Source organism: Dipodomys merriami, unplaced genomic scaffold, assembly GCF_024711535.1.
Source record: "Dipodomys merriami isolate MVZ:Mamm:240054 unplaced genomic scaffold, mDipMer1.0.p SCAF_1377, whole genome shotgun sequence".
Lineage (NCBI taxonomy): Eukaryota > Metazoa > Chordata > Mammalia > Rodentia > Heteromyidae > Dipodomys > Dipodomys merriami.
The window spans coordinates 98,753-170,841 of NW_027202690.1; the positions used below are offsets into that span (position 1 = coordinate 98,753).

General features: G+C 44.2%; 1 long non-coding RNA gene across 2 annotated transcripts; it reads left to right on the plus strand.

Moving 5' to 3' along the window:
* The first annotated feature begins 26,300 nt into the window (after window positions 1–26,300).
* On the plus strand, window positions 26,301–34,798 carry LOC138825531 (uncharacterized). Of its 2 annotated transcripts, none has more exons than XR_011371425.1 (4): window positions 26,301–26,611; window positions 30,117–30,233; window positions 34,147–34,257; window positions 34,353–34,798. It is a non-coding gene; the product is annotated as an uncharacterized lncRNA (long non-coding RNA). The 2 variants fall into 2 exon arrangements; XR_011371424.1 differs by having other exon boundaries at window positions 34,365–34,798.
* The last annotated feature ends 37,291 nt before the right edge of the window (window positions 34,799–72,089 follow it).

Sequence of the window (72,089 nt, forward strand, 5' to 3'; positions counted from 1 at the left end):
CCTGGGATCGATTCCTCAGCACCAAATAAGCAAAAAGAAAAAAGCTGGAATTGGCACTATGGCTGTAGTGGTAGAGCGCTAGCTTTGAGCTGAAGAGCTGAGGGACAACGCCCAGGCCCAGAGTTCAGGCCCCACGACTGGACCCCCCCCCAAAAAAAAAAAGTGGCAACTCTGCAAAAATCATAACAACCTACTAATATATGATCCTCCATTAACAATTATGATAGAAATAGGTCAGAGAGAACTAGATGATTTAAAAGGTCCTTTTTCTAATTCTAAAATCATATGATTTAATCAATGATTCATATTAAATACTTATGTGGTAAGCACTGTGAAAGATACAAACCAAATGTTACTGAACTACTGAGTCAAGGAATTAAATTCTACAGAAGGTATATAGGTTCAATTTTATAAGAGTACCTCACAAAATCCAGTTAAACTGCTTACTATATCAGACTGTGGTCTATATATCTATCAAATAAAGAAAAGACAAAAGGCTGTGTGAAAGTAGTTCATGCCTATAATCCTAGCTACCCAGGAAGCTGAGATCTATAGATCATCTTTTGAAACCAGTCTAGGCAAGAAAGCCCAAGAGTTTCTTATTTCCAATTAACTACCAAAAAAGCCAGTAGTGGGGTTGTGGCTCAAGTTGTAGACTACTAACCTTGAGCAAAATGTCTCAGGGACAGTGCCTAACCCTAAATTCAAGCCCTAGGGTCAAAATCAAACAAGGAAAGAAAAGACAAAGGGACTTCTGAAAGACACATCAGAAATTACTACTAGCTGCTATTAATATGTATGTGGCAGAAACTACATTCTTTCTTCACAAATAAAGAACCAGTGAGTGGGGCTGGGAAGGTGGCTCAGTAGTAGAGTGCTTGCTTTGCATGCATGAGGCCCTGGGTTTGATTTCTCAGCACCACATAAGCAGAAATAGTTGGAAGTGGGGCTGTGGCTCAAGTGGTAGAGCACTAGCCTTGAGCAGAAGAGCTGAGGGACAGTGCCAGTTCAGGCCCCACAACCAACAAAAACAAACAAATAAATAATGAGGTTTGGGGGTATGGATAAATGACAGAGCATAGTATACACAAGATCCTGAGTTCAATATTCACCACAAGTGCAAAAACTGGAGAAGGAGAAAGAAAAAACCATATGACATAGTAATTTACAAATGTCCATTACCATGTAAGAAGAGAAACAGCCAGGCCCCAGTGGCTCACACCTGTAATCCTAGCTAAGGATCATGGTTCAAAGCCAGCAGGGGCAGAAACGTCCCTGAGACACTTGTCTCCAATTAACCACTCAAGAAAACAGAAGTGTTGCTGTGACTCAGAGGTAGAGTGCTAGCCTTGAGAAAAAAAAAATGCTCAGGGAGAGCACCCAGGCCCTGAGTTCATGCCCCGCAATAGACAAAAATTTAAAAAGAAAAAAAATCACATTATTTATAAATTTAAGGTAACTCTAATATTTTGTTCCAGCTTCATTCCATTACTCCCTGTCCATTCGCTCACCTCTCATAATACTAAAGTAGTTAGCACTGGATCTTCTTTGGTATTAGTTTTTTTCCTTGTTTGCTTGAAATCCATCCAAATCGTTTTCATTTTCTCTACACAGTCATTCTCCCTTTTTTTTCAGGTTGTAAATAATTCTAAATAGTTGCTCCTTCTCAATTCCTTGATCTCTTCAAATAATTCTTGATTTGTAGGTTACTTTAATGTCCACTGTGTTTCTTTGGATCTTTATATCAATAAGCTCTACTGATGTCTCAATGAAGTTCATTGATTCAGCTTCCATTTTTGTGATCGAACTTCAATAATAATACTCACATCTTGGAATCAGAAATGGTCTCAAGATGGGTTTCTGACATTGGGGGCCTAATTTAGGTAAGTCTAACTATAGTGAAGATCCTGCAGCAAGTAATCCACTAGTAATCCACAATATACAGCAGGACCACAGATAATTAAATTATCATGCAAAGCTGTTTGAGATGAAGTGCCATTTGAAACCAAAAAGTTAGAGAATGAAGTAGAAAAGCAACTCACCATTATTGCATTATCTTTGCCAAAAAACTAAATATTACTAAACAATTTGCAAAAACAATCTCAGGGATTCAGGAACACAGCTCAAGACAGACAAAAAGTCAGGTCCTAGTAACTTAAATCTATAGTCCTAGCTACTCAGGAGGCTGAACCTTGAAGGAAAAGTCTTCAATTAACCGGCAAAAAGCCAGAATTAAAGGTGAGGCTTAAGTAGTAGAGTGTCCAGCTATGAGCAAGCAAGCCAAAGAAGAGTGAGAAGCTCTAATTTCAAGCCTCAGTACTAGAAGATACTCAGAAAACTCAGAGAATTTCCATGGTGGCTTTTAAAGAATCTCTTATATCCTGTAGCCCTAGAACATACAAGTTCAAGAACCAGACTCTAATTATGCTGAACACTGAATTATATTTAATGGTGAGTATAACCAAGTTTCTCCTAAAAAGTTTCAATTTGGAGATAATTAGGAAATAAAGGACCTTGGTTGAGAGCTTTCAGAATTACGTAAACCTAAAAATTGTGAACCCCAAGTATCTCCAAAATAATTTTTACCCATCCTTCCTCTTTGAAGTAACTAGCCTTCTACTGCTCAAAGATTTATTCATGACTACAAGAAGCAGCTGACTTATGAGTATTTCCAAAATCCACCTGCACTGCTGCCATTAAAAACTTACTCAAGGGCTAGGAAGTTGGCTCAGTGGTAGAGCACTTGCTTTGCATGCCTGAGGCCCTGGGTTCGATTCCTCAGCACCACATAAGCAAAAAAAAAAAAAAGATAAAAAGAAAAAAAGAAAAAACCTGGAAGTGGCTCTGTGACTCAAGTGGTAGAGTGCTAGCCTTGAGCTGAAGTGCTGAGGGACAGTGCCCAAGCCCAGAGTTCAGGCCCCACGACCGGACCCCCCAAAAAAACTTACTCAAATCTCAGTTTCTATAGGAGAAATGCACAGCTGACACTAGAGATAACAACATATATAACAAAAGATTTGCATGCTTTTTTTTTTTTTTGGTAATGGAGATTGAAGTCCGGGCTTCATCACTATCCCTCAGCTCTTCAGCTCAAGGATAACGCTCTACCACTTGAGCCACAGCACCACTTCTGATTTTCTAGTGGTTTGTTGGAGATAAGAGTCTCACGAACTTTCCTGCTTCAGCTGGCTTTGAACCTCAACCCTCAGATCTAGCCTGCTGAATAGCTAGATTACAGGAGTGAACCATCAGTGCCAGGCATGAGTACATTTCTTTTTTTTTCTGATTTTCTTAAATTTTATTTTATTTTATTTGAGAACATACTGTACAGAGAGGCTACAATTACATGGGCAGGATAATGCATACATTTCTTACCAAGCATTGCAGCCTCCTCCTCTGTTTACCCTTCACCTCCCTTCCCAGCCTCCCCCCTACCCCCACCCAATTATACCCCCCCCACACCGACATTGTAAAGTTGCTTTTGACATGACATTTTGTACTTCTCATTGTTGCAACAGGTCCACCTGAATCCTTAAACGACTTGTTTGTCCCCATCTCCTCCACATGTTATACTGACATCAAATATAGTGAAAGCGGGGGTTACACTGTGGGGGAGGGACATACAAAGCAACAAAGAAATAATCTTATAAATGCGTTAGAAACACATCCATGAAAGAAATGAAAACATTAAAAAATATATTTAAGGGTTCATTTTCCTAACATCACATTATCTGACCTATTCTGCTTGACTCACACCTATACTAGATATTGCAAATAAGGGAAACCATGGGACCTATGCTTCTTTGGGCCTGGCTTACTTCACTTAATATAATTTTTTCCAAACCTTTCCATTTCCTAACAAATGGGGAAATGTCATTCTTTCTGATGGAGGCATAGAATTCCATTGTGTATATATACCACATTTTCTTGATCCATTCATCTACTGAGGGGCATCTGGGTTGGTTCCATATCTTAGCTATGGTAAATAATGCTGCAATAAACATAGTTGTGCTGGTAGCTTTAGTGTGGTCTTGTTTGTAAACATTTGGGTAAATGCCCAAAAGTGGGATTGCTGGATCATAGGGGAGATCTATGTGAAGTCTTCTGAGGAACCTCCATACTGCTTTCCAAAGTGGTTGAACGAGTTTACATTCCCACCAACAATGAAGTAAGGTTCCTTTCTGTCCACATCCCCTCCAGCATCTGTTGTTGTTAGAGTTCTTGATTTTTGCTGTTCTAACTGGAGTGAGGTGATATCTCAATGTTGTTTTGATTTGCATTTCTTTTATGGCTAGGGATGTTGAACATTTCTTCATGTGTCTATTGGCCATCCTTGTTTCTTCTTCAGAGAAGAGAAGCTTCTCTTTAAGTCTTTCGCCCACTTATTTATTGGGCAGTTGTTTCTTTGAGGATTTGTTGTTGGGTGGTTTAATTTTTTGAGTTCCAAGTATATTTTAGATATGAGATCATGTCCGTTGTATGGCTAGTAAAGATCTTCTCCCAATCGGTGGGCTTTCTATTGATCTTGCTAGCTATGTCATTTGCCCTGCAGAAGCTCTGCAACCTTATGCAATCCCATTTGTCCAACCTTTCTTTGATTTGTTGTGCTTCTGGGTCTCTATTCAGAAAATTTCGGCCTGAGCCAAGGAGACCTAGGGTTTCTCCTATTCCATCCTGTAATGTTTTCACAGTGTCTGCTTTGAGTTCAAGGTCTTTGATCCATTTGGAGTTGATTCTGGTGCAGGGTGATATATTAGGATCTAGCTTTAGTTTTCTACATGTAGTTAACCAATTTTGCCAGCACCATTTACTGAAGAGGCTGTCTTTCTTCCATTCTATTGTTTTAGCTTCCTTATCGAAGATTAGATGGCTATAGGTCTGTAGGTTCATTTCTGGGTTTTCAATTCTATTCCATTGGTCCTGAGGTCTGTTCTTATGCCAGTACCAAGCTGTTTTGATTACTATGGTTTTATAGTAGAGTTTGAAATTTGGTATTATTACTCCTCCAGCAGTGTTCTTTCTGTTGAGGAGCGTTTTTGCTATTCGGGGTCTTTTATTGTTCCATATACATTTTTGGATTGCCTCTTCTATTTCCTTGAAGAATGAGGGTGGAATTTTGATAGGTATGGCGTTGAATTTGTAGATAGCCTTGCGAAGTATTGCCATTTTCACGATGTTAATCTTGCCAATCCAGGAGCATGGGAGGTTTTGCCATTTTTTAAGTTATGTGTTGATTTCCTTTTTCAAGATTTTAAAGTTTTCATCATAGAGGTCCTTCACTTCTTTGGTTAAGGTAATTCATAGGTATTTTATTTTTTGTGGGGCTATTACAAATGGAGTTGCTTTCCTAATTTCAGCCACACTTTTCTCATTGTTGGCATATAGAAAAGCCATTGATTTTGGGGGGTTAATTTTATAACCTGCTACTTTGCCAAAGTTTTGAATCAGCTTGAGTAATTTGGGAGTGGAGTCTATGGGATTCTTTAAATACAAGATCATGTCATCTGCAAAGAGGGAGAGTTTATTTCTTCTTTCCCTATTTGGATCCCCTTTATGTCTGCATCTTGTCTTATTGCTGTAGCTAGGCATTCTAATACTAGATTGAAGAGAAGTGGAGAGAGTGGGCATCCTTGTCTTGTTCCTGAGTTAAGAGGAAATGGCTTTAGTTTTTCACCATTGAGTATAATGCTGGCTGTAGGTTTGTCATATACAGCCTTTATTGTATTGAGGAATGATCCATGGATTCCTAATTTTTCCAGAACCTTCATCATAAAGGGGTGTTGGAACTTGTCAAATGCTTTTTCTGCATCTATTGAGATAACCAAGTGGTTCTTATTCTTGCTCCTGTTGATGTGATGAATAATATTAATTGATTTGCGTATATTGAACCAGCTTTGCATCCCTGAAATGATTCCTGTTTGATCATGGTGTATGATTTTTTGGATGAATTGTTGAAGTCGATTGGCCAAAATTTTGTTGAGAAGTTTTGCATCAATGTTCATCAAAGAAATGGGTCTATAGTTCTCTTTCTTTGATGAGTCCCTGCCTGGTTTTGGGATGAGGGTTATGATGGCTTCATAGAATGTGTTCGGTATTGAGCTTTCTCTTTCAATTTCATTGAAGAGTTGGAGGAGTATTGGTGTGAGCTCTGCTTTGAAGGCCTTGTAAAATTCTGCTGTAAAACCATCTGGTCCTGGACTTTTCTTAGCTGGGAGGTCTCTTATTGCTCTTTCTATTTCAATGCTTGATATGGGCCTGTTAAGCTGATATAACTCATCTTGGTTTAGTTTTGGCATGTCAATATTTGCTAGGAAAAGGTACATTTCTGTCAAGTTCTCAAACTTATTAGCATAAAGTTTTGAGAAATATTCCCTTATAATGTTCTGAATCTTGGTTGTTTCCGTGGTGATGTTTCCATTCTCATCTCTGAGTTTATTAATTTGGGTGTGTTCTCTCCTTTTTCTGATAAGATTTGCTAAGGGTCTGTCAATTTTGTTAAGTTTTTCGAAGAACCAACTCTTTGTTTTGTTGATTCTTTCTATAGTTTTTTTGGATTCTAATTCATTTAATTCTGATTTAATTTTGATTATTTCTTTCCGTCTACTGGATTGGGGTTTATCTTGCTGCTCTTATTCAAGGAGGTTTAGATGTGTCATTAAATTGTTAGTTTCAGATCTCTCCAATTTGTTGATGTAGGAGCTCAGAGCTATAAACTTGCCTCTGAGTACTGCCTTTGCTGTGTCGCAGAGGAGCTGGTAATTTGTGTGTTCATTTTTGTTGAAAAGCATGAACATTTGAATTTCCTTTCTAATCTCTTCCATGACCCACTCATGATTCAGCAGTATGTTGTTCAGCCTCCATGTGATACCGGACTTTCTTTGGTGGCTTTTGGTGTTGAGTTCTAATTTTATTCCCTTGTGGTCAGAGAGAATGCAAGGTATAACTTCAATGTTTCTGAATTTAGACAAGTTTGCTGTGTGGCCTAAAATGTGGTCTATTTTAGAAAACGTTCCATGTGGTGCTGAGAAGAACGTGTATTCTGATGCTGCTGGGTGAAATGTTCGGTAAATGTCTGTTAAGTCTAGTTGATCTATGCAGCTGTTTAGATCTGCGGTTTCTCTGTTGAGTTTTTGCCGAGTTGATCTATCTAGTGGGGAGAGTGGTGTGTTAAAATCCCCAACAATTAAAGTCTTTGGATCTGTATGGGATTTGAGGGAAAGTAGTGTTTCTTTGATAAATTTGGGTGCTCCATTGTTTGGTGAATAGATATTTAGAATTGTAATATCCTCCTGAAGGAGAGATCCTTTAATTAGTATGTAGCGACCTTCTTTATCTCTTCTCACGAATTTTAATTTGAAGTCTATTTTATCTGATATTAGGATTGCAACTCCCGCCTGTTTATGGGGGCCGTTTGCTTGGTAGATTTTGTTCCAGCCTTTAACATTGAAAATGTGTTTGTTTTTACGGGCAAGATGTGACTCCTGCAGACAGCAGATAGAAGGTCTTGTTTTTTAATCCAACTAGTCAGTCTATGTCGCTTAATTGGAGAGTTCAATCCGTTAACGTTAAGAGATAGGACTGAGAGGTATTGGGGAGTTCCTGCCATGTTATCCACCTTCTTGGGGGCTGCGAAAACTGGGTTCTTCCTAAGGTTCTTGGATTCTCAGTTTGGGTGCAGTTTCTTATGAGTACATTTCTTATCAAGCATTGTTGCCTCTTTGTTTTTTACCTGCCACCCCTTCCCTCCCATCTCCACAACTACATCCCTCCCTGCCCCATTTAAAAAAAAATTTTTTAACCTACTGGTCAAAGCTCTCATTGTTTTTTTGTTTTTTTGTTTTTTTGGTGGTTTAACTGGTCCTGGGGCTTAAATTTAGGGCCTGGGCATCTCCCTTTACTATTTTTGTTCAAGGCTAGTGCTGTACCACTTTAGCCACAGCTCCACTTCCTACATGTCGATGGTTAATTGGAGATAAAGAGTCTCACAGGATTTCCTGCTCTGGGTACCTTCCAATGGAGATTTCCAACACTCAGTCTGCTGAGAAGCTAGCATTATAGGCACCCAGGTTCTGATTGCTTTTTGATATTCACGGTGGAAAACTTACACTGACTTTATCACGCCTCTGACTGAACTGGATCTTTGATTACTATTCTTACAAAAACTTATTATTATTATTATAAAGGTGATGTACAGAGGAATTACAATTACAATAAGTTAGGAAAAGAGTACTTTTTTGTTGTTCATTGTGGGGCTTGAAATCTGTCCCTCAGCTCTTCAGCTCAAGGCTAGCACTCTACCACTTAAGCCACAGTGCCACTTCCAATTTTTTCTGTTTATGTGGTGTTGAGGAATTGAATCCAGGGACTCATGCATGCGAGGCAAGCACTCTACCACTGAGCCACCTTCCCAGCCCTCCAAGAGGATATTTGTTTTGGACAATGTCACCTCTTCCCTCTCTCTGTTTTTCCATCCTGTCCTCACTCACAAGTTATAGAGTTCACTTTTCAACATAGTGAATACCACTGTTGCATTTGTTCACTAATGTTCTTTATTTTTATTATATTTCCCTATATTTTTGCTAATTCTCACTATGTTTACATCAGATTTAAAACGTCACATGAAATGTCTGTAAGTGTTATATAGAATATATATTATATATAGAATATATAATTATATAATTATAAAATCACAAAGTGTAAGGTATGTTAGTACTATTGTGTATTAAGATGAATAATTATATTAAAATATAAAGGAAGGGATTGTCGATGATTTTGGAGTAGTACAGGACTGGGGTTTGAACTCAGTGCATGTACTAGGTCAGTGTTCTACCACTTGAGCCAATACAATGCAAAAGATTTTCATTAAAATGAATGTATTTGTCCTAAAAGAAAAATCAGTGCTTTGAAAGGGTTAACATCTTAGTACATGAAAAATTCATGAAGTAAAGATAAAATATCCTCATGCATGTGTCTTTGTTCCTGAGAATTGAACGTAGAGCTCTATCACTGAGCTATATTCTTAATCCTCTATATTCTCTCTCTTTTTTTTTTTTTGGTCAGTCATGGGACTTGAACTCTGGGCCTGGGCACTGTCCCTCAGCTCTTCCGCTCAAGGCTAGAGCTCTACCACTTGAGCTGCAGTGCCATTTCCAGTTTTTTGGTGGTTTATTTGAGGTAAGAGTTTCACGGATTTGCCAGCCTGGGCTGGCTTTGGACCACAATCCTCATATCTCAGCCTCCTGAGTAGCTAGGATTACAGGCGTGAGTCTGGGCAACCATCTATATTCTTTAATACAGGGTCTCACTGAGTTGCCTAGGCTGGCTTCCAATTCCTGATCCTTCTACCTTCACCTCTATGATAGCTGGGATTATAGACAAGCACTCTGACCCTGTATGCCTTATCTTTCCATCAGTGTTCATCACCTGCTTCTTCTCATCCATTTAAATATTTGTTAGAAAAATTGATTATCTGCCAAGTATAGGCAATGCATAAGATGATGTCTACTTCTAAGTAGTTTACAACTACCAAGAAAGATTGTAAATAGGTGCCACTGGAAGATGAAGCCGAGCCTTTCCAGATAGGATTTTTGGCCTGAGTCATTTCAGAATGAGTTAAACAGAATGCTCTGCTGGTGGAAAACAAGCTAGGGAGTGGTTCCATTGTAGGTGAAATGACCCAAGTAGGAGTTTGTATGTTTAAAATTTAGTGAACCATTACCATTTCTTTAATTTTTTGAGTAAGATACAAAATACCAATGGAATCTAATGCAGATGATCAATTCTTGAGTGTCAGCTATGATGAAGTTGTTTTACACTTTTTGCTTACAAAAGGATTACAAATTGCAGTTCATGAGACTTTCTGAATTTAGTTCAGGGAAAGGTCTTTTTCTTTTTCTTTTTTTTTTTTTTTTATCAATTTATGGTGGGATTCAGGTCCTCAGAACCCAGGAATATTGAGATCTATTAATTAGGTACAGTCAAAACCCTTTTTTCAAAATATAACTGTGATGTTCCAAAGTTGTTTTATTTTCAAACTATTTGATACTTAATTTTCTTTAAAAAGACAGTTCTTAAAAATAAATCACAGTTCTAGTTATGGTACCTAGGAAGAGGACGTGGGGGAATACCCATTAGATAGAGAATCATGGAGTGAGAAGCTAAGTATTTCCCAAGAATTAAAAGAGCACTTTGGGGTCTGGGAAGGTGGCTCAGTTGTAGAGCGCTGGCCTTGCATGCATGAGGCCCTGGGTTCGATTCCTCAGCACCACATAAGCACAAAGAAAAAAGCCAGAAGTGGTGCTGTGGCTCAAGTGGTAGAGCACTAGCCTTGAGCTGAAGAGGTGAGGGACAGCGCCCAGGTCCAGAGTTCAGGCCCCACGACCGGACACAAAAAAAAAAAAACACCAAAGATCACTTTGTTCCTTGATTTTGTTTTATATTTATATATTTTCATGAAAACAATGTGTACAGTAGTGTGCCCAAATCTGCAGTATGTGGCTTGATGGACTTTTACAATGTGCCTTGATCCCTTCTCCTTCCAGGTCTTTATCAATTTCAGTTTGTTTCCTTTTTTCCCCTAGTCTACCTTTTCAGTAGAGTCTTACTAGAATAATCCTTAATATAATAATCCTTTGGTATTTTAAGCTAACAGTTCCCTTTACGAAAATCTGTTTAACTCTTTTGTATATGATTTGACTTTGAAACATATTGCAAGCTTCTTGTCCCTGTGCTCTTGAGCTCAAGGCGAGCACTCTGCCACTTGAGCTCCAGCGCCACTTCCAGTTTTCTAGTGGTTTTATCTGAGATAAGAGTCTCACCGACTTTCCTTCCTGGACTGGCTTTGAACCTCGATCCTCAGCCTCCTGAGTAGCTAGGATTACAGGCCACTAGCACCGGCACTAGAGGTAGTTTAAAAATAAGATTTTGTTATTATTAAAGTGTTTTGTACAGGGGTTACCATTTCTTAAGTAATGAGTACATTTCTGTTTTGGAACTTTGTCACCTCTTCCTGTTAGCAGTACTTTTGAAAATAACTTAAAATATTTGCCTAACACGTAGTAAGCGTTTGAACAAACTCTTAAAGCTGTTTACTAGCAGAAAGAAGCATATAAACCAACATAATAGTATAAGGATGGAGGGGACAAGTAGAGAATTAAGGTTCTTAGAACTATTGGTTGATTATTCTGTTATTGTCTTAAACCCTCATTATTATAGATTATGAGTCCAGATTTTCTATTCTGTAATGCTTATACAGATAGATACTAGGGTCAGCTCTTGTATTTGCAGTCAACTTGTTTTCTAATTAAAATGTTTTGTATTTGTCATCCTCCTCTCTGAGATTAGGACTAAGGCCCTGGTAATCTGATACTTTTGCTCATTGGCTTGGTGCTCTACCACCTGAACCACAACTCCAACCCCATGTTTTTGAAATTTCAAATAGAAATGTTATTTAACTCTTGGAACATACTAGTGCTTGGTGACTTGAAAGATTGAAAACTAATAAAGGAACAGGTAACCCCATGTGATTCAGCCATACAATTGAAGTATGTATTCATTATACATTTCAGAGTGGGAAGTGTTGCTTTAAACTTTTGTTAATGTCAGCTTTTACATTACTCTGTTTATGCTTTCTAGAATGTCATTTAGAATTGTGAAGTAGATTGACATTCTTTTTTTAAATAATTTTTTATTGTGAAGATACTGTACAGAGGGGTTACAATCACATGAGCAAAGTAATAAGTACATTTCTTACCAAGCATTATTGCTTCCTCCTTTGTTTTCCCCCTACCATCCCTTCCCTCCCACCTATACAACTTACTCCCCCCCCCCAAATTGTAAAGTTCATTTTTCTTTTTTTGGGGGGGAGGTCCGGTCATGGGGCCTGAACTCTGGGCCTGGGCACTGTCCCTCAGCTCTTCAGCTCAAGCCTAGCGCTCTACCACTTGAGCCACAGTGCCACTTCCGGCTTTTTTCTTTTTGCTTATGTGGTGCTGAGGAATCGAACCCAGGCCTCATGCATGCAAGGCAAGTGCTCTACCACTGAGCCACCTTCCTAGCCCTTAAAGTTTGTTTTTTGACATAGCATCTTGTACATGTCATTGTTGCAATGGGTCAACCTGTATCCCTGTTTAAACAATTTATTTTTTCCCTTCTGCTTCCCAAATTATACCAACATCAAATTCAGTGAAAATGGGTTATACCTTGGGGGAGGGACATAGAAAAAAACAAAAAAAAAAATCATGTGTTACCTTATAAATACGTTACAAACAATAGCAAGAAAGAAAAAAAAACCACTTGATTCCTTATCTTGGTGTTCATTTCACTTAATATCATCTTATTTGACCTTTTCTGCTTGTCTCAGATATATAGTAGTTATAGCAAATAAGGAAAACCAATGGGACATATGTTTCTTTGAACCTGGCTTGCTTCACTTATTTTTTTTTTCTTTTTTTGGGGTTCGGTCGTGGGGCCTCAACTATGGATGGGCCTGGCCGCTGTCCCTCAGCTCTTCAGCTTAAGGCTATTGCTCTACCACTTGAGCCACAGCGCCACTGCCAGCTTTTTTCTTATGTGGTACTGAGGAATCAAACCCAGGGCCTCATGCATACAAGGCAAGCGCTCTACCCCTGAGCCACCTTCCCAGCCCCTAATATAATTTTTTTCCAAGTCTTTCCATTTCCTAACAAATGGGGCAGTGTCATTCTTGCTGATAGAAGCATAGAATTCCATTTTATATATAACACATTTTTTTGATCCATTCATCTACTGAGGGGCATCTCGGTTGGTTCCATATATTACCTATGGTAAATAATGCTGTAATAAACATAGTTGGGCTGGTAGCATGGTCTTGTTTGTGATCATTTGAGTAAATGCCCAAAAGTGGGATTGCTGGGTCATAGTGGAGCTCTTCGTGGAGTCTTTTGAGGAATCTCCATAGTACTTTCCAAAGTGGTTGAACAAGTTTACACTCCCACCAACTATGGAGTAGGATTCTCTTCTGTCCACATCCCCTCCAGCATCTGTTGGTATTAGAGGTCTTGATTATAGCCATTCTAAATGGGGTGACGTGGTATTTCAATGTTGTTTTGATTTGCATTTCTTCTATGGCTACAGAGGTTGAGCATTTCTTCATGTAGATTTTGACATTCTTTATGTGAAATACTTGGATTAAGATAAGTTTAAGAATTGAGAATTTGGGGATTTGAGGAAGTTAATGGTGGTACATATTCCATGTGTTTTGCTACTGCTAGCATGGCACATAACTTTCTGTAGAGAAATTATAGAAACATGACTGCGTAAAAGAAATGACTGAATTAGCTTTGGTTTTGCAACAAAGTGAATTTGAAAAAGACACCTTTGTTTTATGGAACTTCTTAGGTTTCAGAGTTGGGAATAAGATTTGGAACCTGTAAAATGTCTGATTTTATATCTTCAGCTGTCTTGAATGTGTTATCAACTTATTCAGATGTGTTGAAGTGTATATGACTGAATGATGGTAATTTTTTTTTTAATGTTTCTTTTAGGTAGATGAAGTTCCTGATGGAGCTGTAAAACTACCTACAAACTACCCATTTTCTTTTTTGGAACTCATGAGACGTAAGTCCTGTTAGCTTTTCGATGCAAATTAGAAGTTTCAGGATTGTGCATAAAATGAAAAAGTAGAAATTAATTTAAAGAGGAATAGGAAAGAAATACAAAACTTTAAAATTATGTTTGAACTTTAGAATAAATTTTCAAGCTACCTCTTTGTGTTGAGGAAGCACTATGTATGTTTTACTTTTAGATAGTAAAGGCACTGTAGGTTTAATTTTGATTGAAAGTTTAATTTTCTTAATCAGGGAAGGAAGCAAAAGAATGGTGGAAAGTTTGTATGGGAAGTTTTTACAGGACATTCAATATTTCTGTTCAGTAAAATTACATGGACTTTCTTCTCCCCCCCCCATTCTGGGATTTGAATTCAGTGTCCTGTACTTGGTAGGCAGGTGCTCTACCATTGAGTCATGCCTCTGGCCCAACTAAGTGATTTCTTCTTTTTTTTGTCAGATATGGGGCTTGAACTCTGGGCCTAAACTCTGTCCCTGTGCTCTTCAGCTCAAGGCTGGCATTCTACCGCTTAAGCCACAGTGCCACTTCCGGTTTTCTAGTGGTTTATTGGAGATAAGAGTCTCACGGAGTTTCCTGCCTGGGCTGGCTTTGAACCTCTATCCTCAGATCTCTGTGTCCTGAGTAGCTAGGATTACAGGCGTGAGCCACCAGTGCCTGGCCCAACTAAGTGATTTCCATAAGGATTATTTTATATTATGCTTTAGGCCTTAGGCTATATTGTACAAAATACGAGAAGATGAAATCTGGACAGTTCCTTTGAGTGTACTAGAGGCTTATGGGTAGTAGAGCCATTCTGATTTGTTCTACTGTCCCTAGTGGATATGGGCACAAACTGATTTGGTGAGACAATTTTTATTTTTCAAAAATTAGCTGAAAATTGAGCTGTTACTTTTATATGCATAAGATTTTCTGGGAGCTATCTCATGGGTTTCCAATGATTATATTTGTATATACCTATCATTTAGTAGCCTTCTAAGTACTATATAATTTGACTGGTTTTGAACTTAAAATAATTTCTGTAGCTTAGGCTTGCTTATTTGGGATGAAGAGAAACAAAGCTTGGTATTCCTCTTCTAATTATAATTATATTCCTAGAAATGGCTACAATGACAATGTCTGATTTAATGTTTCTTAGCAACCAGCTTTCAGTTATTAATGTGTATGTGTGGTACTGAGGTTTGAACTCAGCCTCATGCTTACTAATCAATTATCCTTCAGCCCTTTTAAATTCTGGTTGTTTTTGGAAAGGGGGTTGTATTTTTGCCTCAGGCTAGTCTTGGACCACAGTCCTACCTGCCCCTCCAGTAACTAGGATTATAATCCTGTACCATTATCCTAGCTCTCACATAATTTTTTCAACAGTTATGTTTTGCTGTGATAATATACACAAAATGTATACCACTAAGTTGATTTTAATAGGAATTTCATTAGATTTTAGCAGTTTCTTGTATTCATGATCATTCCATTCTCTTCAGTTCTAAACAACCACTAATCTACACGGTTGAATCACCATTTCTGGCCATTTCATGTTAGTGGTATTATAAAATACCACAAATTATCATTTTTTTGAAACTTAAAAAATTGTCTTTAGTTGTACAAATGGATTTCAATTCAAGAAATTGATAAATTTGTAAGTACAATGCATCTTTTTTGTGGGGGGCGCCTGAACTCTGGGCCTGGGTGCTCTCCCTCAGCTCTTCAGCTCAAGGCTAGCACTCTACCACTTGAGCCACAGTGCCACTTCGGTTTTTTTCTTTTTGATTATGTGGTGCTGAGGAATTGAACCTAGGGCCTCATGCATGCAAGGCAAACGCTCTACCACTGAGCCACCTTCCCAGCCCCTAAAGAAACATTTCTTAGGGCTTATCCAAGACTTTCTGAGTCAGTCTGTATGCTATGGAGTTCAACAATCTAACAAGCCTTGGGGATGATCCTGAGCCATACCAAATTTACAAATACTGTATTAAATGTAGCTGGCATTAGTTGAATTTTCTTTGGAGGGGAAGGGAGGCAGTTTGGGGCTTGAACTCAGGGCCTGGGCACTGTCCCTTAGCTTTTTTGTTTAAGACTAGCACCCTACAGTCACTAGAGCCACAGCGCTAATTCTTGCTTTTTTGTTTATGTGGTACTGAGGAATCAAACCCAAGGCATCATGCATGCTAGGCATGCACTCTACCACTAAGCTACGTTCCCAGTCTCCAATTTTTTATTTTTGTAACTTTAAAAAATTCTTTCTGAGTGGGCTGGGAAGGTGGCTCAGAGTTCAGGCCCCATGACCAGACCTCCCCCCCCAAAAAAAAATTACTTCTGATTTCTCTGATTTTAAGACATTTTGTAAAATATTTATATACACGTATGTATATATATACACATTCTTACAGTTTTATAGGGCACTTGTGTAGACCATTGTTACTTCTTTTTTTTTTAACAGTCTTGGAGATCCAATGAGATCCTAGTTCATACAAGGCAACTGCTCCTCCAGCATTAGGTTACTATTTTAAATTTAAAAGTGACTATTCTTTCCCCAACATTAAAAAATGGAGAACTTTTATTTTCAATGCTGAAGATTAAACCTAGGGTCTTGAACTTGCTGAGCAGTGTTACCACTTGGAAGCATATGTAGCCCAAAGTCTGTATTTAAATCACAGCATTACACTGGGTACCTAAACTTATTAGGTATTACTTGGTTAATTAGGTATTAAGATGGTTAAGGGGGAAAATGAGGCTATTAATAATCAAGAAATTAATGCCTGGGAAGGTAGCTCAGTGGTAGAGTCCTTGCCTGCACGAGGCCCTGGGTTCCTCAGCACCACTTAAGCACCACATAAGCAAAAAAAGCTGGAAGTGGCGCTGTGGTTCAAACGGTAGAACGCTACCCTTGAACTGAAGAGCTGAGGGACAACGCCCAGGCCCAGAGTTCAGGCCCATGACTGACCAAAATAAACAAATTAAGATATATTCAAATTTAAAAATACCTGCTTTAATAGCTAGGATATGGAAACAACCTAGATGCCCCACCACAGATGAATGGATCCAAAAATTCTGGTATCTATACACAATGGAATATTATGCAGCCATTAGAAATGACAAAATAATGGCATTTGCAGGGAAATGGATGGAGCTAGAAGGAATCATGTTGAGCGAGGTAAGCCAAGAAAGAAGAGACAAATGGTACATGGTCTCCCTGATAAGCGGATGCTAAATCCAAAACGTTAGGCGATATGACAAAACTAGCAGGGCTTAAGAAACAAAGAACTCCCACTCATCTGGTTGAACCACTACTAAATATCCCAATGCTGCTGATCACATATATGGTATATAACATATGAACACCGTTATATGTTACAGACTGTGATAGACAATTTGCTCCAGGAAAGTTAGAATGAACTTGTGACTTTAAATGAACATCATTATTCCACAATACTGTGAATTTCAGAAATTATTTAATCACTTAATCAAAATTAAAAAAAAAGAACCTTGGGGAAGGGAGGGAGGGGAGGATGGTAGGGGGAAAATAATGGAGGGGGTAACAATGTTCAAGAAGAAGTGTACTCAATACCTCACTCATGTAACTGTAACTCTCTGTATAGTACCTTTACAATAATAATAATTAAAAAAACCTGCTTTAAGCTGGGTGCCGGTGGCTCACAACTGTAATCCTAGCTACTCAGGAGGCTGAGATCTGAGATTCGTGGTTCAAAGCCAGCCCAGGCATGCAAATCCGTGAAAATCTTTTTTTTTGGGAGGAGGGGGGGTCAGGTCGTGGGGCCTGAACTCTGGGCTTGGGCGCTGTTCCTCAGCTCTTCAGCTCAAGGCTAGTGCCACATCGCTACTTCTGGCTTTTTTTCTTTTTGCTTATGTGGTGCTCAGGAATCAAACACATTGCCTCATGCATTGCAAGGCAAGTGCTCTACCACTGAGCCACCTTCCCAGCCCCAAGTCTGTGAAAATCTTATCTCCAATAAACCACCAAAAAACTGGAAGTGGCACTGTAGCTTAAGTGGTAGAGCTCTAGCCTTGAGTTGAAGAGCTGAGGGACAGCGCCCAAGCCCTGAGTTCAAGCCCCACGACCTCCCCCCCCCGAAAAAAAAATAAAACTACCTGTTTCATAATAATTTAGTGGCATTTTTATTTCAAAGTATACTTTAATGTTTTTGATCTTCAGTGTTTTTTTTTTTTTTTTTTTTTTTTTTTTTTGCTAGTCCTAGAGCTTGAACTGAGGGCCGGGGTGTTGTATTCAAGGTTAGCAGCACTCTACCAGTTGAGCTATAGATTCATTTCTGGAGGTCAGAGTTTTATAGACTTGCCTGCTGGTCTGGCTTCAAATTGTGATCCTCAGCTCTCATCCTCTCAGCTTACTTAGTAACCAGGATTATAGGCAGGAGCCACTGGTGCCCAGCTATTATCAGTGTTCTTTTAAGTATACCATTTACATTTGCAAAGTCAGTACCTCCCAAAAGCTTGGAGAGTAAAGTCATGGGTTGATGATGAATTTGCTTTGTAACACTTGACACAGGATTTAATACAAGTTGATTACAGCAGTCACATTTGCCTATTTTATGTGACTTTCAGCAAATTCCTTACATTTGTGTCCTTCTGAATTTGTAAAATAGGGATTTCATCTATCTTAGAACTTTAGGACACAGCTAAGGTGCTTTCATAAATAATTAATTAGACTAATGCTAAGTATGTGTTGAATGAAATGCCAGTAAGAACTGTATGGCTTTGAAAGGCTTGTTTTGGGAGCAATACTTGCTGGGATTTATAAATTAATAGTAACATTGCATATATTTTTTTCTAAGGCTGTTATTGTAGTGTTACTAAGTTTAGATCAGCTCAGTTTGAATTTTGCTGACTAGTTTTGCTAATTGAGAGAATGTCTTCGAACTCTCCAAACTCTTGAAAATTTAGTCATACTTTTCTGCTTTTATCTCTTATTAATGTTCAACTTTAGAAACTTAAAAAATACTATATAGTATATGTAGTGTATAGTATGCATATAATTTTTTTAAAATTTTTTATTGTGAAGATACTATACAGAGGGTTACAGTTACATGAGCAAGGGAGCGAGTACACTTCCTATTGAGCATTGCTACACCCTCCATTGTTTTCCCGCTAGCATCCCTCATCTCCCTAACTTCCCCGAGGTTCTTTTTTTTTTAATTGTGATTAAGTGATTACATAATTTCCCAAATTTCACAGTATTGTGGAATAATGATGCTCATTTAAAGTCACAAGTTCATTCTAACTTTCCTGGAGCAAATTGTCTATCGTGGTCTATAACATATAATGGTGTACACATATGCATATAATTTTTAATTACTGTAAATTTACAGAGATTTCATAGTTGTATTTTCATACATGCATATAATATACATTGTTGAAATTATGTTCATTTTTTTTGGGAGAGGGTTAGTTGTGGGAATTGAACTCTGGGCCTGGGCTCTGTCCCTTAGCTCTTCAACTCAAGGCTAGTGATCTGCCACTGGACCCACCGTGTTACTCCAATTTTTTGCTGATTTATTGGAGATTAGAGTCTCAATAGACTTTCTGGCCTGGGCTGGCTTTGAACTGTAATCCTCAGATCTCAGCCTCCTGAGTATCTAGGATTACAGGCATAGCCACTGGCACCCAGCTTGTCCTTTCTCCTTCTGCTGGTCGTCTTTCCCCATCATTCTACCTTTTACTGTCATAGCATCTATTTATTTATTGAGCCAAGCCTGGGCCTTCACTCAGGGCTTGGGCACTGTCTCTGATTTCTCTCTCTCTCTCTCTCTCTTTTTTTTTTTTTTTGCTCATGGCTTGTACTTTACCGTTTGAGCTGTAGTTCCACTTTGGAATTTTTGGCAGTTAAAAGTCTCATGATCCTCAGCTCTTACCCAACATGTTAGGATTACAGGTATGAATCACTCCTGCCTGACTTGTTATAAAATTTTAGTAAACATCCTTTTTAAGATTTGTTTCATATTTTGTGATTTTATAATAGGTAAATGAAGCAGCAAGTTAGAGTTGATAAGTTGAAAATGAAACGTTTTGTTTAGAAAATACTACTTAATAAAGATAAATGACTTGATCTTGATGTCCTTGTGTCTGATAGGCCTTCATATTTTGATTATGGCCCCTTTGGTTTGACTTAAAAGTTCTAAGTTTGGGCTGGGAAGATGGCTCAGTGGTAGAGTGCTTGCCTTGCATGCCTGCGGCCCTAGGTTCGATTCCCTAGTACCACATAAGCAAAAAGAAAAAAGCCGGAAGTGGCGCTATGGCTCAAGTGCAGCGCCCAGGCTCAGAGTTCAGGCCCTATGACTGGACCCAAAAAAAAAAAAAAAAAGTTCTAAGTTTGTGGTGACTTTGTGTGGGCTTTCTTATGGGCATCCATACTGTTTAGTAAAAAGGTAAAATCTGAGACATAACTGCTTTTCTATATATTTGCAAAAGAACTTCAATCCACATAAGTTTACTGTTAGATTTGGAATTTACTGCTTAATTTTCTCATTGCTTTTAAAAAGCAAATAATAAAAGGAAAGTTCTACAATTTAACCACTAAAGAGAAAGAATAATATTTTTATATTTTAGAATTTCTAAACCTGTTGTGTTCTGATTTTTTTCCTCTGAACTTTCACAATTTTCCTTCCTTCATTCCTTCCTTTCTCTCTCCCTTTCCTCTCTCCCTCCCCTCTCTTCTTTCCTTCTTCCCTTTCCTCCCTTCTTTCCTCCCTTTAATCTCTTTCTCGAGCTGGTACCAGTACTTGAACTCAGGGCCTAGGCATTTTCCTTTAGTGTTTTTGTTTTTGGTGCAAGGCTGGTGCTCTTATATTTGAGCCACAGTTTCACTTCTGCCTTTTTGATAGTTAATTGTAGATAAGTGTTTCATGGCCTTTTCTGCTTGAGCTGGGTTCTAACCATGAACCTCAGATCTCAGCCTCCTGAATAGCTAAATTACAGGTGTGATCCATGGGTTCCTGGCTTCACAATTTTTTTGTATTTGCTATCAAAATGTAATTAGATTATGTCCTATTTCCATTTTGCATATAAAACACTTTTTGTAGGCCATTTGAAAATGGAACATTTCTAAGAGAAAACCATAGCCACAGCCACCATAAGGTGTTCCTTGGTAACTAGCAGTGCGGTCTCTAGGCTAATTTATGTACTATTCAGGAATCTTAGGGGATTGTATCCCCATGGAGAGTTATTTTGTTCATCAGCTTTGTTTTTGACTTATCAGTCTTGAGCATATTCTTTACCCCACCTATACTTCGAATTGATTGTGAAGATCAAACATTGAGCAGTATATTTACTGTTACAATATTTATTTTATTTTTTTGTGTGTGCTGATGCTGAATATTGAATTCAAGGTCTTATACTCTTGCTTGGCTTTTTCAGTGGCCTGGTGTGTGCTACTACTTGAGCTACATCTGCACTTCCAGGATTTTTCTCGTTAATCGGAGAGTCCCTTGGACTTTTCTGCCTGGCTGGCTTCAAATCAACATCAGACTGAGCCTCCTGAGTAGCTAGATTACAGGCATGAGCCACTGGTCCCAGACTCTTAAAATATTGCAGCCTCCTGGCTACTTAGGAGAACTGAGATCTGAGTATCTTGGTTTGAAGCCCAAAGAAAAGTGCTTGGGAATCCCAATTAACCATCAGAAAAGCAGATTGGAGTGTGTGACTCAAGTGATGGAACACCAGCTGTGAGCAGAAAAAAGACAGCAAGAGTATGAAGCCTTGCCTTGAGTTCAAGCCCTCACTATTGGCACAGAAAAAGTGCTCAAACAATAGATTGATAGGTCCATTTAGCAAAATGTATTAAATAATTACTGGCATGAAAATGTGTTCATATTTAATTAGAAGTATATAATGATGTTTAAATTAGGTACTTTCTGTTTTTTCACAGTACTAGAGTTTGAGCTTGAGCTTTGAGGCATTGAGCCTGGTTCGTTTGCTTGGCTGGTTCTCTACCACTTGAACCATGCTTCCAGATCATCTCTGCTGGTTATTCAGACTTGGTGATTTTTTTTCTCCCCAGCCTGGCTTTGTCCAGTTTGGGGGAGAAGTTTTTTTTTTTTTTTTTTTTTTTTTCGTTCGTGGGGCTTGAACTCTGGGCCTGAAAAGCCTGTTCAATTAAACTGAATGAGACCAGGTGCTGGTGATTCCTGCCTCTAATAGCCACATGAGGCTGAGATCTGAGAATTGAGGTTCTTAGCCAGTCTGGGCAGAAAAGTTCATGAGAATCCCATTTTCAGTAAACAGTGGAGCTATGCCTCAAGTGGTCTAAAGCTGTAGCATTGGGCACAAAAGTTCAGGGACAGTGCCCAGGCTCTGAGTTCAAGGCCCAGGATCTGTACCAAAAAAAAAGTTCATGTAAATGAGTTGGTGTTATGGATCTAGGAACTCATTACTGAATTAATAAAGTATATCAGATTGACATGTAGTTCTGTGGTTTAGTGCTTGACTTGTTTCTGTGAGACCTGGATGCAATCCTTAGTACTGTAAACGAAAAAAAAAACAGTAGTATTTGGAATAAAATATAGCCTACTTTATCCCTACCTCTAAACAGAAAACATTTATTGTTCTGCAAAGAAATGGAACCTAAAAATATTTTAGAAGCCAGGTGGCTGGTGTTTCACACCTATACTCCTAGCTATTCAGCCTGAGATATGAGGATCAAATTTCTAAGACAGCCTGGGAAGAAAAGTCTGTGTGGCTCTCTTGTGTTCCAAGCTGGAAGTGGAACTATGGCTATAGTAGAGTGACTGTAGCCTTAAGTAAAAAAGCTAAGCAATAGTGGGAGGCTCTGACTTCAAGCCCAAATATCTGTATACATACTTCCCCCAAAAAGACTTTTCCAACATTTGTTCTGCCAGTACTTAGAGCCTTCTCATGTGTTGGTAAGATTGTGTTCATTGAAATGAATTCATCAGACTTTATATCCTTGTCTTCCCTTTAATTTGTATTTTATGAAATGCATCATATAATAGTGTTATTTTAGTAATGCACTATGTATATATTTATTTGAGGTTGCATTGCACTTATTATCTTCTTCTGTTTTAGTGCTTTTTTAGGACCAAAGGATATATTTCCTTACTCAGAAAATAAGGAAAAGTATGGCAAACCAAATAAATAAAAAAGTTTCAATGAAGGCTTATGGGAGATAGATAACAATCCAAAAGTGAAATTTTCAAGTGTACAGGTGAGTCATTGGATACCCACTTAGTTTAGTATTATTTATTCAGTCTTGGAGGAAAAAATACCATCATAGCTAGAGGAAAATAAGATGGCATTTAAGACTCTTAGTAATTTTGGATTAAATTGTGTTCTTATTTATGGAATAAACTTTGACTTTTTATGTCTAGATGAACTACTGAAATTATTATACTGCTAATGAGACCTCAGAAAACTGAGAAATGCTTGGTTATTTACTCCTAAGAATAAAGTTTAATATATTAGATTTAAAGCCATATATACTGTCTTTTTTTTTCTTTCTTTATTTATTTTTTGTCAGTTGTGGGACTTGAACTCTGGGTCTGTGCACCATCCCTGAGCTCTTCAGCTTAACGCTAGAGCTCTACCACTTGAGCCACAGCACCACTTCCAGTTTTCTGGTAGTTAATTGGTGATAGAGTGTCAGGGACTTCCCTTGCCCAGGCTGGCTTTGAATCTCGATCCTCAGATCTCAGCCTCTTGAGTAGCTAGGATTACAGGCGTGAGCCACCAGTGCCTGGCTTCTACTATATTAGCTCTCAGACATTTCCATACATGCATACAAATCGTTGAAAATAAGTTTTATTCTATTTTCATACATGTGTAAAGTACTTAATTTGCCCTCTCCTTGGCCCTCTTCCCTCCTGCTAGTACCTGATCACCCAGAAGAGCCTATATTACTTTCCTATCATTCATTTTTTTAAGTGTGTATTACACAAAGGAATTTTGCCATGTTATTTCACATATATACATATATGCTATGTTCAGTTCAGGATATTTTTTTGGAGGGGTCAGTTGTGGGGCTTGAACTCTGGACTTGGGTGCTGTCTCTGCGCTCTTCAGCTCAAGGTGACAGACCGGGGGGTTGTGTGTGTGTGTGTGTGGTGTGTGGTGAGTGTGCGAGTGTGAGTGTGGGTGGTGGGTGGTATGTGTGAGCGTGAGTGGTGTGTGTGTGATGTGATTGAGTGTGTGTGTGGTGTGTGTGGTGTGATTGAGTGACTGAGCGTGTGTGGTGTGTGTGTGGTGTGGTATGAGTGTGAGCATGTGGTGTGAGTGTGGTGTATGTGGTGTGAGTGGTGTGATTGTGAGCAAGCATGTGTGGTGTGTGTGATTGAGTGTGAGTGTGGTGTGTGTGGTGTGATTAAGTGAGTGAGCATGTAGTGTGTGGTACTTTTGGTGTGTGGTGAGTGTGAGCGTGAGTGGTGTGGTATGACTGTGTGGTGTGAGTTTGGTATGACTGAGTGTGGTGTGAGTGCTGTAGGTGTGGTGTGGTGTGATCATGTGTGGTGTATGTGAGTGAGCATGTATGGTGTGTGTTGTGTGGTGTATGAGCATGTGTGGTGTGTGGGTGGTGTGATTTGAGTGAGCGTGTGTAGTGTGATTGTGAGTGTGAACATATGTGGTGTGAGTAAAATGGGTGGTATGATTGAGTGTTAGCATGTGTGGTGTGTGGTGTGAGTGGTGTATGGTGTGTGAGTGAGCGTGTGTGTGGTGTAATTGACTGTGAGCGTGTGGTGTGTGTGGTGTGATTGAATGAGCGTGTGTGGTGTGTGGTGTGTGGAGTGTGACCGTGTGTGGTGTGTGTGATTGTGTGTGTGGTGTTAGTGTGAGTCATTCCATTGTCCTAGGTGCTGGGTGTGAATGTTGCCTTATGCTCCCGGCCGCTCTTCCGTGGCTCTTCAGGGAGCAGAGCACAGAGCTTGTGGGTCACCTGCTGCTCTGCACGGGGCCGGGGTCGTAGGGTCGCTGGGTCACGGGGATCAGCGGGGCCAGCCGGGCTGAGGGTTGGCAGGCCCAGCCTGGCCTTGGCTCCCACCCTGACTGCACCCAACGCCCACCACTCCGTGGTCCCCGCGGTACTGGAGGCAGAGGTTGGAGGCTCTCAGTTGGAGGCAGTCTGGACCAACTTCACCCTCATCTCAGAGAGACTGGTGAGGAGGGCACCTGGCACAGCAGGGAGGCTGGGTGGGGCCCTGTGCCTGGTGGGGGAGCTGCCTGGCCAGGCTCTGGGCCCGCCGCCCCCCTGGACAGGGCAGCAGGTGCTGCTCCGCAGGTGGCCACTTGAGGGCGCTGTCTCCCCAGCCTGCAGAGCCGACAGAGGCCTTGTGCAGCAAGGATCCCATTAGTGGTGGAGGGGTGTCTGGTCCAGCGGGAGGGCGGCCCAGGTCAGGGGGTGACTGGCCAGCCGGGAGTGGGGAGGCCCACACGGTGGGGATGGAAGGGTGCTGTGGGAGCAGTGGGGGGTGTAGTGGGGGCGAGGTGTAGGGGGAGGTTCTGGGTGCAGCATGGGAGTTCTGCCCCTGATGACTTTCTTCTCTGCATAGCACCTGATGCCTGGCATTTCCTCAAATCATCTTCACAACACATAGGAGGTGGGCACCTCTGCAGCCCTATCTTTTTACACAAGAAGTTAAGTAATTCAGCATCAGGTAATCACGTGAACTGGCATTGACTTCAGGTCTGCCAGAGTTGGAGAACTTCGTCTCTTTGTTCCAAAGGAAATTGGACTATCTGTCTCCAGAATGTGGCTTTGCTCTGTTAAATGGCCCCAGGACTGGGAAGGTGGCTCAGTGGTAGAGCGCTTGCCTTGCATGCCTGAGGCCCTGGGTTCGATTCCTCAGCAACACATAAGCAAAAAGAAAAAAGCCGGAAGTGGCGCTGTGGCTCAAGTGATAGAGTGCTAGCCTTGAGCTGAAGGGCTGAGGGACAGCACCCAGGCCCAGAGTTCAGGCCCCATGACTGGACCCCCCCCAAAAAATCACCCCAATAAAGCTGTTGTCTTCACTTGAAAGGTTGGGGAATCAGGAGATACTTTAGGTGGGGCATAAAAGCCTGTGCAAACATAAAAGATCAACATTCTATTGTTGATATATATCATAGTAAGGACATTTTAAATGCAATGCAAACATAACACAGATTCCCTGCTGATGTTTCTAACTTAGTAATTTGTGAGTTCGACTTCTGAGCAGATCTTCATTGAGACACTTGAGTCATAGAGAAAAAATAACACTTGGCTTTGGAGTTCATCAACTTGGAAATTTTTTTTATATTTTTTTATTGTGAAAATACTGTACAGAGGGGTTACAATTACATGGGCAAGATAATGAGTACATTTATTATCAAGCATTGTAGCCTCCTCCTTTGTTTCCCCTTCCCATCCCTTCACATCCCCCTTTCCCCCAATCCTCCCCTCCCCCTCCCCACCGAAGTTGTAAAGTTCGTTTTCGACATGACAACTTGTACTTCTCATTGTCGCAATGGGTCCACCTGTATCCTCGTTTAAATGACTTGTTTTTCCCTTTCCCCTCCACAAATTATACCGACATCAAATACAGTGAAAGTAGGGGTTATAAAATGGGGGAGGGACATAGAAAGCAACAAAGAAATAATCTTATAAATGCGTTAGAAACAATCGCATGAAAGAAAACATTTGAATACATATCTTAGGGTTTATTTCCCTAACATTACCTCATCTGACTTTTTCTGCTTGACTCAGACATATACTAGATATTGCAAATAAGGGGAACCATGGGACCTATGTTTCTTTGGGCTTGGCTTACTTCACTTAATATAATTTTCAACTTGGAAATTTTATTATTTTACTTTGTGAAGACAAGGCCTTACACACATGGAAATGAGAAACTAATTCGTAAGTGTACAATTAAACAGACACAGTTTGTATGCAAGTGTACACAGATGTATTAACTGAAGTATGGTATTTGCAGGGGAGAATTCGGATGGTAAAATTCCTCAGGAAAACAAACTCATAGTCCAATGAAATGAATACCAGGAAACTGGCACTTTAAAGGTATGAGTAGGTCAAGGGGAGGGAGGGTGGATGAATGAAGAGAGGAAGGCAACCATAATACTTAACATGTATCCTGTGAAACCAAGAATTGAGAACAGGGCTGGTTTTGGGAGAGTTGGGAGAGAATGATGAAGGGGTGGCATGATCAAGGTGCATTGTATTTATAAACTGATGTGTGCCACCACTGATAACAAAACCACAATATAAAAGGGGCAGCGAACACTGGGAGACATTGGCATAGGTGAGAATTACCTGCCTGACCACTGATAGAACCACACAGGCACTTCAATGGGGAAAGCCATTTCACAGAAATCATCTCAGGGAGACAGTGAATGTTTTGTCTTTATGAGGTATGCAATATTTGGATGTCATAGAAAGGAAGGATTCGAGGCACGAGCAGGGGTGGTGGGGGAGGAATATGCCCGGTCCCTTCCTGTGCTGGTGAGGTGCAGTGGGACAGTAGGGTTGCGGTGGAGGCGTGGGGAGAGGAGGCTAGAGGAGACCTTGAATGTCACATTGAGGATGGGTTTTGTGCTGCAGCAGCAGAGGACTGTCAGGAGCACAGAGGGAAGATTTCCTCGGTGGTGCTGTGGAGGCAGAGACAGGAACCATAATACTAATTAGGCATTCATTGCTAATACGCTCATAGGAGTGGTGGCCAAGAGTAGGATGTGAGAGATGTGGAAAGTCAGTATGAAAGCACAGCTGAGTTACTCAAAGACAAATTTCCAAGTGGGTAATGAGAAAAGGAGAAACTCTCTGACACAAAAATAGAACAAGGTGAAGGAATTTGGTGGGGGCGGGTGGTTAAGAAGGTGCCTATTTTGAGATAACAAACTTGCTTCTGGATGTAATGAGTTTTGATGTGCTGTTAGAATGTGACGTGTAGATGTCCACATATAAAATTGCCAAGTGCAGATATCTGAATTCTGATGATGTGAAGCCCTGGAGTGCCAACGTGAACCGTGAAACCAAGAGCTTCTGAAAAATTCAGGCCCCAAACGCTTTGAGATGTCAAACCTCAACCCGTCACTAAATTATTCACATTTGATTTTGTTCTCATAATGAACAGAGCAAAGAATCCGTTTTTTTCTCACAGATTTTTTTTGAAGTTGGCAAAAATAATGGATTTTAAAGAAGTCATCAATGATCACTGAACTTACTTGGTAGATTCTTTTTTTCTTTTTGGTGAGGAATGACTCACATACTAGAAAGTATAAAATCCAATGGCAAATATACACATGAGTCCCCCTATACGTACCACTCCCATCAGGAAATGGAACGCTTCCAGCACTCCAAAAAGTGCCTCATAAGTTAAGGTCTCTCCAAGATGCTACCTTCCAGAATGACTACCACTTTGAACAATATCCACTTAAGTTATTTTTATGCCTACAGCTCTGTATGAATTGAATCATACAATGATATATCACATACTATATATGATCTTGTATCTGTGGTAATATATATCTTTCTTTGGTTAAGATGCATTTTTCTAGTATAGTTCATGGAAACAAATCTGGAGACGTGGATGTAATTTACACTTATTGAGGAACCATGCCACCCTAGTACACTAGGCCATCGGCCGCACATAGGGACTTTGTCTGCATTGGTGTACACACACACACACACACACCACACAGACAGGCTGAAGCACACACACACACACACACACACACACACACACACACACACACACACACACCCCACACAGACATAGGCTGAAGGCCCCTAGATGAGGTCATGGCAGACTCAGGCACTGGTTATGGCCCAGGTTTTACCCTCTTTTCTCAAGAGTGGGGGGAAGACTCTTACAACTCTCATGTGATCGTCTTAGGTCAAATGAATATTTTTATTTTACCCCCACTCTTGCTGTAGGGACAGGAAAGTTGTTTAGCCTTTGCAAACTGATTTTTTTATCTAAGTGCTGAAAAGTTAGTTTGCTCTTATAATAGCATAAATAAACACTCTTGGAGCGAGAGCTCAGTTTTATTCTTCCCTCTTCAGCAAAGCATTAAAAACAAAATCACCTCCATTCTAAACACAGAAACCTAGAATTACAGGAAGGACATCTCATTTATTTAATAGTGGTAAGGAAAATACTTTATGGAACAAGGACCAAGGACCTTAGATAAGGGGACTAGAGCCACAGCTTCCTGCAGCTGTGCAATGAGTTACAGGCAGGGAGGGAGAGGTGGAAGCCTTGCAATTATGTGCACAGAAACACCTTTCAGTAATCCAGGAGCTCAGGGCTGCCCAGCATGCTTTGTATTAGAGGCTGGGGACACCATATTTCTTTGTATCCTTAGAGTTTCTGTTGCCTTCTGAAACTGATACAACACAAATTGTTTGTGTGTGCGTGTATGTATGAAAGAGGAAGCACTTTAGTTCAAATGAGCACTTAATATTCGTAATTTGATCTAATTTTAATAAATTATATATGGGAAATACTGAATGGGCCACAAAATATTTTATTATTACTATTTTTTAAAATAAAATGTTTTTCTCCATTTCTTCTGTCCCACCTTCAATTTTTTGTTGCTTTTTTTTCTTATGAGCAAGAATTATATCTGCTCATATTCTCAAAAATTTATCTGCTTTAAAATGTTGAGAACATCAGGTCTCCTGTCAGTAAGCAGACAGGAGAAGTTAGGGAGAAGAGCATTGTTTGGAAAAGAAAACTTAGTCATCCTGTCACCTGAATGCATATTTGTGTACTGCTTAGATATTGCTGCTCCAAGTGATTCTGAACAGCTATTCAAAGGGTGCATTGGTATGTGACATTTCAGAGGGAGATGAAGCTTCAGTCCACAAAAGGACATATATTAATTGGGGATTTTACTTTATTTTGGCACAGAGTTTTAAAAAAAAAATCACCTGGATGGATTTTAAGATATAGACAACGTTTCAGATCTGGTTTTGGAAGCCTGATTGAGAAAGTTCTTTCTCCCCAGCATTTAGGACAGCATGTTCTCTCTAAAGAAAGCTGTCTATTTTTCTTTTCTTTGATGGACCTTCAGTTTAGAACAGACACAAAGCTGGGAACACAACCCAAGGCAGAAAAAATTCACTCCTATGTACTGTTGGTCAGGTTGACTGTAGGACACAACCTCAAAGGTTATGGATCGGTGGTGGAGCCTTGTCCCTGCGTGAGCATGTTTTCTGGACTTTGGCTGGAGCTGAATTCCTGACTTCTGAAAGGAGGGATGGGTCTGGGTTTCTAGCGGGAACAGCCAATGGGAAGGAAGTAATATTCATTAAGAGTGTCTCAGGCAGGCCACACCAGTAAGGCATGCTGTTAACACACCCTCCTGCACACTGTTCGCCTGTGTTTGAAATCCTTCCAGGATACTGGGGTTACTTTTTTTTTCCAACCAGGAAGAATACATGATTGGATTCTTCTTTTTATCCCTTCCTTCCTTCCTTCCTCGCTTCCCTCCCTCCCTCCCTCCCTCACCCATCTCCCCCTCCCCCTGCTGCCCTCCTCTGGAGCTCTTCTTTCCAGCAGGAGCTTGAGAATAAGATTATTATCCAATCAACTCAACAGCAGCCCATGTCAGTGTCCACATGTGCATCTGAGACGAGAAGAGATTCATTTGTGACCTGGAAACTGAAGTCTGCTTAGGTCTGTAAATATGAATAAAGCCCATTCTCCTTAATGATGAAGGTAATCTCCAGTAATTTAATTGTCTTTCTTAACTAGTGGGGATAACCCATTTCTCTCCACCCCCCCCTCCTCTCACACAAAAACTATGCTTCTCATAGAGTGATCTTTACAAACACAGGGGAAATATGTCTTTTGGTTAATTGCATTTGAAGGAGCTTCCCCCCCCCTTTTTTTCTTTTTTGTATGAGATACTCTTCTTTCTCCACCACAAATTATGTGTTTTTCTAATAAATATTGTGGTGAGCTGCTTGGGCTCTTATGGGCTAACTGTGGAAGTGGTTGGTGTGTGTGGGATGTACTCCTGGCTTGGGTTAGCTTTGGTGAAAGTTGCTGCTTTGTTTGCTGCTACAGATGAAAGGCAGTTTCTTTCTGTTGCCGTTGTTTGTGGAACTTTGGTGGACCTGGAATGGATTGTGAGACCCCCCTGCCAGCCCATCCCCTGTGAGCACAGAGCCGTTGTCTCTTTCCATGTGTCATGTGCATTTTCCAAAACATTCAGCCGTGCCTCTAAGAAAGAAGTACAGCTTCTTAAGATGGCCTAGGAATGGAGCTGTTTTCTTTTCAATATGGTTTTGGAAAGAAATTATAGATGGAAGGTAGAAATCAAGTTGTACAGAAGGACTTAAGTGTAAGCCAGGAATGCAAAGATTAGACTCACTGGTTTAGTTAGGGCAAATAACTTCACTTTGAATTATTTTCTTCTTTTGAGTGAAAAAAAAAGTAGATCTGTGTTGAAAGCAGTGTCTGAGGAGACCAGCTTATAACACACAGCAATTGCAGAGACAAGTTAGGTGACACCAAGAACAAGTGTGTCTAGGCAGTCCCTTTAAAAATACCCCAACCGAGGTTATGAAACCACACAGCTTCTTTGAGGAATAACGCATCCAGGGCTAAAGCAGCCTAATTTTATTCAAGGATTTGAAGAGTAAAAAGGGATTTGGTTCTTTAAAAAAAGGAAAAAAGAACAGCCGAGTGAGGATTATTGATCAGTGAGGGATTAAACATTTGCTGGAATACAAAGCATCAGGAATTATCAACATGGACATCACAGTGGCCGGCCATTCAGCACTTGGAAATGCAAACAGCCCAGTTTCCCACTGATCCAATGGCAGCAGCCTGGAGCTCTTGATTCCCTGTGTGTCTACCTTTGTACTCCCTGCCCCTGGACAGGGATGAGGAGATGGGTTAGGGGTGAAAGGAAACTAATCTTGCTCTTTTAACTTCTGTCTGTCTGTCCCTCTTGAGCAGGCCAAGCAGAGACCAGAGAGGGAAAGCACTGGGGAGCCTAGGAGAGGTCCTGAGGTCCAGAGAGGATCAGGAGATCTATCGGGAAACCTCAACTACCACTTCCTCCTGTTGCCAGGGCTGTGGTCCTGTCTGCTTGCCGGCCCGCACCTGCCTCTGTGGTTCACAAGGAAAAGGCACTTGGCACTTGTACAGCCGGCCCGAGGGAGTAGTGCTGAGGCCATCCCGCCCTTTCTGGTTTTGTCTTTTTCTTCCCCCGTCAGGTGTCACTGGCTTTGAACCATGTAATTGCATCAATAAGCCATCTCTGGGATGAGCGGTGTGTGTGTGTGTGTGTGTGTGTGTGTGTGTGTGTGTGTGTGTGTGTGTGTGTGTGTGTGTGTGTCTGTGTGTGTCTGTGTGTGTCTGTGTGTGTCTGTGTGTGTGTTCTACTGGCAGCCTGGCTCTGCCACCCTGCCTCCTGGAAGGGTTTGCAGGACTGAGGACATTGGTTTGGATCCTGAGGCTGATTTTTATCACCTCTGCATAAGGCTTAGCCTGTGAGGAGGGAAAGTGAGAGGGAGGGAAGAGGAAGTCTGACTTTGCACTTTCAAGAGCATGTGTGATTTTCCAGGATGTACATAATATACATTGAAGCATCTGTGTTGTGGGCTCCCAGAGATTTGCCTGTTCTCAGTGCCGATTCTTTGTGCACCCTGCATACATCCCACCTTTTGGACTGGGGGAGGCAGTGGAGGATGTTGTATAAGAGGACCAGTGTCCTGACCCACGTGCTGACTGGGTTAAAACAGGTGCACAGATACTTCAAGCTCCAGCCCACGTCTCTACCTACCCCTGGGCAGGAAGAGCCTAGGGTCACCGTCTGCCTCTTGGAGACTCAGTTTCCCCATCCACTGGGAAGTTTTTGATAAAGGCCTTTATTTTGGGTGCCACATTCTCATGCTGAGTCTCCTATTGCCTTCTGTTGTCAACTTGAGGAGCCTTTGAAACTTTGGGGGAGACGTTCCCATCTTTTTCTTCCTTCTTCTTTTCCATACATTGGACTGTGTTGCTATTTTCAGGCCACAAGTGATGAGACTGAAATGTAAGTGTCTTGATGTGCCAGGTGGGGACATCAGGCCACCTGGCTCAAAACCTGGAATTCTAGGACATGTTAACTGTCTGAACCACAGAGGTAGAGAGAGCACACACAGGGCCACACTCCCTGACCCGTGAATGTCACAGATGTGGCCGGGCCAGGCCTTGAGACCATGTCAACCCTGGTCCAGAGGAGAAAGGACACACTCCACCCACAGCTCTTTTTAGGGAGCTGGGATTGAGTTCCATCTGTAGAATCGCAAAGTGTTTCTGGGTTCGGAGCCACTCTTTCTCAGACGTCAAGTAAACACACACAAGGTTGCAATGAGGGTTATGCAAGCCTGTATGCTGGGGTTTGACTCAGGACAAGCCCTAAAATGAGCACATTTTGCTCATTTTTGCTGTTCAAAATTTTGGTGATCCTAGGGTTTAAACTCAGAGCCTTGCACTTGTTATACAGATGCTTTGCCACTTGAACCTTGCCTCTAGGTTCCTTTGCTTTCTGCCAATGTTGTATGACTGTGTCTGAATCCACCTCCTCTAGGTTCACCGGTGATGTGGGACTCCCGGGCCCATGTCACCGCACTGTTTTTCTCCCCCAGAAACAGTGTCTTGTGGACCTTTCTGCCCGGTCTGTCCTAGAACCTTGATCCTTCTAATGTCAGCCTGCTAAGTAGCTGAGATGATAGGTGCCAGCCACCAGCATGTAGCTGAGGATGTATTGTCCCTCTGTGATCCTACTGAGCCCAAACCTTAGATGCACCCAGTGATTGTGTTGGCGAATTGACATCATCGGATGAGCAGCATATATGGCTTATTTATTGACAGTCGAGGTCCAAGCCCTGACTAGGCCCAAAGCCTTAGCCTCACTCTTGGTCCATGGAGATGGAAGACTATCCAGGCAGATGTGTCTCAAAACAGCAATGCTGCTGAGTTTGGTGTGTGTGGTTGTTTGGGGTGTGTGTGGTTGGGGTATGTGTGGTTGTTTGGGGTGTGTGTAGTTGTTTGGGAAGTGTGTGGTTTGGGATGTGTGTGGTTGTTTGGGGTGTGTGTGGTTGTTTGGGATGTGTGTAGTTGTTTGGGATGTGTGTGGTTGTTTGGGATGTTTATGATTGTTTGGGGTGTGTGTGTGTGGTTGTTTGGTGTGTGTGTGTGGTTGTTTGCGGGAGTGTGGTTTGGTTTCCTGCTCATCAGCCTTGGTGGGTGCCATCTTCTCCCCTCCCCATAGGATGCTCTCTGCTCACAGTGGTGTGACCTGTACCCCTCTCTATTCTCAGTGTTTAACCTGTACCTCCTCTCTGCTCTTGGTATGACTCTATCCCCTCTCTGCTCTTGGTAGTGTGACTTGTATCCCTTCTCTGTTTTTGGTGTGACCTGTACCCCCTCTCTGCTCTTGGTGTGACCTGTACCCCAGGGCTAATTTAGGACATTGGGATTTAGAATGCAGTTGGAGATGGGAAGGAGAGGGGACTGGAGAGGGAGGCTGGGAGAAGAGTTCTGGTCCCACACCTGCTCGCTGCTCCTCAGGACACCTCTGTGCACTCCACAGGGCCACTGTGAAGCCTGATGGGGAGGAGCTCTATTCTGGCTGTCCAGGGCCCCGCGGAAGGAAAAGCAAGGGAGGAACGCGCTTGAAAATAACATCGTGACTGTTCATGGGGTAGAGTTCTGCTTTTGCCAGCTTCATTTTTAATGAAAGGATGGAAATGTCCAGAGGGTGACTAATGGAGTTGCATTGTCCTCTTCTTATTGGAGTTTCAACAGCAGGGCATCCAAGCTCACTCTCTGAGACTGCATTCACGCCAATGTGCAATATGAAATGGAGTTCCTTCCGCATTCACCTCTCTCTAGTCCTGGGCCTGGAGCAGCAACTTAGTCTTCACCTGGTCTGATTTGATGGAATGATTCTCCAGCGCCCACTCCTTTTCTTATGTTGACAGTGGTAGTGGTGGGGGGGAACACAAATTTACATGACAAAGGACATAGTTCACCTTTTTCACCTGGGAAGTACTTGTGTTTGTTTTCTGGGTAGATAAACTACATTTAAATGGCATGATGGATTAAATAAAGTGTTATCTTTATTTCCTTACCATTGTTAAGGACTAAGTACTTCTGGGTTTTCTTTTTCTTTTTTCTTTTTTACTATCTGGCAGCAAAAATGCCAGCTCAAGTAGAAGTGTGGTTCAAGTGGTAAAATGCCAGCTTTGGAAGAAAACACTAAGGAAGAGCATGAGGCCACCAGATTGAAGTCTAGGCTTCCAGTCCCAGAGGCAGGCTGTGAGTCACAGCCCATTGGGGTCACCCAGCCCAGCACTGCGTAACAGACAGTGAAAGGGTCAGGACATGACTGCCATCATTTTGTTTTTCTTTGCATGCTAGGCTTTGAAGTCAGGGCCATGCCCTTACTAGACAGAAGTTATATCATCTGAGCAATGCCTCCGGCCCTTTTTGCTTTATTGATTTTTCAAATACGGCTTCCAGGCTGACCCATCAGCACCTCTCATGCATACTTGGATCATTAATGTCAGCTGCCCATGGCACTCATTCTCCCTCCCCCCCCCCCCAACTCCTTGGAGTCCTGCTGGAGGCTCACGGCAGACACATCCTCATGACTGCTGTAAATGGAAGGGACCCTGGTCATCAGCAAATGGCAGTGTGAGGCCAAGCAAGGTCAGAACTGGTCAGGAATCAGGACTGGTAATGACTCTGTGCTTAGGGGCAGGCATAGCTCCTGATGAGTGGGTGGAGGACTGGACTATGTAGCTTCAGTCTATCTGTTTTCAGGCAGTGACTATCATAGACACATTTGGATTTTGTGAGGTTTTTGAGCAGTGAGGATGGAAATCAGCTTGAGGCACAGCTGTGGACAGGTTGGTTGGTCCGTCCCATGTGCCTGGGACACCTTAGCTTGCTTTGGCACCTAGGTAACAAGTTGCCCTTATGACGTAAGTTTATGATTTTCTCAAGTAGAGACTATATTAAACTCCACGAAGGCACAAGGCTTGACTTGTTCTGGCCACAACTAGTTCCTCCTATTGTCTCCAGACAGAGCAGCAGCTCCACAAATAAGGGATTGGAGGGGGGCATGGGGAACGAGAAGGAAGGGGTGGCGTCGCCCAGGAAGCATTGTACTTGTAACCTGACTTCTGGAATTGTTACCCTGGGTGCAACCCCATCAAAATACTAATAAAAAAGTCATGTTTTCTTATTTGTTATGAACAAATAAGAAAAATAATTTTAAACAACCACACTCTATAACCCATAGATAATTACTTCTATTTTTGTTTTTAAGAAACAATCATTGTTGGAGAGTTTTCTTTGAAATACAAAAACTCTTCTTGGAAGCTTATCTGTGTATTAGACAACAGAGCCCCTAAGTTTGAGTTTGCAAAGACTTGGAAATGGAGACTTTCAGGATGATTGCACTCCTCCCGCGCAGTGTGTTTCCATACCCATGCATTCCCACAAAAATTTCCTCCAGTCATTTTTGGCACTCTAATCTTTGCTACCTAGTTTAGAAAACAAAAGTTGGGGAAAGTCATGTGAAGTGAAAGTTGTGCTTTTCTGTATATGGTTAAAGAAATCTTCCTTTGGGAACTGCCTACATTTCTTTGCTGTTTTCGGCAAGTTCTCCTGGCTCTTGCTGCTCTCTTTCTTCCTTAGAGGATTCTGTAAGGTCTATCCATCATCCAGTTACCAAAATGCACCTCACTGGAGAAGGAAAAATAGTTGGCGTAGCTGAGTGTTTGAAAGGAAATAGGAGAAAAGACATGCCTCCACACATCGAACCATCTCTGATGCGCTTTTGGAAATTCATAATGACAGATGGGTTGGGGAGAAGGAGACACACTCCACAGTGGGCTTCCTTTCAGATCCAGAGCTCCTTCCAAGGTGTTCTGAGCTATTCTTAGCAACTGGGGCTCCACACATTCACCCCGCCCCCCCCCAGAAGAGAAGACTGCTTGAGGAAGCTTTATTGCTTAGCATTTTGCTCCAAACAAAAGCCAAACCAGGCAATGCAGGAATAGATGTGGAGAAATCTAGACGTCTATTTCATAGAACTTGAAGGACCAAGGCACCTGACTTCTCAGGACCTGTGCTTCTTCAGTCCTCTGATAGGAGTGAGAAGTTCTTTCTCACTCATCAATTCTTTCAGAATTCTCTGAAAGAAGTGATGAAAATATTCGTAGGGAATGGTGGAGATAGGAAGGTTCCATAGTCCCTATCTTTTGGACACTTGCAGTGTGGAACTCATTGAAATTGTTTTCCCCTTCTCTTGTTTATTCAACTCGACCTATCGTTGGTTGATGGCTCAGATTATCTCCCTTCCCCCCCCAACCCCCAGTGTAGTAATGCATTTCAGGGTAATGCAGAATTTCAATTTGGGGTGTAGAATGACATGGTTTGATCATGTGTTACAGAGTTGAAGTTCTGAGACCCCCCCTCCCCCATGGAGTTAGGAACTTTGCGCCATGTAGTCACTCTAAGAGCACCTGTGGATTCTTTCCTAGGCTCTCATACTTAGCCACGGACCATGAGCTTGAACTCTGCCTCTGATGGGCACCAGTTGAGTGTCCATTTTCACCATGAACATATTTGTGTGGACAGGACCTTCTGTTTGGGGGGGGGCATACCGTGGTGGCTGTGGCAAGACAGAGAAAATGCCTACGTCTGTAAAGGTGTACCTAAGCTGAATCCACAGACTTCTATTCCCAGAACGGCCTCAACTGGTGATTTTCCAGATCTGAGTACCCTGAGTACCAAGGATTATAGGCACCAGTCATGGATTCCTGGCATGATGCCTAAATATTGCAGCGGATGCAAGGAGTTTGAGAAGTGGCGACTGCCTTACAGGGGGTTGCGAACTCCATAGGGACCACAAATGCCTTTGGGAGGGAAGAGAAGGAGGGAAAACCCTAGGATGTCTTTTAATTTAGTATACTTACTGGAGATACCAGGAACCACTGGAAGTACAGAAACTTAAGCTTTTGACCTTATTTCTCTGGCCAGAGACTATTCATTGAATTTGCAGCCCCTTATTCTGTTGCAGATGTCAAATCAGAAGCCATCTATCCACCACAGGCAGCTTTATTAGATGATCAAATTGGTTATGGAAGTGCCCTGCCCACCTGCACTGGCCTCTTTCCCTTACCCAGCTAAGGACTCCTTGCAGACACACCCTCATGGCACTTTGCCTGCTGTGATCTCAACTCCTTTCCAAATGCTTGCCTCGGCAGCTTCCCCTCCATCGTGCCTGTGCCTCTCGGACTGGGTTCCCATGATGGTTGGATATTGAGCTGCTTGTTAGAGGAGGAAACAAGGGCTGTTGTGTACAATGGCAGGCCTGAACTGGCCCTGAGGCAGGGCAGACGCTCTCCCAGGTGGGACTTGTCAGGGCACAGGGCAGGCATCCTGCCACTGGGCCCTGGGTCACTGTGGTGAGCAGCGGTCACACTGGAACTTCTCTCTCTCAGAGAACAACAGGTTATATCTGACCAGATTGTCTTCTCTAGGGAATCTGTTTCTCCACCAACCTCCTGGGGGATGCCTGGGGCTTGAGTCCATGGCAGGCTTCACTCCTGTCCAGAACTTTTCATTACAGAAGTTTCAACCACTCAGCCAACCCCCCTGCCCTTTGCTGCATTCCCTTCTCTGATTCTGTGGCTTACACTCTTCATTTTCTATGAATTGTGAGTTTCCCTTCTGGCTATCCTTGGTTCCTTCCCTTTAGTTTGATTGTGAATAGGCTCCTACTTTGCTTCTAGAAACTTCTTTCCTTCTACCTCTCATTTGGGGGATACTTTACTTCTTTTGGGGGATTCAAGAGTGTTTATGAATTGTTTCTTAAGTGGGCAAACTGCACATACTCTTTAGAGCAGTTTGTGTGTGGGGGGTGTGCGTAGTGCAGTTTGTGTGTGGAGGGGTGTGCGTACGTGCACATATGTGCTTCAACACAATTTCAGAAGAGAGGTTCGGCTCCTGATTTCCTGATTCAGAGAATGAGGTACAGAAGATTCAACCCTGAGTAGTGAACAGGGGAGGGCCAGGCGGCCTGAGCTCCAGACATTGTTCTCTGTACATCACCATCTTATGTGACAATGGGACAAGTCTCAGTGTCAGAGCAGCAAAAGTACTGAGTTGAAACATTCAACCGTGGAAATCTTTTACAGATTATGCCCTCATGAAACGATGTATTTGGCAGGAGTTTGGAGTAACAAATGTATGAATTTATTGTAGGAATGTATTAGATCAGTTCTCTTCTCCTCCATCCTGAGGCTTTGTGATGGTTGCTGACTGGTTCACTTGCAGGAGTTTTCCTGTTCATAGCTCATGAGCAAAATGAGGGTGAGAAATTGCACAGAGGAAACTGATTATTGACAATGATTTGGGCTCTTCTGTTCCCTCTATCTGATAGTGCCAGCGACTTCTTAACTGGCATGGACTGTTTGCTGTAAGATAGTTTCCTCTTTTCACACAAACTCACAAACTGGTGAACTGTCATACTGTGTCTTTTCAGTACTATCCAAATGTAAGGCTGGCTGACAGCTAGTTTGTTGACTCCTAGAAGATAATAGCAATTGTCTCCGAACAGATTTGTTTCAAAGATTCATTACCTGAGTTCTGGAACCACTTGTGAGGTGAAAGATCTCTATCAAGATGGGAGGGAAGGCCACCATGTTGGGTGCAGCCTGCAGGGAGTAGACTCAGCCATTCTATTTGTACACCCTACATCTCTTTGTGGCTGTGGAGGACCAAAACTTTGAATGAACTTTCACTATTTGCTGCAAAGTGTCCCAGGCATTTCATATCTTACTTGCTGAATGGCTTTGAATGGTCAATGCAATCTTAGGTATACCCATGGGAACTCAGATAAGCTATACAGGGAATTGTATTTAATCAAAGACTTCAAACAATAGAAATTAAGAGGCAATGGTGTGTTTGTATATTTAGGTTTCACTCTAAAAAAAATAAAACCAAACTGAACAAAAACTGATCTCAGTGTTTAAGAGGAAAATCTGTTTTTAACAACTTCAACAAAGGTTGATCCCCCCCATCTTAAAAAGCCCCATCAAACTAACTTCTTAATAATTTATTAACCAATGAGGAAATAATGAGGACTACAATTCCTTTGAATTGTATAAACCTGTATAAAAGATAGATCAAAATGACAGTCCAAGATAAATGAATGTTGTACTGATCTATTGAACTCTTCTAAAATACTCAGGTAGAAAAGAAGTCTAGATCCAGGCTACCTACTTGAAAAATAAAAAGACCAGCTCTTGTTGGTTCCAGTTGAGGATGTGGATGGTATGCTTTAGGTTCAGGAGGAAGGTCAATCAGCTAAATATGTCAGAACCCCTGGAGCAGAGGGAGAGCTGTGTGGACAGGCCTTGGGTTTGACCTCAGAGCCTCACCCAGGGTAAGCTGGCCACCACCACGTGGCAGGTGCTCATCACAGCCTTATCTTTTGTGTTTTGAATCTGCTTTTTGTCTTGTCATGGTCTGATGAATATTTGCTAAGTTCTTGTTACTGCTGGTACCAGCTGCATGCCATGGCCATTATGGTAAAGAAGACACATGCTTTCGGCCCTTCAATGGTAAGATCTGGATGAGAAAAACCACTTATTCATCATGTATCACTACACATACCTGTAATCCAAGCTACTTGGCAGATGAAGGTAGGAGGATTAGGATCTGCGGTCAGTCTGGGCAAAAGAAGAGATCTTATCTAAAAATAGAAACTAAAAGCAAACAGAATTGGGGGTGTGGCTCAAGTGATAGAGGTCTTACCCAGCAAACATGAGACCCTGAATTCAATCTCCTACATTGCAAGAGAAGTAGAAGGAGGAGGAGGAGGAAGAGGAGGAAGGAAAGGAGAAGAAGAAGGTGGAGGAGGAGCAGAAGCAGCAACAGAAGACGGAGGAAGAGGAGAAAGAGGGGAGGAGGAAGAAGAGATGGGAAAGGAGGGAGAAGAGGAGGAAAGGAAGAGGAGTATGAGAAGAGGAAGAAGTAGAAAGGAGAGGAAACAGAAGAGGAGGAGGAAGAGAAAAGATGAGTGAGTTATTTCCAGATAAAGAGAAGGCAGTTTGGGAATGGGCATATTCGGTTAGCTCACAAATGGATTTACTGTTACAATAAACACACTATAACTTAAAGGCATCGGAAGTCATAAATACATGAGATACCCGTTATTCACTGAACCTCACAGCTTAGCAGCAGCTGTCCACCCTGTGGTCATCTGGCTGACTGGGGGCTTCTAACTGCGGCTCACTGCCCGAGTTTTGAGAGACAAGCCTCCTGCATAGTCCTGGCCTGGGAAAAGATCCCAATGCAAAGTTCTAAGTGGAACGAGCAGGGTCATCCGTCTAGAGAAGGACTGGTGTTCTGTCCACTGCATCCAGTCTTCCCTTCAGAGTAAAGGATGGATATCCTTCTCCGCTGTGGTCACAGTTGGGAGGGATTGCTTTGTGGGGAGTGGAGGCGTGGTGTAACAATGCCTTATGTATGAAGACGGCAAGCTATTTTCTCTTCTGGACTCTGTGATCTGTATCATGGTTTGATTGGCTGGAAGCCAGTCTCAAGCTAAACTCCTACCCTGCCCCACCTCCCCTTGGAATACAGAGGTCATTACGTGGTACTCATTGTGTATTTCTGTATTAACTCCATTCCTGTCTCCATTGTATGCTGGTATACATATCTTTCTACTTTCCCATTCTCTCCTACACCTAGTTTATCAGAGCAGTTCTGGAATACAGCAAGTTATAAGTAATTAAAATGTATTAAATTGCCTGGGACTAGGGTGGAATTTGGGAGCTTTGTTTTGCTCTTCTTTGCTGCCGAGGGGCGAGCCGAGCCATCCTGTTGCTCCCCTGCCTTCCACTCACTTGGCCTTCCCATAGACCTCGGCGGTTTTTGCTGCTGGGTTTGCCATCCAGGCTTGGTTTAGGTTCTCCCCGAATCTTTGTCAGTAACCTTGGTCTAAGGAGCCTGGTTGTCTTTTCCCCTGAGCTCATACTTGAATCACTCCGCAGGTTTGTCTTGCCTTTCTTGTCTTCATAAATTGTAATAGCTTCTTTTGTCTTAGAAACAGAGGTACAAGGAACGGTTAAGAGCTATGGAATGCTGGGTGCTTGCTCCCCAAATCCCTGTAGTCTGGAGCAAGGAGGTAAGATTAAATTTTGCAAATCTCTTTACAAGTCCAGTTGAAAATAAGAACCTCCTTACTTTTCTTAGAGGGATAGATCTGTCTGATAGTGACCCTGAGTTTGTAGCCAAGGGCAACTTTTAGAAACCTTGAGTGGTATTGGGCTCTGTCACTGACTGGTAACTCCAGGCTAATGGCTTTGTTGTATGGTTTCATTGTTCTCAGTGGAGTGTTAGCTCCTCCCCATAGTCCAGGGGATAAAAGGTGAATTGTTTGGTATAATATCTAATGATCAATATATATAACTAGTACCATTAGCCTGCCTTCTGCTTATTTGTCACATTAGTTAGTTGGTCTATCTTCTGTAAAGATTATTCATAGCAATTATGGTAATTACTATATCCACCATAGAGGAACCATATGAATACACACTTAACATCTTCTTTATTTTTCTCTAAACTTGACTTTTATAAGTGCTCACTCCTTCCTTTCTTCCCTTCCCTCCCTTCTTTTTCTTCCCTTTTTTGTGTTTGACCTTAGTCTTGAACTTATGGCCTCTTGCTTGTTTGGCTCTTCTGTTTATGGATGATGCTCAGTCCCTTGAGTCTCACTGACTTTACCTGTCAAGGACTTTGAACGGGACCCTTAGATCTCAGCCTCATGAGTTGTCAGGAGTATAGGGTTGAGATAACAGTGCCAGGCAACTCTTTGCTTTTACTTTTAAAAGCAATGTATTCTTTTATTTATTATCTTTAAGGAGTTATACAAAGGAATTGCTATCTAACACAGCAGTTTAAGAATACAATATATCTTCATCAATATCACCTCTTTCAACCGCTGTTTTGATTCCTCTATACTTCCTTTCCCTTAACACTTCTCATGACCAATTACTGCATATTCACTTCTGTGGATTTACTGCACACACATTTGTATGTATGTGCATGCATGTGTGTGTCTGTGTTTGGTGTGCATACTCAGTTCCCACCACAGTCTTTCTAGAACATTGCTTGGCATGTCATAGCCATGCAAATCTATATTGAATAGTCTTCAAACACCACCAGTTTCATTAATGCGGCTTTGGATGATACTTGAAGCAGAAAGGGCACTCATTTGACTGAGGACAGAAGCTTTTCTCTGGGAAGTGGGTGCTTGAAAGACCCAGGGAAGACATGGGCTGCATTACTCTTTAATTGGGCTGCTTGCTCGGGATTCTGTCATGAATTACCACTAGTCTTTTTGTCACCAGATTGTGGAGTGCCCACTGAGAGCTAGGGAGAAACCAAATAGGAAACCTTGCAGGTGCCTTCAGAATGCTGTCCCTTTCATTTTCTGCGCAGGGACAACATTTTGGCAGGAGCAATACATGTATCTTAGAATCCGCATATGTCAAGAGCATTTTTCATAAGCAGTCTCTGATCCACTGACCCACCTGGGATTAAGAAAGCTGACCATTGTGTGTAAGCACATAGCTAACAATAATACCCTATGTCCTGATGCATAGAGGAATTCTAAGATGAAGTTGACTAAACACAGGTTCACGCTGCATACACTATGTGTGGAAATTCTGCAAAGCAAGGCTGGGGCACCAAGACAAAGCCCATAGAGCTACTTACACCTGAGGGGAAATAGGAAGCTGACACCAGGGACAGAGACAATCAAACAACTTTCTTTTTTTTTTCAGAGCTGAGGACCTTACTGTTAGGCAAGTGCACTTCCACTAAGCTAAATCCCCACCCCCCACTGCCTCTTGTCTCTATATTTCCTCAATATTTTCCTGACACTTTCACAGAATGTCTTTTTATTTAAAAAAAAATCTTAACTGAGGATTATTTCCTTGAGTATGCACAAGTAAGGGTGAATGTTCTTATGTTCTGTATACTTCCCGAATTCTGAATGAATGCATGCTTTCCTGCTGCACTCTGAATGTGCACTCCGCTTTCTCATCCATTATTTCACTGAAGCTCTGCAGTTTAATTGTGAGTCAAAAGTCACCAATTCCTAAACAGAGAAAGCAAAGCAGAGCGGTTAAGTTTTACCCTAGGTCATTAGTGTACAAGTTCAGTAAAGGGAAACTATATTCACTTTTTTTTTTTCGTTGTGGGGCCTGAACTCTGGGCCTGGGCACTGTTCCTCAGCTCTTCAGCTCAAGACTAACGCTGTACCACTTGAGCCACTTCTGGCTTTTTCTGCTTATGTAGTACTGAGGAATTGAACCCACGGCCTCTTGCATGAAAGGCAAGCACTCTACCACTGAGCTACCTTCCCACATTTACATTCACTTTTTATCAATTAAATCCTATGAGTCCTTTTCCTCCCCTTTTTTTTCTAACTACATCCTAATTCCTCAGATATAGAGTCTCTATTCTCACAGCAATATTATAGCATCCTCTTCAAGAAAGAATATTAGCAGCAGCCATTATATACTCAGGAAACATGGTCTACCCTACCCTGACTCCTACTGGTAACTCCTCTATGAGTTCCTGGGCAGGTTTTGGACTTTAAGCTACAAGTTAGTTCTGCTATGGCAAAGGGGCCACAGGCAGGACCAGGAAGCAATGCTGCTGTGCAGACTGTGGGGAGCCTATATGTGCTGAAGGTCAGATGCTGACCCAGGCAGGAACAAGATGAGGGAAAAGCACATCAACAGGCATTTGCTTTGCCTGTCTGCTTGTACTCAGGACATCAATGAAGAAATAGATTCCTTTGTGCAACATATGTTTTAGATTATAGCCTGAAAGCTTTATATGTGGCACTTCAAAGATCTTGGCTGGCATAGCTAATTTGAGGGTAGGCTCATGCAAATAGTAAGAAATTTGAACTAAAGAAGACATCTAAAAGAAATGGGCTTCAGTTATTTTCACAAAACTTTTATTGGAAACCTAAATGGACAAGGGCTCTAGGAAAGGTTCTGGTGTATCGCCGGTGGAGCCCAGCTATTTAGGAGGAGGTAATGAGAGGGTCACAGTCCATAGATCACTTGGATAAAACTATGAGATTTACCTGAAAAAGCCAAATTAAAGCTGGGTGCTGTGGCTCACACCCGTAATCCTAGCTATTCAGGAGGCTGAGATCTGAGGATCGTGGTTCAAAGCCAGCCCAGGCAGGAAAGTGCATGAGACTCTTATCTCTTATTTTCCAGAAAACCAGAAGTGGTGCTGTGCCTCAAGTGGTAGAGCTCTAGTCTGAAGCTGAAAAGCTGAGGGACAGCACCCAGGCCCAGAGTTCAGGCCTCACAACTGACAAAAAAACAACCTTCAAATTAAAAGCAAAAGAATTGGTGGTGTCACTCAAGTGTCAGGACATTTCTCAGCAAGGTTAAGTCCTTGATTCTTCTAAAAAGGGGTGAGGAGCCTTTGTCCTTGAGTAGCAAATGACTGTGGTATCATTGCATGGAAAAGCCAGGGAACCCTGGGGGGAGAAGTGGTTTCTCTGAATGCTGTCTGCCCAGGCAGAGCCCTCTGCTCCTAGTCTGTTGGTATTAAGAATGAACAAATCATTGTTGTTGGAAGAGTTCATGCAGTTCTTCCGGAATGTAAAACAATTGAGAATGCCTGGAGGGAGGCGTCCTGAGCCCGCTGTGTGCACCCAGAGCACCTGGAGCTGCCACACCCCTGCGTCAGAGGGGCACCTGGGCTGGGGTTACCGGCGGATGGCTCCAGCATGGTCCCAGCTCTGTGGCATGGCAGCACAGACTTCTAAACCATTAAGTAGGAGAAACTGAACTCAGCACACCAACTCCCACTATAGCGCACACCAAAGGGAAAGAAACTCCTACTTATTCTGTGTTTTTCTTTTTCTTTGGTGGACTTTTGACCTAAGGGTTTAGCTTCACATTCTGGGCACTAAAATGAGCCATACACCTCTGGGTATCCAAGGATATTGTTTCCTTTGATCATCATGACAACCTTCTGCAGGGCAACCCCGTGAACATGGCCATCTTCCAGAGGAGAGAGGATGGGACTGGTACAGGGGCGCAGGCTTGGTCCTGCTGCCTACACTCCCTAGGTTGTCTCTAACACAGGCTAACATGTACGTGAATTCTGCACACACCTCAGGGCTGTGTAGAGTCCAGAGGTGTTCTCTGTTTGCGTTGTTACAATGAGCCAGGGGGTGAAGTCCATTTCAATGCCACTTTACAGGCTGGGCACAGAGGCTCCAATAGGTACTGAAAGCTATTGAAGAGCACAGAACCAGTTATTGGCCTTGATAGGTTCAAGATCAGCTGGGGCTGGGAAGGTGGCTCAATAGTAGAGTGCTTGCCTTGCATGCATGAGGCCCTCGGTTCGATTCCTCAGCACCACATAAGCAAAAAGAAAAAAGCTGGAAATGGCGCTGTGGCTCAAGTGATAGGCGATAGCCTTGAGCTGAAGAGCTGATGGACAGTGCCCAGGCCCAGAGTTCAGGCCCCACTACCAGACCCCTCCCTCCCCCCCAAAAAGATGTGATCAGATTGCAATATGGTCCACCTTCCCAGCCACTCCACATTGTGGGGCCTCCCCCCCAGTCCAGTCCAGTCAATATCCTGATTCAAAGTGCGGTGTGGGCTGCAGTGGAAGGCTGCATGGCACATGGATGCCTTGTGGGAAGTGGTGGTTGGTGGTGTGTTGTTCTGTCATTGGATAAGGGGAAATGTTCTTGCCTTGACCGTGTTGTTTGGTCCAATTGGCCTGCTTTCCACACCCACCCTTCCCCATTTCTGGTAAGTGGGGGGCTTTAGTTGTCACTCTTCCTACCTGGTGTCTGCACTGCCAAGGGGGTGACGAATGGAGACAAGTGTCCTCAGTGTAGCTCAGTCCAAATTCTACCTTTGTGCCCATGAAAAAGGGCACTTATGATAAGCTAACTTGTATAGTATTATGGAAATGTAAACCCCAGTTGAATTTCTGCAAACAAAATGCCCAGGTGCATCTGTGGGCTTTGACCACGACCCTGGCTGAGCATCCGTGAACTGGCCACTTGTCCCTGCACGCACAGCATTGCCCCTCTGCCCCCAAGCAATCCACCTTTCTCTCTTGCAAGTGCTTTGCTTCTCATTTCACCGGCTCATTGAAGGTGAGCCCCAGCTATCTCTGGGCGCGTCACACTTGAATTTGTAGGTGCTCTTGTCAGCCTGACCTCCCACCTAGCTTTCCTGGTTGTCTCAAGGTGGGATCTTATGCCCCAACCACAACCTTTCAAATTCAATTTCAGCCCCTTTGACAGTGTGGCCAACCCTGAGACCCAGCAATTCTACACTCTGTCTTAGCATACCCAAAGCCAGCAGAGAACCTGCACAATCATTAGACAGCTGGGTAGGTCCGTCTTTCAGCCTACGTGGAGATGAACTTGAAAATTCCTTCAAGCTTCCGTTTGCTACAGAGAATTTAAACCCGAGCACTAGATGGAACATGTGGCCCTTGGGAGGGTTGGATGCAGCCACATGTTATGGTAGTGAAATGATAAACAGGTGGGGATGATGCTAGGAAAATGACCACTCCGAGAGAGTGATAATTCCCAAATGAATGAATGAACTCACATGGCTGCCTTTGGTGGTTTGGCTCTGTAGACTCTCTCTTCTTCCCACAGTCCATTCACAGGCCATGTGGCATAGTTCATCAGCACTCTGTACTGATGTTCAGTTTGATGAGGATCTAAGGAACTTGAGAGGGAGATGAGGGTGACCAGTCACTCAGGCATGGATGCCCAGTTTGGGCATCCATTGTCTGGACTTGACATTGGCCCCGTTGCATGCTGGCTTTGTGATCCTGGACAACTCACCTGACCTCTCAGGGCGTCCATCTCTTCATCTGCAAAAACAGTGATGGTGACAGTGGCGCCTACCGCAGAGGGGTGCTGTGAAGACTGAGGGGTTGTGAGACACAAACTTCGCATGGCACAGATTACCTGGCAAGGTGCACACAGCCCGTGAGTGGGTGCTACTCTTCTCTCCCCGAGAGCATGGCAGACATCCTCTCCACATCACGGGCGGACTTAATAGGTTTTCAGTTTCTAAAAGCTTCCCCGTGTTTTCTATCAACCACGCATAAGTAATGAACTTGATATCTTCACAAAGCATGGTATTTTGTGGTGATTATTTTAAGCTCTCTCATGCATTGTCTCATTTCATTAGGTAATGATCATTATGACAAAAAAATAAAAAGAGTCCTTTAAAAATACTTCTGGTGGTACAGATGTCAAACACCAATTACCATAAACGTGATGGCAAGAGTAGCATTGTTTTCCTCACGTGATGCTGTGCAATCGTTTTCATTGTATGATTTAACTTTTTTCACTGTAGAAAAATTCCTTTTCTCTACATCCCACCTGCCCTGCTCTTGGTGGCTGTGTCATGGAGGGACACGTGCTTATGAAGTGGACACTTAGCTCCCCACCCCTGGTGGAGGAAACCCCAAGTGGCCGGGGCCTCCACAGCACATGGCACATTCTCGATTTCTTCTTATAGTTCCATGGCAGAACTTAAGTCCTCATGTTTTGTCCAGTCTAAATGTTGTTGGGATTCATGGGAAGGCATGTTGATGTGACTGTCCATGGCCTGTCTGTCCCAGGGCCCATGGATATTTATTTCCTATGTGGATCTGAGATATGTGATTTGTCATGGGCCATAGTCTTCATCCTTTATGTCTTCTACAAATGCTGTGATCAGAGCTAAGTGGAACTTAGGATTGAATGCAGGACATCATGGTTACTCCTGGAGCCTTGGTGCACTCAGCCTTTGAAACATTGCTGGCTGTGTATGGCAATAGTGATGCTACCCTTTGGTTGTATAGTGCTGGACTGATCATTGTGTTCTATATGCAGCATCTCATTTAAGCAGCATGGTTTGGTTACCTTTTTTTTAAATTGCTGGTTTATATGTGGAAATCTAAGAATTGGAAGAGGAAAGGGCTAGCCATTACATGATACTTTTATATGCATTCTCTCTTTCAACCTTCATAGTAGCTTTTGAGGTAAGCATATTCCTTCCTTACTAGTAAAATACTCAAGGTTCATCAAGAGTGTGGTGGTACATGTGTGTAATCTCAGCAATCTAGGAGGCAGAAGCAGGAAATGGTGAGCTTGAGGCTAGCTTAGGTAAGCTTAGGGAAGACCTTATGTCAAACAAGTGGTAGAGTGCTTGCTTAGTATGGGTTAAATCTCCAGCCTAGCCAAACTATCAATTGATTAATGAACCATTCAATCAAATCTGAATTTCAAAGGTGCTAATTAATGTTTGGTGCTGGTGGCTCACACTTATAATCCTAGTTACTCAGGAGGCTGAGATATAAGGATCACAGGTTGAAGCCAGCTCTGGTAGGAAAGTCTATGAGACTCTTATCCAGATTCCAGAAGTAGAGCTGTGGCTCAAGTGGTAGAGCACCAGCCTAAAAGAGTTCAGGGACGGTGCCCAGGCCCTGACTGCAAGCCCCAGACCCAGCAAAAAGAAAGTGCTAATTTAGTGTATGATTGAATTGATATTTAAACACTGGTACATTGGGCAATATAACCAATATTCATTCTGTTATCTAGTGGTGGGCCAAACTGTATTATCGAATCAATGTAGTAGAAAGATTTTACTTCTCAGGATTAAAGTTGTTGTTTGAAAGCTCCAGAAACACCAAAATGAAGAAGTGCTGGAGGACAGGGGACATCTTATACCAGCCCTCCTGTGCATCAGGCCCACCACAGAGAACTCATCCTTTACCATCCCAGTGCGCGCGGTGGCGGAGTTCAACACAGACAATTCACACATGGTGGGGCTGGCATGTCTGTTACTCTGCAGAACCCCTAGCTCCAGCAGTACTTGATAGTGTAGCTAAACTGAGCACCGCTCCCCAGTTCCTCTGTGCAGACAGAATGCCACAGACCACCAAGAGCTAGTTCAGGAATGGCTGAGGAAGAGAACAATGGCTTTCCTCCCAGATGCTCTAATGCGCATTTCCAGGAAGTGTGCTCCCCAATCCTGAGAAATGACCCAGTTGACCAGACATGTGTTGGCGTCGGGGGGGGCTCTCCCACATGGACAGTATCCTGCTTCCCCAGGTGCATCCCATCATTGCATGCTGATGAGCCTGGCCTGAAGGAAGAACCTGGGCATGTGGTCAGAATCATTGCTTGCTACATCAAGAGAAAATTCATTTTCCTTGAGGGTTTTTTTTCCCCCAAGTCACGTTTTATGGCTGGAGTTACTCAGCAAATTACTAGGTATAGAAATGCAAAGGTCTTATTGCATTCTATCGACCTGATTGCAGTGTCATTAATTGAAAGATGGGGTGAGCATGATGGATAGTTGAGAACAGGATTTTACATTCCTGTTGGCTTATTGGAAGAAAGCCGCATGGAGCAGACAGAAGGAAGCCTTTTGGTCTGACATGAATGATTCTTTCTTTGTCAGTTATTGTGAGAGCATTATTCAGCCCTAGTGAGATTTACAATGTGAAAGGGTGAACTGTGTCTGCCCTGAAAGGAAAAATCAAAACCCAAGTTGCTTATTTCTGGAGTTGGAAATAATCCATGTTGTATAACTTCCTCTTAGCGATTCCTTATAGATCACATTTACAACACCCCAATCTGACAACAGCTGATTTTAATCCATTTCACTTGTAATATTGCAGTATTTGCATTCATCCTCATCCCTATGACAGGAGTATGTGAAACTTTAGGAAAGGTGGTATGTGTTTGGGGATATTTGTTTTTAACATTATTTCCCTTATTTGATCATTTGACCTACTATTCCTTGGAATTTGCCCATAAATTCAATCGAGGATTTTTGTGTGTGTACAGAATTGTCCCCATACATATTTCATGGCTAGTTTGTGTGTGAAGGAAAAATTCTTCAGATTGGAAAAGAATATGCCAGCTTATGTTTCACCTGTTTGCAAAGGCAAAGAGCATATCTTTGCTTCCCAGTTGATTGCATGTTAATGATTCTGGGTAGTTTTCTGTTGTGTTTCTCATGGTAAAGATTTGAAGCTTGGAGTGAATGGGAGGAACAGCTACATTTAAAGCACATCTAAATAGGCCACAGGTCTTCACCCACTCTTCCTGAGCCACATGCCTTTGAAAACTTGCAGAGTTTGGTCCACATTCTTAATGACTCACCTCCTATCTCCTCTTGGCCCTCCCATCCATGTTGTTCAGCTTGTCTCTCTCCAGGTGTTTTTTATTTTTTTTTGTACCTAGCTGTTTGCAGATGTGGGTAGGTAGGATGCAGACATGGTCATGCCTGTGGCATGGTGTCTCTTTGGAGCACCTACTGAAGAAGTACGGAGAGCTTTCTGAGCAGAGACAATGGGTGTTTGCTGAGGGTACCACCTCCCTGACCTTAAGTTTGGTGACAAGTGGAAACCATTTCCTCTGGCTTGTCAGCTGCTTTCAGAGTGGAAAAGAGGCTGCACTCACGTTGGGAGGCAGATTCTGTGGCTGATTGCACAGGCTGCCTTCCCAATGAGATTGTGTCTAAAAAATACCTCCAGCGACAGGAAGGCATATGCTGGCGCCTTGGCGTGAAGGAGCTCGCACCTGTGTTTCTTGCTCTTCCCATCCCAGTTCTGGAATGAGGGGTTAAATGATCCCAGAAGCCCTGCCAGGTTTTGATTTGCTATTGTCTCAGCTTCTTCATAGGTTGTCTTTCAATGGGACTAACAGGAAGTGGCCAGGCAAGATACAGCTTCCAAGGAGACATTCCCAGCCACCCACTTCCTCCACCCAGACCCCATCATTTCCACCAGCTCCCAAGGGTCTAATCAAATCCTGAATCCATCAATAATCAGATCCACTGATCACATCATGATCCGATGAATCCACTGATGATCAGATGTACACTGATCACATCATGATCTGATGAGTCCATTCACGATCATCACCCTGATATGATTGGATCATTTTAAAATCCATCATTGACATGGGCAGAAGTGAGCCTCCCCAGTCTCCCCCAAGTATCTCCATCCACTCAAGTTGACCAAACAATCAGGGCTAGGACTTCTCAAGCCCTATCCCTGGGAGAGGAGGGAGGGGATGTGGAAGTGGTGATGAGGAGGATAGAGAAGAGGGTTTACAAAAAATAGTGTTCAGTAGACAGAAGTGGAGGAAAAGTCCTGGGAACATTCTATTAAGAATTAGGAGACAAAACCTATAGATTCAGAGCCAAGTCAATGACAGACTGGTGGGAAGTAAGGGGGCAGAGGGTCTGCAGGTCTGGAGTCCCAGGCACTGACCACAGGGGCAGGAAGGCAGGACATCCTGTCTAGGGGCATGGGCCAAGATGGACACTGCAGTCCAGAGTGAAACTGCTCTAGGCCTCCCTGAGAAGGCAAGGAGAGGAGCTTATTCTACACAGCTCTCCACCACATGGAAAATATGTGTGTGAGCAGCTCAGGCAGCCAAAGCCATGTCCCACCCCACTTGAGATAGAAGCCTGCTGGGGATCTATGGAGGACTCTTCCAAATTCAGCCCCCAAGGCCAGCACGGCAGCTGCGTCCCAGCTAGGGTGCCCTGCTAAGCCTTTTCCATAAGAGCTATTGGTCCATTTGGCTGTCCTCAATGTATTACTCGGTATGTATTGATAGCACAATTGTCAGCCCAGCAAACATTTCCCATTTTAATAGTTCACATGAGATGCTTCATTATTGATCTTACAGCACTAAATAAAAATCTCCTTTGTCAAGGGAACATGAAATGGCTTTTAATGGACACAGCCAAATACCTGCTACTAGTTATGGGAAGAAAAATAATCAGCCTGATAGAGATTTGGTTTGGGGATTTTCTGGCTTTTTGGTGACACTGGATATTCCTTCCCCAGCCGACCATCCAAAGGCTGACTCTCAGTGAGAGGAGAAAGAGGAGCCATTGGCCCGAACTTTGCAATGTGCAGGTGGAATGTTTTCTATGCCTCATCTTCCATAGGTCCCCCCACTTCCGTTACAGCCCCAAATGCATGATTTTATCTCCAATAAAAGCAGCTAGGCACTGCAGACTTTAACTTCTCACTCAGCCAAAATCTGTTATTGGATGGTTCCAGGATAGATCCTTCCACTCCTTGGGTTTAGAGCTCTGAGTCCCTATCTCTGCTGTCCTCTTGATTTGATCAACTTTTCCATTAGGACTGCAACCAGATATCTCTGCCATCCCTTTATGTCATCTTCTTCATCTGGGAAGCATGAATAGGGTCCAAAGGCTCCTGGGTTGAAAGCTTGCTGCCATCTGGAGATGAGAGAGATGATTGGGTCATAGAGGTTCTCACTCCACCAATGGGCTCATCCACCAGACATCATAGCTGAATGACCTGTCAGGAGGTGGGACCTTGATAAGTGATTGGATTGTGAGGGCTCTGACTCTACCAATGGGTTCTTCCATCCAGGATGTCATACCTGGGTGGGATCTGGCTCCTACTTGAAAGACAGGGATCAGGAGGCTCACAATTTAAAGCTAGCTCAGATACACACACACACACACACACACACACACACACACAATTGCAATCAATAAGCAGGTTGTAGTGGCAGCTATGCATGTGGGAGTATCATACAAATAGGAAGTTCACACCAGCCCTGGCAACATGAGACCCTATTTCAAAAGTAAACACCCCCTCCTTAACCTAAGCAGTAAGAACTGGGACATGGCTCAAGTAGAGAATCTGCTGAGCAGGCGAGGCCCTGTTCAAATCCTAGTACCACCAAAATATAATAATAATAACTTAAGGTACCCTTGGAAAGTCTTGATCGATGTATGTTCTTCCTGGACATCTCCCCTGGGCTCCTCACTGAGGATAGGGGACAGCTTGATTTCTTGAGAAGGGATTAAGAGTTGTGCAATCTCCCTGGCCTTACTAACAAAAGACACTGAGCAGATAAATTTTACAGCAATCAATCTCATCATTAACAAGTGGTAGCCATTTATCTCCATGATAAATCTCATTATTATAAATTGTTTCTACTCCTTATGGAGCTGTTGAGTCATAACTCAGAGCTGAGGCTACATGTGGAACTTACATAGGGCAACAACGGTCCTGGCACCTTATTTCCAAATGGAAGAAACCTGCCAAGGACTCTGGAAGTTTACAAATGCAAATAGACCCCCTGAGGCAGGAGAGATGCAGAAACAAGAAAATCGTATCATTTTTAATAAGTATTAAAAGTGTCAAACTCAGAAATCAGAACAAAAAGTAGGTAGTACCCTTCCACCAACTCCATTAAGATATCAAAACACAGCCAGGGCACCTGTAAATCACACCAGTAATCCCAGCTACTCGAAGGCTTTAAAATGAGGATCATGGTTTGAAGCCAGCCCAGGCAGGAAAGTCCATGAGACACTTATCTCTAATTAACCACCAAAAAGCTGAAAGTAGAACTGTGCCTCAAGTGGTAGAGCATCATCCTTGACCAAATGAAAAAAAAAATAACTAAGGGGCAGCACCCAGGCCTTGTGTTCAAGCACCAGGACTGGCACGAAGAAGGAGGAGGAAGAAGAGGAAGAGGACAAAGAGCAGGAGAAGGGAGGTGAGGAGGAGCAGGAGGAGGAGGAAAGCTCCAGTGACTGAGGGATCCTGTATAGTTCAGACCAGAGGCAGCCTCAGCTGACTCCCTGACATAAGAAGGATGTTTCAGACTATTATAAGTAGCCCAGACTGTCCTAGAACTCTTGATCTTCCTGCCTCAGCCTTGCAAGTGCTAGGATTTCTGGTGAGTGCTATCAAGCACAGCCCTGCCTCCCCCCCTTCCCTCAGGATGGGTCACCATAAGCAATGAGACAGGCTGAGCCCATTCTAGCATCATCAGCAAGCGGCTCCGTGAGCTCCCAGGGAGGAGAAAGGATAAAGTATGAAGGACTCTTTGGACCCTGGATCTCCCAAGGTCACACAGTGTTTAATCCAGAGCCAGGGGCCCCAAGCCACAGCACCAGGAGCCCCACATTCCATAGGGCCACTAGTTCCTCTGAGCCAAATAAAGACATGTAGCGAAGGGCAGAAAAGGGATGTCTGTGTCAGGTAATAGATAATGACAGCTCTTTTGTATGTCTTCGGCCATCTTTGGAGAGAGATGTTTGCTTTAGGTTCAACAGAAAGAATCAGGGCGGGAGGAGAGGAGGTGAGCAGAGGGAAAGCAGGGCCTGGTCACCAGTGCGTTCAGAACTGGCCAGAGGTGGCTTCAGAAGTGGACTGACAGTTCGTGGTCTTAGGAGAGGTCAGGTGGTGATCCATGGTCTCAAGAGGGGTCAGGTGATAAGCAGCTGCACCTGGCTCTTCGGATGTGAGGAGCCAGGGACCTGCTGGTCATTGTGAAGGATGATCCCTACCCACTGCCATGGCCACGGTGCTCCAGACTCTATACCCACTGTCACTCCATGGCCACACTCTCCTAACTCCTGACCCACTGCCATGGGTCAGTCAGAGCACTTCTGATTCCCCAAAAGGCTACCATCTTCCTTGATAGCTGTTTGCAGCCATGGGCTCTGACCACCAAGCTCACCCCAGTCTCAGCCCCCCTGTGTGACCCTGGTTCCCATCACCAACCCCTGCACATGGAGTTTCTTCTGGGCAGAGCTCACCCCTTCTCCCCGGGCAGTGGCTCCGAGGACCCCATCCGGGCACAATGGATACACTAAGCGGACACTGAAATGCATGGGCTGGTTTTCCACAGACCTCATTTATCCTAATGGAGCACTAATAACCTTGTTTTAAATGTGAATACTGTACTATGTGTCTCCATTAGCTTGCTGTGAGCAGCGAGCAAATGAAGGACAGGATTTCAGAGCATAGAAGGATGGGGAGCAGAGGAAGAAGGAAGCCCCCTGGTGGGGGAGGGAGAGTCTCAAGAGAGCCACTTGGAAAATTCCTGGGTTTCATTACTCTAACCGCGGGGCCTCAAGGACCTCCTGTCCTTACAGGAACTGCCAGTCTCAGCAAATTCTCCAGCTGCTGTTTCTTGAAAGTGCATCTTAATACCAAAAATGTCCCTTAGCAGGGCTAAGAACACAGAGGTCTCCAGGGGCCCATTCACTCACCCGCTGGCTTGGGGCTGGGGGGGGCGGGGGAGGGTGCTGTTTCATCTCTGCTATTGCATTAAAGCAGGTAGAAAAGAAAACGGTGGCAAAGAGTGGACCTCTGTTCTGTCTAACTGTGTGTGTGTATATGATTGCTCCCCACCCCATCACCCCAAGCAATGTTTCATTACTTAGTGGGGATAAAAAAAAAAGCTAGATCAACCTAACAATAGTCTATAATTAATTTGCAAATGGTTTCAGAGAGCAATTATGCCATTAGTCCAAGTGCCTTTGACTTCAAAGAGTTCTCTCAGGCTCTCCTCCACACTGGGAAAGGAGGCTCCAGAGGAGCATAAATGAGTGGCAGGAGACCACAGCATGACTGCCATCCCTACGCACATACACAGGGGCACAACATCCTGCAGAATCCCCCATGGGAAGGAGACCAGCAGTGGCTCCAAGTGACAGCCCAGTAGGGGTCTCAGCCCCTGGGAATATCTGGCCACAGGACAAAGAAGGTGCCATAGGTGCCCTGCCCCCAGCACAACTCTTCCATCATCCAGTAACTGGTCTTGGCTGTTCCCACAAACTGAAGCTCAAATACGCACATATATATGTGTGTGTGTGTGTGTGTGTGTGTGTGTGTGTGTGTGTGTGTGTATATATATATACATATATATATATATACATAAATATGTATATGGCAGATACATATATATGTAGATATATATATATATACACATATCCTGTAATTTTGCAATTCCAGCCACTAGGGAGGTGGAGTTAGGAATTTGGCTCTCCTGAGACATAGACAGACACTGACAGTGCTCACTGCCCCCAGAGCTCGGCACATGTGGCAGGATGGGAGGGATCCAAGCAGATGTTCACCCCCTGCATCATGGGCAGGGAGTTTGTTACACGGAGTACCAACTGTTGAATGTTGGGTGCTACAATCATAGTATCTATTTATGTGGTAATCTCCAATCATGCATCTATCTAATCAGTGCAAATAAGGTGGCACAACCACACTACCTTGGCTACTAAGATGGGAGCCTATCACCACCAATCCACCCACCCACCCATTGATTGGTTTGGGCTAGCTGTCCTCTGGAAACCAGTGTTTTACACCCCAGATCCATCCAAACCCCAAGAGCTCCACTCCAAATAAAGGGACACGGTGAGGGACATGTAAAGGACAATTCTTCCATGGTGGCCATGGGGTGGAAAACAGCTTGGGCACATCATCAGCTATCTTTGGGGTACAGACATTTGCCTTCGGTTAAATAAGGAGACTTGGCTGGGAATGTGGCTTAGTGGTAGGGTGCTTGCCTAGCATGCATGAAGCCCTGGGCTTGATTCCTCAGTACCACATACACAGAAAAAAACAAAAGCAGTGCTGTGGCTCAAGTTATAGTACACTAGCAAAAGAAGCTCCGGGACAGTGCCCAGGCCCTGAGTTCAAGCCCCAAGACTGGCAAAAAATAAAAAATAAGGAGACTTGAGGACAAAGGTATGCCAAGTTAAAATGGCCACCAGTCCCTGTGTGGCCTAGGTGGTGATCATTCTGGTCCTTGTTTCTGGTGGATTCTGGAGAGGCATGATGGCTGTCTCAGCTGGTCAGGATGAGCATATCCTGTGTCCTGTGGGGTGATCTGTCCTGAGGAGCTCTGCCGGCCCTCAGTGGTGGCTTCATCCCTTGTCATTAAGAAATTATCAATTTGTCTGGTCCTTCCTGAACCCTAAAGTGATTGCAAAGCAATGGCTGGAAAAATGGTTTAGAGCAGAGACACATACAACATGAGTTAGAGGTATGAGACTCTGCCCTCACTTTTAGTTCATTTGTGGGCCCAACAAAAGTGGCTTTGAAGCAACTGTCACTTGATGCACAATGAGAATTAGTCATTTTTCTTTTTTATTTTTGGCTGGTCCTTGGGCTTGAACTCAGAGCCTGGGTGCTATCCCTTCACTTTTTTTGCTTAAGGTTAGTGTTCTACCACCTGAGCCACAGCTCCACTTCTGGCTTTTAGGTGGTTATTTGGAGATAAGAACTTCATGGATTTACCTGCCCAGGATGGCTTCGAACTTCGATCCTCAGATCTCAGCCTCCTGCATAGGAGGCACCAGGGCCAGCAGAATCACACACACACACACACACACACACACACACACACACACACACACACACACACATATATATATATAAATATATATATATATATATATTTAAATGGGCTTGTCTGAAATGTTTTGCAGGCCATACTGAGGTTGTACTTAGGGCCTCATGCCACACCCAAGCTCTCTTCACTCCAATTATCTTTGAGATGGGGTCTCAACCAATAAGCTGGCCTGTCATAGTCAGTGGCCCAGGCCATGCAGGCCACTTCCCAAACTCCTGAATACCTCCTTTCACCTTCCACGGACACCATCTGAGGGTTTCCTAAACCGGAGAAACTGATCCTTTCTCTCTCAGCTGCACATTTGAGTGATCAAGCTGAGCAGGACTGAACTTCCCACAGCTCAATGGAAGGCAGCCTGGGAGACTACTTCCCACCAGTGGCCTCAGAGGGACCCTGAAGCAGCCATGCCCTTTTGGCCACACCCCCACACAAACCCCTCTGAGAATGTCTCTTTCCCCTCCCTGTCAAAATCCACCTGGGGCTTGACAGGGAAGCTGTCAGTGTGAGCTATAATCCCAGGCAGGCCTGGAGTCTAAGCTAAATTGCTCGTGCCACTGTGATGATGAACTTATTCTGCAGGGAATTGGAAATCAATTTTTGTCATCATCCAACAGAGTTCCTTTATCAAGCAGTTCCTGATAATGCAACCGACAAGGAGCTGAAGGGAGACATGGAAATGGGGGGAGGGGCGGGAGGAAACAAGCCTCCATGTGTGTGTGTACATGTGTGTGTGCATGAACTGTATGTGTGTTTGTGTCTGTGCACATGTGTATATGGATGTGTATATGCTCATGTTCATGTGTGCATGCTTGTGTGTGCATACATGTGTTTGCGTGTGCTTGCATGTTGTATGTATGTGTGTGTGTATCCCAAAACACACCCTGATCCAATGCTATCCCACGTGCTCCTCATTCTCCCATCTGTAACATAACACCTGAGGCAATTGGCCTACAGGATGAAAGGTTTCTTTTTGTTCTGGCCCACTTGGCCCTGTTGCTTTGGGTTGTGGAGGGGTAGAACACCATGGTGGAGATCACCAGGTGGGGCAAAATGGCTTCACCCCCACTGGAGACAGACAGAAGAAAAGCAGGGCCAGGCTCCTAACAGCCCCTGCGCGGCCAAGTTTCAATGACCTCACTTCCTCCCTGTGGACCACGCCCCCATTAGCCTTCCTTCCCTAGGCCACACCCCTATGGCCTTACTTTCTTCTCTAGACCCCAATGCTCTTACTTCCTCCTTCTAGGCCACGACTCAAATGCATGGGGTCTCTAGGCCACTTTCCCAATAACATCACTTCCGCCTCTAGGCCGTGCCTCTTACAGGTTCCACTGCCTGCCCATGGTGTGGGGCTGCTGGCCAAGCTGTCAGCCCTGGGCCTTTTCGGGACTGGGACTCAGGCCTTGCCCAGCCTCCCCAAGGGGCACCTGGGTCCTGTGGCGCAAGCCCAGCCCACCGCAGAGCTGGTGTCTGGAAGCCAGCTGGGCTGCCTTGGCAAGCATCTACACCCCATGCCCCACTGCTCCTGGGAAGCGGGGCAGGGCCGGACGCCAACTGTCTGGGCCCATATCATTTCAACTACCGGCTGAGAACCCTGAAGCCCAAGGCGAAGGCATCAGCCAGGGTCAGCCAGGCTAGGAGCTGCAGGGACAGTGCCCAGGCGCTGAGTTCAAGCCACAGGACTCGTCCCCATCCCTCCCCGCCCATAACTAATCTTCCCTAAGGTTCATTAGCTGCTGCACTTGTTATGCAATCCTCGTAGAACTGTGCTCATAGTAGGTCTGCAAGGAATATCCATGACTCAATAAAGAAGAGACCAGGCTGCAAAAATAAAAAATAGCAAGACACACAGGGCCAGGGCCAGCCTTGGCTGTTCTCCTCCTCTACACACACACACACACACACACACACACACACACACACACACACACACACACACACACACACACACACACACGGCTAAGCCTTCCAGCCTCCTGAAGCAAAATCTGTAACCCAATAATGTCAGCCCCAACAAGGGGGATGAATTTGATCCAGGAAAAATACCATCCCTGGCAACCCTGAAGAATATTAAGGTCTTAACAGCCCGTGGTTTAGAATTGTCATGAAAGGCGAGCTGGAAATAATTACACACCTGTTACTCAAAACTCAGCAGTAAAAAGGAATTTACATGAGTGTATAAATTACCTTCCCAGCGATATAAATTAGGATTTGAGTGCAGGCTGAGATTTCCCAGGAAGTCAAGCAGCTGGGGCCCATCCCCCAGGCACCAGGGGACCTCAGCTGAGGGGGGATCTAAAGGCCACTGTCACCAGCCCTGCTGGAAGGTTCCATGACTCCACAGACCACCCTTGGAGAGGAGTGCTGGCCCCTGAAAGTCCAGCCTGAGCTTGGCAGAGAACAAAGCAGTCTTCTTCCCTCTCCTCCAGTCTCCCCTGGACAGAGATTCCCCCAGGGTTTTTTACAGCTCTACGTTCACATTATCTACACTTCCCTTATGGATGCTGGGGACTGTCTCCTGTGGTTCGAGCTACCATGATGATAGGGTACTTGAGGTGGGCTGGTTTAGAAGACATGGAAGTTTCTTATTACAGCATTCAAGGTCAAGGGTAAACTTGCTGCACCAGGCCATGGCAGAAGATGCCAGATCAGAGAGCAGGACGGAGGCGAACCTCAACCTCAGGAGCCCTCCTGCCATACCTGATCCACTCTGTTCCATTAATCCACACCACAGAACCACTCTCCTCACTTTGGATTCAGTTCCCACCTTCAAACCTCAGCCATGACACCAACTGCCACTGGTCTGACTCGTGGCAAGCATGGACCAAGCAGTTTGGAATCCCAGACTGTCTTTGCAGGAGCTTTGGAGTCTGCAGAGGCATTTCCACTGGCCCTCCTTGGGTCTGCAGGAAGCATTCCCATTGGTCCTCCTTGGGTCTGCAGGAGAAATGCCCATTGGTCCTCCATGGGTGAGCAAGAGGTATTCCCATTGGCCCACCTTGAGTCTGCAGAGGCATTCTTATTGGCTCCTCTTGGGCACACACCCACCTCCTGGACCAATCACTCTTTTTATTGTTTGTTTATTTATGTGGTGCTGAGGAATGGAACCCAGGGCTCATGCAAGCTAGGCAAGTACTCTACCACTGAGCCACCTTCCCAGTCCCCAATCACTCTTGAGAGGGGCTGGAGTGCTGTGATTGGCTGGGCTTAGGTCACATGCCCCTCACTGGTGATGCTGGTGATGGGAAGAATGGTTCTGTGCCACCACAAAGGTGAAGAAATGGGACAGGACAACACCCAGAGGAAATGGGGCTGGTCCTGAGGCAATGGCGAAGCCAGGTGCTCGGGGCATCAGCGAAGAAGGCATCACAGGCCTCTACCCTGTGGCTGGGTCCTTCCCCCTGCCATGGCCACAACCTGGGGCCTGCCTGGTCTGAGGCAGCCAGTCTCTCTCCCAGGGAGCCTGGTGAGTCAGAGAGTAGCCCTGAGCTTGGGCAGGGGGTTGTGACTTTCAGCAGATCCTCAGGATGCCCCGGGACAGAGCCATTTGGAAGGCCATCCAGGTAAGCCCAAGGCCCTGTATGCATTGCCAGTGGAAGGGCAGACCGTGGTGTGAACTTCCTGGGAAGCTCTGCACAGAGCTAGGGGCCTGTGAGCTGGGTCCAAAGGGGCAGACTGGACGTCTTAGTAGGGGTTACTTACAGAGCAGGAGACAGCTATGAGCCCCTAGCCTGTACCACCCAGAGAGTCATCACGAGGACCCTGGAAGACAGACACACATATACTACTACCCCTAAATTCTCCTGTGACTCTGTCTTTAACAGAATCTAGGTCAGAGCACCACCTAGTGTCAAGCCCGCAGAGTAGCTTCAGGTGGAATATGGGATGGCCTGCTTGCACCCTGCTTGCTGTCACCCAGGATACAGCCAAGGGAAGGAGGTCTTGTGTGCTGCAGTTCACCTGGTCCAACAGCTAAGTAATGACTTGCTACAAGATGGTGTTACTCCAACTCCAGCAATGACAGGACCTATACACCTAGAGATCAGTGCTGTGACCTGGAGCTCAGCACTCCTCATGGATAAACAAACCCCTAAGGGTTCACCTAGCCTCACCGAACAACCTCTCTGGGAAGAGAAGGCTGGATGGTGAACCCAAATTCAGAGGTGCAAGATAAGCAGAGCTTAGTTAAGGTCATGCCAAGGACATGACTGCAGTGAGTCTAGATTCCTTCCTGAAACCCATCTGCAAAAGGGGAGAGGGGCTGAGCACATCAGGGCACACCTGTCATCCCATTTACAGAGAAGACATAGGTAGAAGGATCTCAGTCGGAGGCTGACACTGGGCAAAATTGCAAAAACTTTCTGAAAAAGTATCTATAGCAGTTGGGCACTGGTGGTTCAAGCTTTTCATTCTAGCCAATCAGGAAGCTGAGATCTGAGGATCACGTTTCAAAGCCAGCCCGCGCAGGAAAGTCCGTGAGCTCTTAACTCCAATGAAACAGCAGGAAGCCAGAAGTGGTGCTGTGGCTCAAGTGGTAGAGTGCTCACCTTGAGCTGAATAGCTGAAGGACAGTCCCCACGCCCAGAGTTCAAGCCCCACAACTGACAAAAAAAAAAAAAAACTTAATTAAAACTGTTGCTGGTGTGCCAGTGCTTCCCGCCACCATCCCCAGACTTCACCCCACCAGTCCCTAGAGAGATACCAATTATCTCCCCGGGGGATGTGAAGTGTTCAACACGCTCTCTCCTAAATGACACGAATCTTTAACATCTTATACCTAAAAAATAAATTCATATAGCACTTTTCTGAGAAAAAGAAATGCTCCAAGTTTGGATGGATGGATGGATGGATGGATGGATGGATTGTGGACAGATGGAGGATGAATTGATGGATGAACGGATGGTAAATAGGAGGATCAGGGATGGAGGGTAGAAAGATGGATGATAGATGAATTGATGAGCGGGTGAATGGATGGATGGGTGGATTGTGGATGGATGAGCATGGATGATAGATGGATAGATTGGGTGGGTGGATGGATGATGTGTAGATAGTGGATGGGTGAATGGATTTTGGATGACTGATGAGTAATTGGGATTGGATTAATGATGGATGGATGGGTGGATGGACAGATGGTGGAGAGATGGATGAGGGATGGATGGGTAGATAAATGGATGATGGATGGATGAATTGACGGGTGGTAGGTGGAAATATATTTGGTCTTTGCTCCTCTTAGCACAGAACTTCAAAAATCTTCTTTAAGAAGATATTAAAGTGAATCATGTTTTGAGGGTGAGATTCTTGCTAAGCCATCTTGACAGGATTCTTGCTAAATCTGGGTGATGTAAAGATGAGCGAGCCACCTGGAGAGACTTCAGAAAAGCCCCTAAACTTTGGTGCCATTGGGTTATTATGGGGGAAGACTGCCCCCTAGTGTCCAAAGAGCTGAACAGCAGGAGCCTGAAGAGACCATGAAATGGTCAAAGGAGGGTGGTTGCCCCCAAAAAATCTAATGATACACTTCTTGCCATGTTGTGTGTGTGTGTGTGTGTGTGTGTGTGTGTGTGTGTGTGTGAGTTCTGAACCTTGAATTCAGGGCATGTTCCTGAGCTTTTGTGTTCAAGACTAGTGCTCTACCACTCAGGCCACAGCTCCACTTTCAGCTTCTTTGGGTGGCTAATTGCAGAAGAGTCTCACAGACGTTCCTGCCCAGGCTGGCTTTGAAAAGTGATCCTCAGATCTCAGCATCCTGAGTAGCAAGGATGACAGAAATGAACCTTGCTTTTGCCACCTTTTAATATTTGCAACTGGTTACATTTTTTATTTACTTTGTTAATTTAGAGATGATATACAGTGGGATTACATTTACATTCGCCAGGTAATAAATGCATTTCCTTTCATAGAGTATCATCTGTTTCCCTCATCCTCTCCCATTCCCTCCCTTCTATCTGCACCCACGAGTTGCATAGTTGGCTTTCATCCATGTTTAGGACACTCCACTGCCACACTTTTTCACCCTTTTCCCTCAGATTCTATGCTCTCCCCTCCCTTTCCACAGATGTTCATGTGAATACACTATCTATAAGGTAAAGAACACAGAGTCATCATATAAATAAAAAAAAAAACTAAGAAAAAAGTTAGTTATTTCCATATCTTTGGAGTTCATTTCAGTATGTGTATTATATAAATAAAAAGAGGTGCTTGGGTATTACACCTTTGTGATTCTCTCCTAAGACGATCCTCTTTTGGTCTCACTGTATGTGAGTATCTAGATTTCTGTATAATTTGTCATATACCAGTGTGTTTCAGATCTAACCCACATATCAGGGAGAATATATGCTATTTGTCTCTGTAATCTTGGCTTACCTCACTTAACATAATTTGTTCTAGTTCCATCCAATTCCCTGCAAATGATATTTTCTTCTTTCTGATGGTTATGTAAAATTCCATTGTACACACTTTCATTGTTGTTGTTGTTGGTGGTGGTGGTGGTGGTGGTGGTCATGGGGCTTGAACTCTGGGCATGGATGCTCTTCAGCTCAAGGCTAGCACTCTTACCACTTCAGCCACTTGAGCCAAAGCATCACTTCCAGTTTTCTGGTGGTTTATTGGAGATAAGAGTCTCATGGACTTTCTCATGGGCTGGCTTTGAACCATGATCCTCAGATCTCCGCCTCTTGAGTAGCTAGAATTACAGGCATGAGCCACTGGCACCCGGCACCACATTGTTTTGATCCATTCATCTATTGTGGGGCATCTGGGCTGTTCCCATATCTTAGCTATTGTGACTAGTGCGGCAATAAACATGGATATGCAGGTGTCCTAATCATGATGTTCAGGGTAGATGCTGGGTATGGCTGGGTCATAGGGAAGGTCTACATTTAGTTTTTTGAGGAACCTGCAGATAGTTTTCCAGAGTGGTTGTATTAATTTACATTCCCACAAGAAATACAGTAAGGTTCCTTTTTCCCCACATTCCCCCCACCCCCGCCCCAGCATTATTTGTTGTCCAAATTCAGAATATTGGCCAGTATAACCAGGGGTGAGATGGTATCTTGTTTTTTGTTTTTGTTTTTGTTTTTTGTTTTTTGGTCAGTCATGGGCTTGAACTCTGGGCCTGGGACTGTACCTCAGCTCTTCAGCTCAAGCCACAGCGCCACTTCTGGCTTTTTCTGCTTATGTGGTGCTGAGGAATTGAACCCAGAGCCTCATGCATGCAAGGCAAACACTGCCATTGATCCACCTTCCCAGCCTTTAGGGTTGTTTTGATTTGCATTTCTTTATGGAGGGGGATGATGAGCATTTTATCTATGGACAGGGATGATAAGCATTCCTCCTGTATTTCTTTTTATTCTTACCTCTTCTGAAATTCCCTCTTTTGCTTCCTTGCCCATTTAGTGATTGGTATATTAGGTTTAACAGAGGTTGGTTTCTTGAGCTCCTTGTATTTTTTTGGCTATTAAGCCTTTGTCTGATGTATTTCGGGTAAAGATCTTCTCTCAGTCTGCTAGCTGCTAGTTGTCTTTCTAGGTGAATAACTATGTGCAGAAACTTTTTTATTTTGATGTAGTCCCACTTATCAAGTCTCTCTCCTCTCTGTTGTGCCCCTGGGACTTTATCCAGGAAGTTTCTGCTGTACCTGTAAGTTCTAATCTGTTACATTTCTTTAAAGACCCAAGCAAAAGGCTTTTAAAAATACATACCTTGTCCTTATTTTCATTTTGTATTTTGAGAGGATGTTTTGTTATGTAGTCCAGGCAGGCCTCAAACTCATGATCCTCCTGCCTCAACCTCCCAAGTGTTAGAATTTCAGACGTGCCCACATCCAGCTCCCCAGATCTTCCTAGGCAGCACAAGTCAGTTGTTTAGAAGGAGGTCTCTTGTTTTGGGTTTGTGTGGTTGTTTCACAAAATATGAAGCCAGGCATGGTGGTGCATTCCCATAATCCCAGGAACACAGAGGTGGTGGGAGGAATTTAAAGCCAGCCTGGGGGCTGGTAATGTAGCTCAGTAGGAGAGCACCTGCCTAGCATGCCTGGAGTTCTGGGTTCAATTTCCAGCACCACAAAAAAATAGATAAAAAAGAGATCTAAGTGTTTGCAATTAGAATGTGTCTTAAAGTTTTAAAGTGCTGGCCTTGTGCACAAAAGCTCAGGGACAGCACCAGGCCCCAAGTTCAAGCCCCACAACTGACTAAAAAATAAATAAAAACAAATCAAGCCAGCCTGGACTAACATTTCAATCCAGTTTCTATACCCCAGTTGGGACCAAAAGGTTTGTTGGGTTTTTTGTTTGTTTTCTTTGTTTGTTTGTCTTTGCCAGTCCTAGGGCTGGAACTCTGGACCTGAGTTCTGTCCATGAGCCTCTTTGTGCTCAAGGCTAACACTCTACCACTTGAGCCACAGCACCACTTCTGGCTTTTTCTGAGTGGTTTTTTAGAGATAAGACTGTCAAGGACTTTCCTGCCCAAGCTGGCTTCCAAACATGATCCTCAGATCTCAGCCTCCTAGAGTAGCTAGGATTACAGGATTGAGCCACTGGCACCTGGATTCAAGGATTTTTTGTTTTGTTCAATGAGATTGCATAATATCGAGAGTGGTAGTACATGCCTGTAGTATCAGCAACTCAGGAGACCAAGGAATAGTAATATTTAAGCTCAAGAATTCCACGACCTAGCCTAGACAGCATAGGAAGACCCCTTCTCAAAAGAAAGAGCTTGTGCAGGGTGTACCCATGTCTGACACTGGGTGTGGAATGAGCCAGGCTGGTTAGCTGCATGGATGGTGTGTGCCTGCTCTTCTAGACTTACTGCCCCTTCCCCTTCTTTTCATCCTGGAATGCAGGACAGCATCCAAAGAGGAGTTCCAAATGCTCAACATCAGAAAGTCTTTTTTTGTGCCAATCCTGGGGCTTGAACTCAGGGCCTGAGTGCTGTCTCTGAACATTTTTTTTTTTTTTTTTGCTGGGGCGCTACCACTTCTGGCTTTTTGGTGGTTGATTGAAGGGAAGAGTCTCACTTTGGTGCCCTAGCTGGCTTCGGGCCATGATCCTCAGATCTCAGCCTCCAAAGTTGTTGGAATTCCAGGAGTGAGCCACCAGCTACGGACTGAGACACTTCCTCCCCTAGGGGACTCCCTCACCAGATATTAGCTGTACCCCAAACCAAGCAAGCATCCCCCATTCATCCCCCTGTGTGCGCCTCATAAAGATTTTAGGGAGCTGTTCAATTGCAGAACGATGCAGGCAATTAACCTCCATCCTGGTTTTATTAAGGGAAGATGTTGCAATTGCAAGAACAGAGCCAGCATCCTTGGTTCAGGAGGCAGGGCCACCGAGCCCAGGGGCCAGGCTGAATGGGTACACACAGGCCGGAGGTTCGTGGCTAATGGGCTGCTGGCATATGGCTCTCAGAAGGCTGGCACGCAGCCCTGGGGAAGGTTCTGGACAAGCTGGACTGAGCCAGCTCCCCATGTATGATGGGTGAAGGCGAGTTCACCCCGAGTGGGGTTTGAGTCATAAAAGTCTGCCTTGTTGCCTTTCTGGCATAAACTCGTGCTGGCACACATGGCTTCCACCCATGCACATGCAACTTCATGTCAGATGTATCTACAAGGAAGGGGAGGGAGAGGGAGAGAGAGGAGGGGGGAGAAAGGTGGAGAAGTGGAAGGAAGCAGGAGAGAGGAGAAGGGAGGGGAGGGAGAGGAGAGGAAGAGAGGAAAAGAGGGAGAGGGAGAAAGGAAAAGAGGGAGAGGGGAGAGAGGCAGAGGAGGGAGAGGGAAAAAGGAAAAGAGGGAGAGAGGGGAGAGAGGCAGAGGAGGGAGAGGGAAAAAGAAGGAGTGAGAAAGACAAGAGGGAGGGAGATAAAAAAGAAACAGAGAGAGGGCGAGGGAGATAGAGGAGAGGGAGAGAAGAGAGAGGGAAAGAGGGAGGGAGAAAGAAGAGAGAAAGGGAAAAAGAGAGGGAGAGAGGAAGAGAGAAGAGAGGGAGAGAGGAAAAGAGGGAGGGAGGAAGAGAGGGAGGGAGGGAGAGAGAGGGAGGGAGAGAGAGGGAGGGAGAGAGGGAGAGGGAGAGAACGGGAGAGGGAGGGACAGGAGGGGGGAGGGACAGAGGGAGAGAAGGAGAGGGAGAGGAGGAGAGAGGGAGGAAGAGAGAGGTAGATGAGTCCCTGGAAAGCTGAGCTCTGATGTAGGCCAGCTGGGAACCCTGCCCCTCTAGCTGTAAATTGCATAGGTCTCCGGTTTCCTAGCAATGGTCTCTGATTGGCCCCAGCCCTGTCTGTCTGCCCACTGCCCGCCCCTTCCCTAGGGCGGGGCTAGTAAGGGTGATTGACACCGAAGCTGGGAGGCCCAACCCCGCCCCAGCGTCCTGGATGCAATCACCATGAATCCTGCCAATTCTGAAGGGTGTAGCACCTCCTCCCAGCTGCCTCCTTTTGGTGAAGCAAGGGTCTGGATGTGGGGGGAGGGAGGCGCCTCCCATCTAGCGGGGCCCAGGTTGGAGTGAGGCTGAGTTTGGGAGGGCCAGCAGGGAGGCTCGGCCAGGGAGGCCTGGTGAGGGGGAGGGGGGAGGAAGGGGAAAGGAAATTTGCTGGGGTTCCAGAGGGAGAAGTCCAGGGCTGGACTCCCACCACACGCCCGACCTGGGAGGAGCTTGTGAGGCAGTGACAAGCAGAACCAGGACCACCAGAACAGGGGCAGTGGACAAGGAAGGTCCATGTCAAAGCCCCTCTTGACCACCTCTTCCCATCAAGCCAAGGGCACGTTGGAAGGAAGGGTGGGAGCTCAGCATGAGACACTTCCCCCAGTCCAAGACAACTAGATGCCTATCTGCTATTAGAAGTGTGTGTGGGGGGGGTGGAATTCCCGGGCCGAGCTTGGTAACACATGCATTTAATCCCAGTTACCATTGAGGAAAAGGGTCCTAAGGCTCCCCAGGAAAAAGCATGAGACCCTATCTGAGAAAGAATCTCAAATAAAAAAGGGCTGGAAGCATGGCTCAAGTGGCAGAGCACCTGCCTAATAAGCAAGACATCCTGAGTTCAAACCAACAAAGCAAAAAATAAAAGTCTTTCAAACATGCTCTCCTGTCCTCACTGACTTCTTACTCTGCCAACCCTTCCCTGATGCAGCTATATAGTCCTGCAGTCCAAGAACACAGCTTCAGCACCCAGAGCAGACACAAAGACACTGGCTGTGTTCAAGGCCAGCTGCCAGGTGCTCATCTAAATCCACAGTTTGGAAAGATGACCACAAGCCATCCTTCCTCCCCGAAAGTGGCTGTGGGGTTGCTGTCTGCTCAGAACTGTCTGCAGTTGAACAGACCCATGCCACACTTAAGACACAGACCACTGCTTTCCCTTCAGGACTTGCTGGCACCTGGCACTGCTTTTTATTTACCTTGTCCAGGACCCAAGTCCCAGGCTGGGAATTTAGTCTCTTCCCATCTCTTCCTCAAAAATTGGTCTGACCTGAAGCTTTGAAACTATTAGAGGAAACACTTCAAGACCACCAGGTAGGTGTGGTGGCTCCTGCCTGGAATCCTAGATACTTGGAGGCTACGAACAGGAGGACTAGACAGAAAAGTTCAAGATATCCTACCTTAACCCATAGCTGGGCACAGTGGCATATGCCTGTCATCTCAAGCTACATGAAAGGCTGACATTGGGAGGATCATGGTTCCAGGTCAGCCAAGGCAAAAATAAATAAATAAATATCCTCAAAACTCCATCTGTACAGAGGGAAGTGGAATGGGGCAACCTGTTCCTGCGGTTCCAACAACAGAGCACCTAAAGCAGCCACGACATGGGGAATGGAAAGCCTGCCCTAAAAACAATAAGCAAGGAATAAGGATGGAGGTGTAGCTCAGCAGTATTATGCCAGCTTAGTAAGTATGGGACCCTGAGCTCAAACACAAGCACAGAGGAGGAGGGGGAAGATGTAGGCACAGGCAATAGCTCAGGAAATAACTAGCAAGAACTAGCTAGGTACCCGGTGGCTCACACCTGTAATCCTAGCTACTCAGGAGGCTGAGATCTGAGGATCACGGTTCAAAGCCAGCCCAGGCAGGAAAGTCCCTGGGACTCTTATCTCCAACTAACCACCAGAAAACCAGAAGTGGTGCTGTGGCCCAAGTGGTAGAACGCTTGTCTTAAGCTGAAAAGCTCAGGGACTGTGCTCAGGCCCAGAGTTCAAGCCCCACCACCTACAGACCCCCCTTCCCCCAAAAAATCAAGGACTAACAATTGGGATTGCATCAAATTATGAAGCCACAGAGCTGGTTTGTTGTTGTACACCTGTAATCCCAGTACTCAGGAGACTAAGGAAGGAATGGGTAACCTAGTAAGATCCTGCCTCTAGAAAGAGGTAAACCTTCAGAGCAAGCAAGGCCTGCTGACACCTGGTTTGAACAAAGAATAAATCTCTGTTATTTAAAGTCACCAAGCCCATGAGAATTGGCTGTGGCAGGCTAGAAAAGTAGTACCATCCCCATACCGTCTCCCTCTCCTCGGGTGTCATGCCTTGGTTGATTCTCTGTGTCACCTTGACTGGGCCACAGGGTGCCCAGATATGTGGTTTCTGGCCTCCCTGTGAGTTTCTGGATGGCATTGGCATTTAACTTGGTGGGCAGAGTCCAGCCAGGTTGGGCTATGCAGGTGGACGTCATCCAACCCAAGAATAGAGCACAAAGGTGGAGGAAGCTTGATTCTCTCAGCTTGCCAGCTGGAGCTGACACCTTGCTCTTCTCCCCTTGGACTGGGACTGTCACCTCTGGCTCTTCCAAGTCTCAGAGAATCTGAACTCAGGCTGGAATTCACACTCTGCCTTTCCCAGGTCTCCAACTGACAGATGGCAGACTAGATTTCCATAACTCAGAAGCAAATTGCTGACAATAACTCTTACTATATACAGATGCTCCATGCACAGCCTAAGCCCCGACTTCCCATAGGGTTACATCCTAAGTCTCCTGTCAAACATTTTGACAGACTGTAAGTCAAAGATGCCCTTCATCCACCTACCCTCCGAGCCATTGTTGCTTAGCAACACAGCACACCACAGAGGGTCCCGGGGACGTGTAAGCTCACTGTCACCACGCAATGTCCTGGACATCACTAGCCAGGGGACCAAGCAAGACCTGCTGAAAGTGAACTGTTCTTGTCTTTGTCCCATGGTAGGATATGCCATTGAGAGTTCAGCCATCATAAATCAAGGACTGTCCACTCACCTACAGATCCATCCCTTGCATCACCAAGGAAGATGCCATAGATCTCATCTAAACAACAAACACAACTGCTCCAGCAGGGAGAGGGCCTGCTCTGTTCCCCAGGAGGATGGCTGTGGAGGAGCCAGTTCATGGGGGTAGAGGCAAATGAGAACTTGCGGGACCCTGGAACAGAGGCCCATGCCATTACTTAAGGCTCCTCCCAGTGGCTCACTCCCTAATATCACCATTCTGGATTCAATGTCAACAGATAAATTGGGGGAAAGAGCATGTGGAGCCCCTGCCTGTGCCTGTCACACTAGCCAGTGGCTCTGAACACTGAGGTCAAGGTGGATCTGCAGACACCAGGAAGGTAGGGCTGGATGGAGGTGACCTAGAGCTACTTGCTGTTTGTATTTGAGGGACAGCTTATAGCCGAAGACCTGTGCTTTTATTATTGGTGTGTGTGTGTGTGTGTGTGTGTGTGTGTGTGTGTGTGTGTGTGTGTGTGTGTGTGTGTGTGTGTGTGTGTGTGATTAGTGCATGCACACACACTGGTTCCAGAAGCTTGAACTCAGGGCCCCACTCAGCTGCTTGGCTTTCTTGCTCAAGGCTGGCACTGTAGCACTTGGAACACACCAGGCTCACAGGCAACCCACCAGGCCACACATGGATGGATCCTTTTCCACTGCAGAGATGGGCCTGCGCAAGAGGCAGAGGCCCATGTACTCCTTCACCCCAAGACAAGGAATGTCTGCTCTGTTTCTTGCACCAGTCACCTAAGACTTGAGGAACACAAAATTGCCTGTGGGGGCTATAAATCCTTTGATGTTCCTCTCCCATCAACATGTACTGAGACAAGGCCCCTCCTCTTCTCTCTCTCTCTCTCCTCTCTCTCTCTCTCTGTCTGTCTCTCTCTGTCTGTCTCTCTCTGTCTCTCTCTCTCTCTGTCTCTCTCTCTGTCTCTCTCTCTCTGTCTCTGTCTCTCTCTCTCTCTCTCTCTCTCTCTGCCTCTCGGTCTCT